This window comes from Archocentrus centrarchus, chromosome 24 (assembly GCF_007364275.1).
Source record: "Archocentrus centrarchus isolate MPI-CPG fArcCen1 chromosome 24, fArcCen1, whole genome shotgun sequence".
NCBI lineage: Eukaryota > Metazoa > Chordata > Actinopteri > Cichliformes > Cichlidae > Archocentrus > Archocentrus centrarchus.
In genome coordinates, this window is record NC_044369.1 from 33,456,084 (window position 1) to 33,525,285 (window position 69,202).

General features: G+C 45.1%; 5 protein-coding genes and 2 non-coding genes across 11 annotated transcripts; 2 read left to right on the forward strand and 5 right to left on the reverse strand.

Moving 5' to 3' along the window:
- Positions 1–1,283: 1,283 nt before the first annotated feature.
- On the reverse strand, positions 1,284–4,518 carry LOC115774026 (uncharacterized). Its single transcript, XM_030721033.1, has 2 exons — positions 2,884–4,518; positions 1,284–2,832 (listed from the first exon to the last, which is right to left on the reverse strand). Exons 1-2 carry the CDS (start codon positions 4,479–4,481, stop codon positions 1,284–1,286), a joined length of 3,147 nt encoding a protein of 1,048 aa, XP_030576893.1. The 5' UTR covers positions 4,482–4,518.
- A 7,892-nt stretch (positions 4,519–12,410) lies between these two features.
- On the forward strand, positions 12,411–16,135 carry LOC115774871 (ribonucleoside-diphosphate reductase subunit M2). Of its 2 annotated transcripts, XM_030722336.1 has the most exons (10): positions 12,411–12,647; positions 12,730–12,798; positions 13,396–13,548; positions 13,635–13,751; positions 13,838–13,971; positions 14,046–14,140; positions 14,227–14,360; positions 14,447–14,551; positions 14,643–14,756; positions 15,731–16,135. In XM_030722336.1, the coding sequence occupies exons 1-10, from the start codon at positions 12,558–12,560 to the stop codon at positions 15,881–15,883; spliced, it is 1,164 nt and encodes a 387-aa protein (XP_030578196.1). In that variant the 5' UTR covers positions 12,411–12,557; the 3' UTR covers positions 15,884–16,135. The 2 variants fall into 2 exon arrangements, with proteins under 2 accessions (XP_030578196.1, XP_030578197.1); XM_030722337.1 differs by lacking the exon at positions 12,730–12,798 and having other exon boundaries at positions 12,413–12,647.
- On the forward strand, positions 15,515–15,650 carry LOC115774985 (small nucleolar RNA SNORD94). The gene has a single exon (XR_004019256.1). It is a non-coding gene; the product is annotated as a small nucleolar RNA SNORD94 (small nucleolar RNA).
- Positions 16,136–16,446: 311 nt separating the features above from the next.
- Positions 16,447–23,884, reverse strand: LOC115774878 (galectin-8). Its single transcript, XM_030722349.1, has 9 exons — positions 23,656–23,884; positions 21,296–21,384; positions 20,994–21,201; positions 20,762–20,884; positions 20,616–20,690; positions 19,660–19,686; positions 19,285–19,373; positions 16,785–16,950; positions 16,447–16,711 (listed from the first exon to the last, which is right to left on the reverse strand). The coding sequence occupies exons 1-9, from the start codon at positions 23,692–23,694 to the stop codon at positions 16,562–16,564; spliced, it is 966 nt and encodes a 321-aa protein (XP_030578209.1). The 5' UTR covers positions 23,695–23,884; the 3' UTR covers positions 16,447–16,561.
- A 568-nt stretch (positions 23,885–24,452) lies between these two features.
- On the reverse strand, positions 24,453–28,100 carry rrm2 (ribonucleotide reductase M2 polypeptide). 2 transcript variants are annotated; one of them, XM_030722339.1, is made up of 10 exons: positions 27,866–28,100; positions 27,715–27,783; positions 26,965–27,117; positions 26,762–26,878; positions 26,542–26,675; positions 26,373–26,467; positions 26,153–26,286; positions 25,962–26,066; positions 25,757–25,870; positions 24,453–24,782 (listed from the first exon to the last, which is right to left on the reverse strand). In XM_030722339.1, exons 1-10 carry the CDS (start codon positions 27,953–27,955, stop codon positions 24,630–24,632), a joined length of 1,164 nt encoding a protein of 387 aa, XP_030578199.1. In that variant the 5' UTR covers positions 27,956–28,100; the 3' UTR covers positions 24,453–24,629. The 2 variants fall into 2 exon arrangements, with proteins under 2 accessions (XP_030578199.1, XP_030578200.1); XM_030722340.1 differs by lacking the exon at positions 27,715–27,783 and having other exon boundaries at positions 27,866–28,097.
- Positions 24,863–24,998, reverse strand: LOC115774987 (small nucleolar RNA SNORD94). Its single transcript, XR_004019257.1, has one exon. It is a non-coding gene; the product is annotated as a small nucleolar RNA SNORD94 (small nucleolar RNA).
- A 12,235-nt stretch (positions 28,101–40,335) lies between the features above and the next one.
- klf11a (Kruppel like factor 11a) lies at positions 40,336–49,962 on the reverse strand. Of its 3 annotated transcripts, XR_004019215.1 has the most exons (6): positions 49,807–49,937; positions 46,092–46,316; positions 42,219–43,056; positions 41,876–42,100; positions 40,753–40,867; positions 40,336–40,694 (listed from the first exon to the last, which is right to left on the reverse strand). XR_004019215.1 is itself a non-coding variant. In XM_030722328.1 (5 exons), exons 2-5 carry the CDS (start codon positions 46,293–46,295, stop codon positions 40,806–40,808), a joined length of 1,329 nt encoding a protein of 442 aa, XP_030578188.1. In that variant the 5' UTR covers positions 46,296–46,316; positions 49,807–49,937; the 3' UTR covers positions 40,336–40,805. The 3 variants fall into 3 exon arrangements, 2 of the variants coding, with proteins under 2 accessions (XP_030578188.1, XP_030578189.1); XM_030722328.1 differs by having other exon boundaries at positions 40,336–40,867; XM_030722329.1 differs by having other exon boundaries at positions 40,336–42,100; positions 49,807–49,962.
- Between the last annotated feature and the right edge of the window lie 19,240 nt (positions 49,963–69,202).

Genomic DNA, 69,202 nt, shown 5'->3' on the forward strand with positions numbered 1-69,202 from the left:
GATGAAGAGTTTTATTCAGTGAATCTCTCAGGTCAGACAGCTCCTGCGTATCAAGCTAACAATAAGCAGAACATGCCTTCCACATCCACATCTCAGATTCTAGACAGGGCCTGTTGTTGTGGAGGGTGCCTGTGCATGTTCTGCGTAATGTTAGCTTGCATGCAGGAACTGTCTGACCTGAGAGGTTCGCTGCATTTGGTCTTCCACGATGAAACAGTGAAGATGAACTGCAGATTGACTCATAGTGCCGCTTCTTGTAGCGACATTATGCGCTTTACGTAACGAAAACACTAGATGGCGCTTCCGTGACCACAGCTTTCATTCAATATATTCAGACTTTCATTCAATATATTCAGAGTTCATTCAATATATTCAGACTTTCATTCAATATATTCAGAGTTCATTCAATATATTCAGACTTTCATTCAATATATTCAGAGTTCATTCTATATATTCAGACTTTCATTCCATATTGTTAACCTTTCCTGCAGCAGCTCTCAGACCGGGGTCAGAGAGCACAGGGGAGATTTACTCTTCTCCAGGGCCGAATACCTCGGGGTTAACTCCCTTATTCTCCACCGTGGAAACAACAGACGGGACACCACTGTCCGCTGGAGCAACAGCTTTATTTTATAATCACGACCTGCTGTACAAACTGTGTCTTCTTTCTATAGTGCTCAACTAGCATCTGCCCTCACATTCGCGCTGCATCTCTCCCCCTCCCACATGCACTCGCCCCCACGCACGTCACACTGCTGTTCCTTCTCTCTCTCTTAAAGGGGCCACACCATTCTCATAACACTACCCCCACTCTGGATGGACATTATCCCAGAAGTCCAATCCAGCACAATAACAGCACATCCATTCCTGCAAAAAAAAAAAAAAAAACACAGTGCCTGACAATATCATGTACATTACGGTCACTATGCTCAGGGGGAGCAGTAGAGAAAGGGACCTTAACGTAGAGAAAAAAAAAAGTTCATTGTGTGATGAAGTGCTTATCAAGGCAGTGCAGATATCAGCTGGAGAGGCATCCGTGCCATGGAACATATGGGATGACACAACAACCCCATTTCACCTAACCGAGAAATAACACAAGGACAGTATACAACAATAAGCTGCTACACCCAGCTTTTTTTTTTTTTTAAATTGAACATAATAAAACCTCTTGTCTCAAACAGCACAGACATACTAGAACAGTTGTCTTCACTTCAATTCAACAATAACCCCAACTTTCTTTCATTGTCCCTTTTTAAGTCCCAAACTGTCCGTGATCCCAAGACTCACTGAGTCACCCACTCACCCAACCTGGTCGGTGGTCTCCGCTTGCGCCTTGGCCTTTGAGGGCGCTGGTCCTGCTGAAATAGTGCTGAAGCACTACCCCCACTATCACAAGGGTCCTCAGAGGCAGGAAAGTCCAGACAAGGGGAGGTGGAAGAGTTTGCAGCTGCAGCTCCTGGGATTTCCACTGCTGGACCTGAAGGGATGGTGCTTGGGGTCCCCTTGGTGTCTGCCACAAGGAACAGTTGCGACAAACCCAGACCGGTGTCCATAGGATCCTCGTCCAAAGTGGGGGGTGACACCTCCACTGGTGTCCAGCTTCCAGCATGCTGTCTGACCCAGGCATTATCCAGGGGATCACGAGAACGATAAGGTTTCAGCTGGTCATGATGAACCACTTTAACTTTGGTCCTGGGGCATTTCTGAATACGATACACCAGATCATCTAACTGCCCCAGGATAAAGTACGGGCCTTCATAGGATGGAAGGAACTTTCTAACCTTGCTCTTAACTTTGCGCGTACCTTTGATGAGATACCAAACCGCATCACCCACCTGGTACTGTGTGCGGCAACAGTTCTTGTCGTATTCTCTCTTTGCCCGTTTCACAGACTCCCCAAGTGCTTCTCTGGCAATTTGATGTGCCAGCTCTAGGCGCTCTCGGAGTTGTTGGACATACTCAGGGGCTGAAAGGGTCTCTTCAGGGTCCAATGGGAGGCCTGCCACGAGGTCCACCGGCTCACTCACTTCCCTTCCAAACATCATGAAGTTGGGAGTGAACCCAGTTGCACTATGCTTTGTCGCCCTGTAGGCCATCACTGCATAAGGGATCATGAGGTCCCAGTCCCAGTGGCAACGCTCCGCTGTGGTGGCCAAGATCTTTTGTAGGGTAGCATTGAACCGTTCAACTTGGCCATCAGACTGAGGTCGGAAAGGTGTGGTATGTGTTTTCTCTATACCAAACAGTGCACACATTTCCTGGAACACTTCAGACTCGAAGTTCCGGCCTTGGTCACTGTGCAGCGACTGTGGAGTTCCATAACGACACACCCACTTTGAAGCCAGCACTTCAGCAACAGTTACTGCCTTGTCATTAGGCAGGGGAAAGGCTTCTACCCATTTAGTGAAATAGTCCTGTATGACGAGCACATACCTGTTACGGCGCTCTGTCTCATTCAATGGGCCCATAATGTCCAAGGCGACACGCTCCATTGGGGCTCCAACACGAACAGTGCCCATCGGTGCTTGTGGTGTTTTGTGGGGCCTGGCCTTGGATGCACAGCTGGTACAGGTGGCACACCAGAGGGAGACGTCTTCCCTCATCCGGTACCAGAAGTATCGGGTCTGCAGCCGAGTGACCGTGCGCTCCACGCCAAAGTGTCCACCAACTGGTCCCTCATGCATCTGCTTCATGACATCGGGCCGGAAGACACGAGGCAGCACAATCTGGGGGTAGAAGTGGGTGTCATCAAGGCAGTAATACCGCCTAACCAGTATTCTATTTTGGAAGTAGAGCCGTTTCCATTGGCTCCAGTACGTTTTTGTGGCAGAGCTGTATTGTGAAACTGCTGCCTATGGAGGACGTTCTTTACTGGCCTCCAACCAGGTTCTGATGGGAGCAATGTCTGGGTCAGCTTTTTGGGCCTGCTGCAGCTCCTGTAAAGACCAACCACAAAACAGTTTAGTTTCAGCCTCATCAGTCTTAGTCAGGTAAATTCTCTCCGTGTAACTCAAAGTGTCTGTATTGGCAAGTGAAGCTTCCTCCACCCCCACTGGACCCACTGCTGCCAACCCGGGGTGTCTGCCTACCCCCACTGAGCACTGTGGCACTTGGCTGACATCAGAGTCCAACTCGCACTGCACCGCCTGATGTCTGACACTCACTGGATAAGGGGAGGGACTGGGCAGCTTGCATGGACATGACTGGGGGCAAGGCCTCCTGGAGAGGCTGTCTGCATTGCTGTGCAGCCGACCTGGGCGGTGGATGATCTCCAGGTTGTATTCACTAAGTTTCTCAAGCCACCGGGCAAGCTGTCCCTCAGGTTCCTTCATCTTGGTTAGCCACCGAAGACTGCTGTGGTCTGTACGAACAACAAAAGACCGCCCCAGGAGGTACTGCCGGAAGTGTGACGTGAACTCAACCACTGCTAACAGCTCCCGCCTGGTGGTACAGTAGTTCTGTTCAGTCCTAGACAACTTGCGGCTGCCATATGCTAGGACACGTTCCCTCCCCTGCTGGATTTGGGAGAGAACAGCGCCAATGCCCACATCACTTGCATCGGTGTCCAGTACCAGGTCGCCCTGGTCAAGTGGGTAGCCCAAGACTGGCGCAGTGGTAAGCAGGCACTTGAGTTTGTCAAATGCTGCCTGGCATTGTTCAGTCCATTGAAACCGTGCATACTTCTTGGTCAGGGCATGGAGGGGCTCAGCTATGGTGGCAAAGCCTTTCACAAACCGCCGATAATAGGATGCGAGACCGATGAAATGGCGGACCTCCTGAACTGATGTGGGTGTTGGCCACTCCTTCACTTTCTGGATTTTACTGGGGTCAGTGGCGACACCATCCTCTGATACAATGTGACCCAGGTAGGCAACTTGGTGGCGGAAGAGGCAACACTTTGCAGGCTTTAGTTTCAGGTTAGCTTGGTGGAGCCTGGTGAAAACTTGGCCCAGCCGCTCCAGCATCTCTGGCACGTCTCTGCCCAGCACAATGATGTCGTCCAGATAAACCAGGCAGGTTTCCCATTGCATGCCGGCCAGGACACGGTCCATGAGTCGCTGGAATGTCGCTGGAGCATTACACAGTCCAAAGGGCATGACATTCCATTCGAACAGTCCATTTCGGGTGCAGAAGGCTGCTGCTTTACGAGCTCTTGGGGTTAGTTCAACTTGCCAGTAGCCAGATGCAAGGTCTAGTGTGCTGAACCACCTGGCAGTGGAGAGGGTGTCCAATGTGTCTTGGATGCGGGGCAGTGGGTACGCATCTTTGATAGTGCAGTCATTCAGGGCCCTATAGTCTATGCAGAGGCGAAATGTTCCATCCTTTTTACGTACCATCACTATGGGTGACGCCCAGCTACTGTGGCTGCTGCGGGCTAGGCCTGCCTCCAAGCCCTGTTGAATCTGTTGGTCGGCACTCTGTTGTTTAACCCCCGCCATCCTGCGTGGTGGCTGCTTGACTGGGATACCAGGTCGTGTCATAATATCATGCTGCACCAAGTTGGTGCGGCCAAGGTCGCTGGGGCCTGTGGAGAACACGCCGCCATAAGTTGACAGCAGCTGTGCTAGCTGGAGCTGCTCCCCTGCATTAAGCTCAGCAGAACTCTGGGTGTAGAGTTCCTGTAGATGCTGGGGAACAACGGGGGTGCTGCCCGCAGTCAGCTCAGGCTGGACTGCGGTTGCTTGAGGCAGAACTTGGGCCGGCTGAAGGATCCCAGCAATGGCCCCCTTCTTAATTGTTATGGCAGAGTTACCAGGGTTAAAGATGCGGATGGGCACAACTTTAGAGGACTGAGCCTGCACCACTCCACGGGCAACCAGCACTTTGTGTTTCTCCACAAAACCTTTGGTGGGGCTCAACATCATCTCCCCCCTCACTGTTTCTCCAGTATGGGTGTTGCCTCGGACCATATACTCCTCTCCGGCCTCCAGCACCACAGTCCGGGCCACTCTCACTACAAATGCCCTAGATTTGTTCGGTGGCTGAAAATGTGGCACTTCCTCTCCAAAGAGTACTATACGGTGGTTTCCAAAGTCAAGGTGCGCCTGGGCTTGGACCAGAAATGGATGACAGAGGATTGCCTCATTAGGCCTGCTAGTTATGTCAGCCACCAGGAAATGCACGCTCACCTGCCGGTTGTTAATCTGTACAGGTATATATGCCTCACCAAGGACAGGTACATCACCAGGCCCAACCCCAATCACAGTCTCTGTCTCAGATATTTGAAGGTGAGGGCGGACCTCCGGATGAATGGCGTTGTAGAGGTTCGCAGGCAGGACACTCTTCCCTGCTGCAGTGTCCAAAACTGCACATACCTCCAGCTCATGCACCAGCATGTGAATGCTCATTTCTTGGCATTTGGGTTTGAGGTGAAGTGCATTGGGCCCCGAGCTTCTGGGAGAGGATGATGGAGCCTGAGGTTTGGCGTTCTTCCTTGGTGAGGGGCAGTTCCTCTTCAGGTGACCCAGACCGGAGCAGTTATGACAACGCACCCCCTCATTCTGTCCTTTACCCCCCCACGGTTTACGTGTGGTGGTGGGCTCTGGGCCTTCTGCCTCGATCCCTTTCCGGATAACAGCTGCCCGTGACCTTCGTTCAGCCAGGTTACGTGTCCCAGTGTGCATGAGGGTGGTTACGTACGATGCCGCCTGCTTGGTGGTTTCGTGACGGCGGGCAATGTTATAAGCTTGGGCTAGTGTGTGAGGCCGCTGTTCCAACAGTTTCTGCACAATCTCTGCGTCACCCACAGCATTAGTGAAAACTTCAACGCCTATAGCGTCTTGCTCAGTCTCTGTTCTGTCACTGTAAGCCATTGCCACTTTACCATATATGTCATCTCTCAACACGTGTAGGGCTTCACCCACTTGGCGGACACGTTGTCTCAGTTCGATAGCCACTGCAGCTGCATATTCTGAAGAAGGGCCATATGCAGTTTCCAACTCTTCCACCAGGCGGCGGTAATTCCACTGTGATGACCGAGGGTTCCTGTGGATGATAGCTCCTGCAGCTCCCACCAGGCAAAACTTTAGTTGGACTATCATGGTCTTCTCTGACCAATAATTTGCCTTTGCACAGCTCTCAAACCGGTGCAGGAACTCTTTCCATGGAGTAGTGCCATCATACTGACCAGGCCTTAAGGTGGGAACTCTCTCTCTATAATCATAATCCTCCTCGCTCTCAGAAGAGGGCTGATGGTACAAACTGGGGGGCTGCTGTATTCGTAGTCTGGGCTGAACACATTTGCTGGGCGAGTGCATTAACTGTAGAGTCTCCTCAGGTGGGTTGCAACGGGATGTCTGAGGTCCGGTGCGGGCGGGACAGGAGGATGCTTGAGAAATGGGGGTGCTCTGGACAAAGCTGTTTTGGTGTACCAGAGAAAATGGGTTGGAGTGGGGGGTTGCAACAGTAATAGTAGGTGATGATGTTGCGTACTGTTGACTCTGTACCTGAGAATATGGGTGGCTCAGTACGCTATCCCCACTGTCCGGAAGGGCACAGGTGTTTTCAACATCTTTGAGAAAGGGGTTTGTGCTTGACCACTTGGGCTGTGGGGGGTCATGTGGTGTTTCAGCCACTGTCTGCCGTATTCCAAACGGCTCCTCTTCACAGAGAAAAGGGTTAGGATGTGCATATTTCCTGCTTCTTTTGCCCATATAGCCAGTTGATGCCTCTTTTAAGTTCACGTTAGCTGCTGTTAGCACCCCGGATGGGTTCGTGTGGCTAGTTGCATGTGTGCGCAGGTCTGCGACAGTAGGCCATGGGTTGCGAGCCGCCATTTTGGTATTAGCCTAGCTGCTCAGTCCAATGTGGTAAACTATAAGGTTTAGCCTGGTTTAACTGTCCCAGTTTATTTCACAGTTTCTCTGCTCACCGCTGCTCTTTCCTTGGAACGTCAGAGGAATCCCGGTCCCTTCGTGGTCGCCAGTGTTAACCTTTCCTGCAGCAGCTCTCAGACCGGGGTCAGAGAGCACAGGGGAGATTTACTCTTCTCCAGGGCCGAATACCTCGGGGTTAACTCCCTTATTCTCCACCGTGGAAACAACAGACGGGACACCACTGTCCGCTGGAGCAACAGCTTTATTTTATAATCACGACCTGCTGTACAAACTGTGTCTTCTTTCTATAGTGCTCAACTAGCATCTGCCCTCACATTCGCGCTGCATCTCTCCCCCTCCCACATGCACTCGCCCCCACGCACGTCACACTGCTGTTCCTTCTCTCTCTCTTAAAGGGGCCACACCATTCTCATAACAATATATTCAGACTTTCATTCAATATATTCAAGTTTCATTCAATATATTCAGACTCTCACTTTAATATATATATATATAATATTTCCTAAACGGCATTCCATAATATATGTATATATATATATATATATATATATGTACATATACATATATATATATGTATACATATACATATATATATATATATATATATATATATATATATATATATATATATATATATATATATATATATATATATATATATATATATATATAGTTAGTTTTCTGAGATCTGTTCTTGGCTGTTGTTCACTTTCTATTTAATCCTGTTTCAGTTCTCAGCCTTCCTGTGTTTCCGGTTCTGTTTGGTGTTTCATTGTTTCTAGTTTGTTCTCCTGTTGAGTGGATTCAGTCCTGGTCTCTGTTCCTTGTGCTGTAGTTTAAGTCTTCCTCTTATGTCTAGTTATGATTTTGTTGCTCTAGTGTAGGTGTTGTAGTCCCTCAGTGTGTCTTGCTTCCCTGTGTCCTCAAGGCAGCATTTGTTTTCATGTCTACTTCCTGTTTTACTTTGTATCGTATTCAGTTTTACTCCCTTTGTCTTGTTCGGCTGTGCTCCCTGCTGTGTCCGCTCTCCCTGATCACCTCGTGTGTGTATCATCTGTGTCCTCCTGTTCTTTGTCACATTGTCTCACTGGTTTCATGGTTCAGAGTTTCCCTGAGTATTCCTAGTTGTTGACCTGTTAGCTCCAGGTGAGCTTTCTGGTTTCCTTGTATCTGATGTGCATCCAGAAACAAAGTTTTGCACTTCTGAGTTCATGCTTTGCCTCCTGAGTCCTGTGTTTGGGTCCTTTTCCTGCCTGCCACCGTGCAGAATCATAACTCTTATGCGTCAGGGCTGTTCAGTATTTACAAGGTTCAGTGGATGGGACATGCTAGCTTTGCATATCTTGGTTTTATTCCTGCATGTTCAGACAGAACTGCATTTGTGAGCTGTGGTGGTTTCAATCACTGTGGTGACAGCGTTTTGTTGTTTTCACACTGTGGTCAGGTTGCATGGATAGACTAGTGGACCTCACTTTTATGTCCCATTTGTGCTCTTGGAGTGCCACCATGCCATTTTGTGGTATAGCAGCATAATAACATTTACAGCACTGGGCCCAATTGTTGACCACTTGTGTTTGATATTATTCTATTGATGCTCAGCAATTCTGTATTCTGCATAATTATTATTTATATATTACAAATGGCTTATTTACTAGTCTGTAATTAGGTGCATTTGCACAGTTATGCAAAAATCTCCATGTTTTGGATGAAAAGAGCATGTCCAACATGCCCAAAAGCAGGTCAAACACCCTAAATCACATATTTCCTAAAAAGTCTATGCCCTCTAGATCGGATATGGAATGCATTCAGCTACGTCATGGACATTGTTTTACAATGTGTATTATATTGAAATACATTGTTTTTCAATGGGCTCAGACTGAAATAGCAATGCATCCCAAAAAATTAATATTCAACTGCAACCTTTCAGCATTAATAACAGTTAGGCTCAGGAGACAATAAAGTGGTAATCAAATTTTGCTTAGGGTCCCTTCAACGCTTGGCCCGGCTCTGCCTACCAGTATTAAATAACTTCCACTATGTCCCTAACAATCGCGAGCATGGTTAGCAAGGAACAGTAGGGAGATTTCCCAACCAATATTCACTCCGCGGGTGTAATTAGTAGGTACAGTAATTACTAGGGATGGCACGATACCACTTTTTTATGTCCGATACCGATACCGATATTTTACATTTGGATATTGGCCGATACTGATATAAATCCGATATTTAAAATTGATCCAGGCATTTAAAAACATAAAAAAAAAGAAAAAAAAAGAAGTCAACAGTCTCTCACACAACAAAATCAAAGTCTTTTAGTTGTCCCACATACAAGACTAAGGACCAGGGCGGGCAGAGCTTTTTAGGCAGTGGCACCAAAGCTCTGGAACTGTTTACCACTGCAGCTCCATTTAGCTGACTCTGTGGCGTCATTTAAAAAATAGTTGAAAACTTTTCTGTTTAACCAGGCTTTCTGGTTTCTGACTTTATTTTTAATTCTTTTTCTTTTAATATGGTAATGTTATTGTGTTTTTAACATAGTGTTTTCTGGGGATGGGGGGGTGATATTGTGTTTTAATTATTGTACAGCGCTTTTCTGTCTGTGAAAAACGCTATATAAATAAACTTTACTTACTTACAACAATAACTATCACCTGAATCCTGTTGCTTCTGTGTGAGAAGGTGATGCTTATGGCATGTTGCAAATTTCATTAGGGCTGCAACTATCGATTATTTTAGCAATTGTGTATTCTATTTACATTGATTACCCAAGTAACTGGATAAGAAATACTTTTTTCATATTAACAGTTCATCTGCATATTTTAACTTCTGTACTGCAGTTTTTCCCTGTGTGAAACAAACAGGGTGGATGGAGCAGCTACAAAGTTCTCTTTTCTTCACTTACTGATCAGGTGGTTGATGAAGGACCTCCAGCTGTTTCCCAGTAAAGGTTTAATGGAGGTTACAGGGACGAAAAGGCTTCTTTTGGACACTAGAAAAACATTTCCTTCTGCTCCATCTGAGCTCACCGGCTCCGCCTCTTTCCGCTTGTGCAGACAGACTGCACGTAAATCAGCTGACTGCTGCTGTTGCGTCATCAGTGTTCACGTGAAAAACTAGGGGCTGCATGAGCGCAATCTTGTAATGCTTTATATTCACAAGCATTCTCCTAAATACGTTTCTACTGCAGGTCTATATTTAGTCACAAATCAGGGATTAAAGTATCAAAAATATTTTGACAGGGAAGGGGTTCTTCCGGTACCGGACGGTCACCAGTGCTAATAGCTGCGCTCGCTAGCAGTATGTCCGGGAGCTGAAGTAGAGAAAAAAATAGCAGCTGATTCTCAGCACAGCGAGCACAACACAAACAAGGCAGAGAGCGGTGGAGGCGGAAAAACATGTCAGCGATGATCGCTCAGTGTCAAAGGGAATCCGTTGCAGTGACGGAGAACTGAGGGGGTTGTTTTCTAACTCCTGATCCCCCACTCCATTCCAGTAGGTGGCGGTAATGCAGCTCTAAGCTGGTTTGGTCAACCGCAAACCCACAAGAAGAAGAAGACGACTGAGCACTGTAATGCAGCTAATGTGAGCGAAACGTTATTTAATGTATCGGATTACATTTTTTTTTCTTTCCGATATCTGATCCAGTAATTTAGGCCAGTATCGGACCGATACCGATACTGAATATCGGATCGGCGCATCCCTAGTAATTACCGGACCTTTATTGTCTAAATTTTCATATTTTATTTTAAATTCAGCATGTTGTTTTGAAGTTAGTATATATTTTCATGAGACTGAAGGAATGCACCAGATTTCAATGTATTCATTGTTATTTAAGTGCAATAAATACAATTTTACAAAGTCACAGTAATCGTGTTAAATAATCGTGATTTCAATATTGATCAAAATAATCTTGATTATCATTTTTTTCCATAATCAAGCAGCACTAATTATTCATCTCTATCTCTCTTCCACAGTCCTCAGCCCCCCAACAGCAGATGACCCCCCCTCCCTGAGCCTGGTTCTGTTGGAGGTTTCTTCCTGTTAAAGGGAGGTTTTCCTTCCCACTGTCACCAAGTGCTGCTCATAGGGGGTCGTTCTGACTGTTGGGTTTTCTCTGTATTATTGATCTTTACCTTACAATAAGCACCATGAGGTGACTGATTCTTGAGCTATATAAATAACACTGAATTGAATTTTCACAATAAGATGGCATTTTGGCTTGTTTGTATTTGTTCCCACATCAAGAGAGCTAAACAGACTGTATAGATGCTTCATGACTGAATAACTGAACATCCCAGCAAACATGATAAAAGCGTGGTCATCTCAGAGCTACAATCATCAGCTCTCTGTCACGATGTCAGCATCATAAACTCAGCTGTTTAAATGTGAAGCTTTTATATACATATAAAAACATATATAAATTTAAAAGTCTGCAGTTATTGTGGAGCATCATCTAAATTAACTTTAGCTTCAGTTTCACTGCAACATAAAAACTAAAATCAGGTTTAGGAGCTTTTGGATGTCCTCAGTTTTCCTTCCTCTGCGCTAAGAGCTGTAATTCCTGAAGGTTATTTTCATCATCTGTGACGTCAGAGGGTGGGTTTCTGACGCAAACAGGTGAAGTTATGATCGAATTAGTTTGATGCTGTTGTAATCAAACGGATCAAACTGATCATCATGACTGCAGCAGCAGCCACGGGACACCATCCCGGCCACCAGGGTGCGGAACTGAGCAGAGCCTTTCCCCAGCAGCTAATCAGAGCCCTCGTCCCTGCTGTGACCCGGAAACAGTAACAGGAAGCACTGCAGCTGAAGAGAAGCGGTCATGATAGACATATGGTGACAGACATACAAATGTATATGTATGCATGTCTATAGGAAGCTGTGATTTCAGAGGAAACTGCAGTGTGTGTGTGTCTGCAGAGGCTGCAGCAGCGCAGATCAATAGCTGCAGCACAGCCCGCTGATGAGAGCCGCGCAGAATCAGTTCCGCTTTAAATGCGCCATTTCTGCGCATTTACGCAAAGAAGGCGGCGGATTCCCGCAGAGCTTCTGTGTTTGTTCGTATTCTTGCTGCTGTCAGTGTTTGCGCTCTGAGCTGAAACGCACAGGACGCCCGCAAACGATAAATCTCCGTGGTGACAAGCCACTGCAGCGGCAATAAAGCCGCAAAGAGCCTCCGAGCTTTATTGTGAGCTGAAGAGCAGCAGGCTGCCGCTCCACCACACACCGAACATCCGGAGAGTTTATCAGGAACAGCCTCACCAGCGCGAGCATGAATCTGACGCTCTTTACGCGCTAGTATCTCATCACAGACGTTTTCTCTGAGCGCATTTAAACTTTGACCTTTCTGATGACCTTTAGAGTCGCAGTTTTTTTTACTTTAATGTGAACAAATGTGAGTTTTTATTCAAATCTGAGCCGCTTTGCGCGCACTCGTTTCGTAACCATACAAAACAGTTTGAATTTCCCGCAATAGTTTAGGGGTCACGTGAGCACAGCTGTCACTCTGATTGGCTCCGTCGCTTCGTCAGTTTAAAGGGCCTCCATGAGCTGTGTTCTAATTGGCCAGCTGTGTTCTAGCGCCAAGATTCCAATAAAAGGCGAGCAGACAGCAGCGCTGCTTCAGTCTCGCGCCGCTTGCCGCTGTGCTGTATCTTCCAGCTCCTTTAGCTTTTAGCTTTTAGCTTCTTCTTTGTCCGTTTGAACCGAGAGGCCGCGATGCTGTCCGCGCGCTCCCCGCTCTCCGTGAAGACCGAGCAGGCCCTCAGCAGGCAGCTGGACGACGTGTCGCTGGACAAAGAGAACACGGTGAGACACGAGCCGCTTCCTCTCTTATATCACCATCAATCAGTTACAGTATCGATAACTGACGGTCTGGGTCTCCTTACAGCCTCCGAGCCTGAACAGCAGCCGCATCCTGGCGTCCAAGACCGCGCGGAGGATCTTCGACGCTGCTGCGGTAAGTGAGAGAAAAACTGCAGAAAGCTTCAGGCTTTCAGCGGATTCCGCACATCAGCTGAGCGAGTCGGTGCTGAGCTCACTGACGGCAACTCCGCGCCCAAACTGCGGATGTGGCGCCAACAGTGAGCGGCGCTGGCGCAAGCATCAGCGTCATTCCTGATCATTAACAGGTGATCAAAGTGTGAGTGTCTGAGGGTCGTTTATCCAGACTGTCCAGTTTATTAGGAACAGCTGCCTACACGCTGACGTTCAGCCTTCGTGCTGTTTCTGTTATTCTGTCTTCAGATCAGCGAGCGATGAAGATGAAGCTTCATCTTTCACACTAAAATCTGCAGAAACTGAATTTAAGCAGCTTTGAGTCGGTCTGAGTTTGTTCATCAGCTGATCACTGATCAATAATCCTGATTGAATGGAAAGACTCAGTCATCTGTATGTTGTATTCTACTTGCAGTCAGATTAAGAGTATTCAAGATTGCTTGTATTGCAACAGTACTGTACTCTGTTGTAGGGTCTTTACCTTACAATGTAAAGCACCTTGAGGCGACTGTTTGTTGTGATTTGGTGTTCTATAAATAAAACTGATGTTTGTTTTCAGCCCAAAGCCACGAAGAAGAGCAGCAGCTCGCGGGAGGAGGAGGAGCCTCTGCTGAAGGAGAACCCTCGTCGCTTCGTCATCTTCCCCATCGAGTACCACGACATCTGGCAGATGTACAAGAAGGCGGAGGCGTCCTTCTGGACAGCGGAGGAGGTAGGAGGAGCCACTATGTGGTAGGAGGGTGAGGGGGCGGAGCCTGACACTGAGCGCTGTGATGCTAACGTGCTCTCTGAACACAGGTGGATCTGTCCAAGGACCTGCAACACTGGGAGACCCTGAAGGACGAAGAGCGCTACTTCATCTCCCACGTGTTGGCCTTCTTTGCCGCCAGCGATGGCATCGTCAACGAGAACCTGGTGAGCTGCTGCGCCCGCCATCACCACCAGGTGCTCAGAGATCATGGACAGCTTTAACGCTCCTGTTGTTTCCCTGTGACCACCAGGTGGAGCGGTTCACACAGGAAGTGCAGGTGACGGAGGCCCGGTGTTTCTACGGTTTCCAGATCGCCATGGAGAACATCCACTCGGAGATGTACAGCCTGCTGATCGACACGTACATCAAGGACCCCAAAGAGAGGTACGTTGGGGGCGGTGCTAATACTGGTGTTTGCTGGTTTTACCTGGTGTGTGACGGCGTGTTCGTGCCCACAGAGAGTACCTGTTCAACGCCATCGAGACCCTGCCGTGCGTGAAGAAGAAGGCCGACTGGGCGCTCAACTGGATTGGGAACAAGAACGCCACCTACGGTAAGGAAGCCGCCGCTATCATCCATGAGGCGCCGTGGCTCCGCCTCCTGCCGTTCATTGATTATCGTGTGTTTATCAATCTGCAGGAGAGCGTGTGGTGGCTTTCGCCGCCGTGGAGGGGATCTTCTTCTCTGGCTCCTTTGCCGCCATCTTCTGGCTGAAGAAGAGGGGCCTGATGCCGGGCCTGACCTTCTCCAACGAGCTCATCAGCAGAGACGAGGTGAGGCGCCGTGTCCTGTCTGATAGGAGCTGTTGATCCTGTGATGATGTCACTCTAACAGGGGTGTGTGTGTGTGCTGTGTTCAGGGTCTGCACTGTGACTTCGCCTGTCTGATGTTCAAACACCTGCTGAACAAGCCGTCCAAAGAAACCGTCACCAGCATCATCAAGAACGCTGTGGAGATCGAGCAGGTGAGTCCAGCTCCACCTGCAGCTGCTGCCGCCGCTCCACAGGCTCCACTGGTTTCACTGGTTTTAATGGTGTGTGTGTGTGTGTGCGCAGGAGTTCCTGACCGACGCTCTGCCTGTGAAGCTGATCGGGATGAACTGCGACATGATGAAGCGCTACATCGAGTTTGTGGCCGACAGGCTGCTGCTGGAGCTCGGCTTCTCCAAGGTAACGCACCGCAGAGACCAATGAGAGCAGCAGGTAGAGGTCAGGTGATCCTGTGGCTCACTTAAAAGCAGGGAACCGTGAAGCGTCCACGCTGATCTGACACATAAGGTCAAACGTCTGTTTGTATGTAAGCGTTTTAAACCGCAGCGCAGATCTTTGTTTGCAGCAGTGTTCCCAAAGACACAAACCTCAGAAAGATGCACTTTGACCTGAGAGGGCGAGAGGAAGCGTTTCAGACATTTGCAGCTCTGTAGGGAAAGGTGAGGAGTTTAACCTGGAGCACTCGTTCAGTCAGCAGATCCTCAAACGCTTCATGTGACCTTTAACCCTCAGCATACAGTTGACACTGTTGCTTCATCCTTTCAGTGACGGTAAAATAATCCAACATTTGAGCTTTTAGCTCTGAAAACATTTATTCACATGATTGGTCAGATTTAATGAGTGAGTCTGCTTCAACAGAGCTGCTCGCAGTTAAACCGAGGCTTCATATTTAAACCCACCTCTGGAGGACAGCCAGCTGTGCTCAGATAATGGTGTGTTCAGAGCGCTGGAGAAACTTGTGGTGTCGGCAGCTATATTTAATCTCAGCCTCCAATTCAGGAGCGAGAGCAGCGTCCGGCCCAAAGATCAAATGCACGCATGCAGTTCCTGACCTTTGGAAGGTGCTCACAGGGTTTATGTAGAGCTGTGCAGACACACTAGCAAGGTTTTACTGAAGGAAACCGCTTCCTGATGAAGAGTAGCAGATGATGATGATGTGAGTGATGATGAAGCGCGCAGGGGTACGGACCTCAGCCGGTGATGGGGGCTGAGTGCTGCAGCAGACTCTGATCAGAGGACAAGTGGTTCTCTGACAGGCGGCAGCAGCATGACACAGACGCCTGTCTGAACTCACCTGTGGGGTCAGGTGACTGCGGGGGTGGAGGCTGTGGGCGGAGCTGACTGACATGGGGGGTGTGTGTGCATGTTTGCAGATCTACCGGGTGGAGAACCCCTTCGACTTCATGGAGAACATCTCTCTGGAGGGAAAGACCAACTTCTTCGAGAAGCGGGTGGGCGAGTACCAGAGGATGGGCGTCATGTCTGCGCCCACGGACAACACCTTCAGGCTGGACGCCGACTTCTGAGGCAGGACCGTCCTCAACGTCACACTACCTCTGTCCTGGTGCATGCTGGGACTGACCCCTGGACTTTTTAAGGTCAAACAATGAACTAAATCTTTTACAGACTTCAGCCTGAGCCACAGCAGTGAGTCCAGCTGAGGTTTCGTTGCTGTGTGTAAATATTTTCAGGGCTTTTACACGTGTACAGTTTGCTTTATGATGTGTGTAGATTTCTTTTAAAGACTGAGCTTAATAAATGACTCGGTGAACAGGAAATCAGCTGTGGTCTGTTTTTGTTATATGAAGGTGAATACTTCGTTAAATGTTTTAAAATGCCTGCTTCACAATCATGTTCCATCTGAGAGCTTCAGTGTGTTCTGGGTAAATTTCCACAGCAGCGTGAGGATAGCTGATCAACGTTCACTTTAAAATGATTAGAAAGTGAGGAGGACGATCCTGGCCTCAGGTGTGACACTGGAAAAATGTCGGCATCATTTTTAATCACTGCTACTTTCAAATCGATTAAAACTTGAAACAGTAAAATCTGTAAAGCAGCTATTGTAGTAAAACAGCTGGACAGATGCGATTAATGACACTTTTATTTTGAAAATGTTCCAGGTGATTGTGGTAAAAGGAAAGAATCTTAAATGCTGATTGGTCACGGTGGAGGCGTCACTGGGTTTGATGATGGCGAGCTGCCGCTCAGAGCACTCTGACAGCGAGCAGCGTCACGTCTCCTCTCACCTCCACCTGGCTGACGGCGCTCAGCTCCTTCAGGCGGTGCTTGTAGTCTAGCTGGTGCTGGCCATTCACAGCGACTCGGAAGTGCTGCGAGTCGCACCAGATGATCATCTGCAGGGGAGACAGCAGCACATTTAAAAAAAGGTCACGGCATCACAGCGTTACAGCAGGGGTCAGAGGTCACCTCAAAGTACTGCCCAGCGATGAAGGGGAAGGAGGCGAGCGCCGTCTCCTCAAGGCCCCAGCAGTCTGACAGGAAGGAGTTCCTGACGAAGACGCGTTTCTTCATACGAGGGTTCAGATGGAGCGCGATGTCGGAGCCGCTCGCCGGCCTCAGGTTCACGCAGAAACTGCAACAGGAAGTGATTCATTAATAAAGGCTGAATTATTTTTCAACTAAAAATTTTCACATTTTCTGTTCTGTAAACTATTAAAGTGCCACACCGGTGCAGGCTCGTGAATCAGTTTATTAAAAGGGCCATGCGACGGTCACATGACTCAGCTTTAACCACCCAAACCTGATAAATGTTCAGCAAGGTTTATGATCACCGACCGCCAGAGAACCCAAACATCCAGTTAACTCCGACCCACCGACTAGAACCAGACCGCAGGCTCGTCTCAGTCAGACTATCTGCTGAGCCGGGCTCTCCCATTCAGGCTCCGAGCGTGCGCACTAAAAAATGGGGGTGGTGTGGGTCATGTGACTTCTTCCACAGGAAATGATCCCTGTGAGTGCCGCCTGCTCCAGTCAGATTATCAGGTGATGAATTTAGCAGTGAAATGTGACGCTGCTGCAGTGATATGTTTTTCTTATTAAGCCGGGTCAGACTCAAACTGCACTAAATGTTACACATGATGATGAAGGCCAACATGCGCTGCGCTCTCTTTTTAAATAAAGTTTTTTTTAGTGGTTTAAACCTTGTTTCTGCCCTCTTTTGGTCTTAATCTCTGTTTTCCTTCTTTAATGCTCTCCATGAGCACTCTGAGGGGCCTGCTCTTTACACTGATGTGTGAACAATGGAAACAGCACCAGCCTGACCCTCCACAGAAACAGGGTTTCTGGTTTTTGGGGAGAGGATGATCAGGGATTCAGTCGTGTTAATTGAATAAATTCATTTTTTGAACAAACTAAAAAGTTTCTGAATTTTATTTGAATAAAAACTGTAACCTTTGGGACACACTGACCTTTCTCAGGAACTTTGAGGGCCACTGCCTCGCAGTGCTGCTGCAAATGTAATAAAGGTATGAAGTGTTTTCTGTTTAAAGCACAAAGCTGTCAGTGTGTTGCTGGAAAGAAGAAACGGGTTTTTATATTAAAACAAGGAAGCTCCAGGCACCTTAAACACCAGTACAGGAGATCTGTGAAAACCTTTAGTTCTGAACCAAACTTAGAGGCTTCGTGAGAAGAGTTTGACCCTGGGGTCAACCACAGGCAGGTTGGTTAGCTGGCTCAGCACATCCTAAACCTCAGTCTGAGATAGCGTATCAGCTTTCCTTAAGCCGGGCCTAACATGTGACCTTCTGCGTGAAATGATCCCTGTGACTGTCCCATCCTCCAATCAGAGATGTTATCAGGCGCTGGTGACATCAGCAGCACTGCTGCAGAGGAGAAAGCCGGGAATGCTGCAGTGAATGATTCTGTGGCTGCACAGCAGAGCTCTGACACGTTAAAGCTTCCTCATGTGGACATGTGGAAATTGCTTCAGTTTGTCAGCTCCTGACCAGGTGAGGCATTAAGCATCAGTTACCATGGTGATTTAGCCAGGTATACAGCTCACAGGTGGCCCATGAATCAGAGCCCGTACTCAAAGCTTCATTTTAACTTTAATAACAGTTTTAGGACAACAGTGTTTTAAAAGTCTCCCCTCAAAGTTTGGACTGAATCCTGGACGCTCGGCTCAGAGGTCAGAGGTCATAATGGGACTTTAAGAAGCTTAAAACTTTAATAAACGGTTTACGCTCATGTTTTCCTTCCTCGCCGTTTCTTAGTGAGCAGTGACACTGGTCACAATGGGAAAACCTCAGCTGCAGCCATAACTGTCATGGCGGCTGTAAGCAGAGGTAAAGATGGTGGACGGGAGCTGCATCAGGACGGCGTTCTGCAGAATCAGAAGCTTACAGCCGACCCCACGTGTGCAGAAACAATCCAGGACAGAGTTCATTAAACACTGACGTCACACAGGAAACGTGACCACGTGAGGTTCTCACATGATTGGCCATCAGCTGCTGCTCGCTCTGGGAATATCACCGAGGGGCTTAAAGACAGCCGGCAGCTGCTGGCAGCTTTTAAGGTGGAATGTTTCTGTGTGTGTGTGTGTGTGCGCCTCAGCTGACGAACTAATGCACCTTAAACATTTTAATTTGCCCATTCAGTTTGTTTTGTTTGCTCTGATTGGCTCCTCTGAAGGTTTAAATGATGAATTTAGCAGATTTTTGTAACCTGCATATTTGTAGAACAACTGCTTCACATTCACTTGATAAAATTGGACATTTTCAGGAGCTCCAGAACAACTTTTAACCATCTGTGATTGATTTGATGATTTAGGGTTAACTTTGGTCCTTCTGACTCTCTGTGCATTTATGGATCTACAGACTGATCTTTTCTGTGCTGTGTTTGAAAATTTATTTCCAATCAATCGCTTTGGTTTCAGTCGATGACGCCTCCTGCTGATTATTATCGTTACCTCTCTGCGTTCTGATTGATTTCTCCTTTGATGATGATGCTGCGTCCGACGCTCAGGCCGTTAACCAGGTGACCTCTGAAGGGGATGCTCTGCAGGAAACAGGAAGTCAGTCACAGAAAACGCTCAAACTGTTTTCTTCCTTTACACAAATGTGATAAAGAAAAATAAGAAAAAAATTTGAACGTCCATCTCGCCATCTTTTAGATGCAACACTTTTAAATGTAAATCAGAGTTTGTCTTTCATATCATTGATAAAAAAACTGAATAAAGATGCTCAAAGCCTGCTTTGAAGTTTATTTATTCCCATTTGTTTTAAACTGTTGGTATTGTAATAAAATTCAACATTTATCAAATTATTTGATGACGAAAACTCACCAAGTCACCTGATGAGGAGATGACCGGCTGCAAAACAGGAAAAAAAAAATCTGATTAAAATCTTATCAGCTGATTCATAACGCTAACCCTAACCAATCAGAACACGGTAATTTTATGACATCAGCCTCCAAAGTCCCAGCAATCAATCAGAGAAAAAAAAAAATAATTTTTTCCAGCAAAGTCCGCGTTTCCTTTCTCCAACATTAACGGGTTCGACTTGGCCCACGATGACCCGAGAGGGCTCATTTTTAGTTTTGTCCTGCTGCTGTTCACGAGGACGCTTTACTTTTTGTACCATTCACCAGCAGGGGGCAGCGTCGGTGGGCGTGCTGCTGCCCTTTAACTGTGTTTTTAGCTGTGTTCACAGCCTCTGTGAAGAGTCGTGGTAGGAATCTGCACCCAGACCACTCTTCAACACGAGGACAGAACGTTCACAGCAACGACCGCAAACAGTTAAATCCGTAAGCGTTTCCTCCTCCAGTCTTTATTCAGCCATTTCTATTAAAAATAAAAACTATGAAAGTTTCGATTCTCTTCACTCGTTCTGACGTTTCTCGTCTCAAACTCAATTCAACTTTTATGTCTTTTTTTAAATGATCATTTTTGCTAAAATCATGATTATTAAAACTGGGTGTACTCTAAATATTTAACAGCAAAGGTGTAAATCAAATTCAACATGAAGCTCAGTTTATCCAATAATCAGTTTGATCTGAACCGATCAATCAAACGTTTGATGGATGCAGAACTTTTTTGGCTTGAGTTGAAATAAATGTTTAAAAGAGTTAAATGTGTGTCAGCTGCTGCAGCAACAATAATTCTCATTACTTCCTTCATCATTAAACTCAGGATGAAGCTGAAGTTTATTCTAAATGTGTTTATTGATCATATTTAAAGCCTGAAGTTGTATATAGGAACAGCTTCTCCGCTCCTTCATGTCTAATAAAATGGATTCAAACCTGAGTTTGTGCATCTGCTCTTAGGCTCATCTCTGCGTCCTGATTGGTCAGACTGCCGGCAGGAGAGGCGGAGCTCTGAAACAAACAAACAGGTTAACTCTCTGAAGGTAAAGCTGCAGGTTGCCACGGGTTACAGATGCACTCACCGAGCTCGGGGGGAGGACACCCACTGCCTGTACTTTGACCTTTCCTGAGATGCTGATGGTGTCGACGCGCTCCAGCACCACTCGGTGTTTGTACTCCAGCAGGTGGGCGCCGTTCACCGCCACCTGAAAACCGACAGAGAGAAAAGTCGCTGGATGCCAGTCTGACCCATTAAACAAAAGGTTTGCCCAGCTGACTCTTCTCTGATACCCGATTGGTCAGCTCGTCTCTCACCTTGAACTGGTCTTTGAGGATGAGGATGATGAGCTCGAAGTCGACCTCGAGCCTGAAGGGCATCTCGTAGTGGATCTGCTCGTGGCCCCAGCGCTCCTTCGTCAGTGTGTTGCACACGATGCACGACTTTTTGATCCTCGGGTTGAAGTGGAACGCCACGTCGGCCCGCGGCATCACGCTGCTACCGCATGTGAAGTCCACCTGGAACCTGTGAGAGCGCAGAGGGAGAAGAACCCGGCTGTAAGAAGCTATTTTCAGAGAACTGTCCGTCGTTTCTTTCTGATGAAGATCAGCACCCTCACCTGTCAGCATCGGACGGCACAGAGCCCTGGATCAGAACCATCTCACCCGGTAGGAACCCCCCCAGGATGGTCCCAGCGAAGGGGATCACCTGAGGGCAGAAAAGCAGAAACATGAGCAGGGGTGGTCAGGTGACCACAGAGAACACCTGGAAACACGTGAGGGGGAGGATTAGTGTGGAGTAAATGCGACGGGCTTTCTGACAGTGAACCAGAGCTTTGTGGGAGGAAGGAAGCCTCTGAGAGTGCCTTATTAGATTATAGAGTGAAATTAGATTAACCAACACAGAAATCCTCGAGCTTTCACTTAGAGCCACTGAAAGACGACCTCTGTGCACCTCAACCTGTTTACAGCAACTCACATCAACTCAGAGGCTTTTCTCAAATCATTACAAGTATTACTCCGGCCTGCTCCATTATCTCCCAAACGGTCGCAGCAGCACACGGATCCACATTTCACTGGGCTGAGTTTACAGATGTGCATCCAGACACAACCCTCCCATTTATCCGGGCCCGGCTCAAGCCGAGGATGGGCCTGTGTCTCCTCCTGGTCTTGAATTTGAAGTGTAAAGGTGAATGTGTTAGCCTGCATCACAGAGCCACATCTGTGCGTTACTCTGACTGATGACGAGAAAAAACGACAAATCAGAGGAATTTCAACCTGAAGAGAGTGAAACAAACGTGTCTGAGGACGGAAAAAGGTTCGTCCTTCCAAAACTTCACCTCGAGAGTGAGGTCACGTATTTCAATATCAAGAAACGTTTGCTGCGCTCTTCCAGTCTCTTTCTAAAGTTGAACTCAGTGTGGTCAGTTAGGCTCAAACAGTCTGAGTGTTCTCCTCCTCCTCCTCCGGGTGTTTGCGGCTCTGTTTGCCTGCAGTGGTTCTCGTGTTCTGCCTCTAAAATCACGACACCAAAACTGGAGTTATTTTATTTTTGCTACAGCTCTGAGAACATCCAACAAAGACACTTTGTCTTTTATCCACAAGCATTTGAACTGCAGTTAAAATCTTTCTATTTTCATGGATTCCCTTTTGACTTTTAATAATCACATCAATTGTTTAATGAAGGGCTGAGCCACTGAATTAAAGCTGGACTGTCTCTAAAGGAGCTCCTCTCATCTGGGCTGGATCTCCCTGCATATTTAATTTGTCCAGATCGATCTCTCTCGACTGCTGCAGAGGAAAGACAAGACGTCACTTCCTGGATCACCTCCGTGATACATCGCTGATCTTTCATCTTCTCATCTAAAAGCTTTTAGGCTTTTTCTGTCCTCGCCTTGAGACTGGTGGTACAATAAAGTCCATAAATCAGCTCTAAAGGCCTGTTTTTATTTGTTCTGGTCCACGTCCACTGTGAACGCTTTGTTCCTGCTCGTTTGTGGTTGTTGTTGGGTGTGTGTATTTGATTTTATGAAATAATCACAGGTCTTATTATCATTACAGTTTTGATTTAGCTGTTCCTCTTAATCATGTTGCAGATGTCATGTTTTCAGACACATGGTGTCAACTGGAAACCTTTTGGATCAGTCCTGTTTATATTTTTGTTTCAAACACACACAGCGCAGATGTCTCCTGTACATTTCAGCAGAAGTTGAAGAACATGTAACAGGGAGTTAATCAGCATTGTTAATCGCATATTTTCTGTGTGCGAGACATTCAAACCCCAAAACCTGTTAATGTCAAACTATACCGACTGTTCCTGAAATTAAACAGGAATGGGGTCACGTGACTAAATGTGTCAGCTGCAGGGCGGAAGTGAATGACCCGAACCACAGTCCGTCCAGAACAGCTGATGAAGTTTTCAGGGGATGATTTTAAAGCAGAATTCACCATCGTCACACACGTGACGTATGACACATTTTCATGTGAAATATTCAGCGTCAAACGAACTGAAACACTTTTCTCGTACCGACGCCAAACTACAGATATTACTGAAGTTTTCTCAGGTATCTTCACATCTAAAGCCCGACCCTGCTTAAATCAAACGTCAGTAACTGGGTCTGTAATTCGACCTGAGTAAAACAGACTGGACACAGACAGCCGCTCCTGCGGCTCTAAATGCGTCCCCGCGGGGCGGAGGAGCCAAAGGTTTGCTGAAAAGCTTCAAGTTTTTAGAGGACTGTATTCAAGCCGAATTCTTCAGGAGGCTCTTCAGCGCATTTAAAACACTTAAGACATTTTTATAAGAGAAGATGTAACATTAAATATTCGCCGTTTAAAGCTGTTGGGTAAGCTAATGTCCTAGCGCGTCCGTTCACACAGGAATCCTTGATCAATAATCGATTTACCTTTGATGATGAGAATGAAAACTGGTGACACAGATCAAAAACCAGACAAAAAGGAACACACATTATCGTCTTACCGGGTTGTGGAACACCTGTCTCGGGTTGGAAATCGACATTTTGGCACAGAAAAGCGTCTCCGCAGCGCTTTCCGACGATTCGTTTGTTTATTTCCGTCTCTGACGTCACCGCGGACAGAGTGTTTAAGGATGAGGCACCGACCCCAGACCAGGAAATAAAGTCAGCGCGTGAATGCGCAGGACTGTCACCGAACGGCCAAAAAATATATATAAATAGGAAAAAAATATTAGACCGAAAAATTCTTTTAAACTGCTGGCATGGAGACACCCTGGGGTCCTGCGTGATGACGTCAATACCCTCTCCTTAGAGACTGCGCGGGGGTTAGTGGGAGCTCAGTCACGTGGTTCCGATGATTGGTGACTGCAAGACCTCAGAGGAAAGTCAGGAATTTTTACCAGGGCGTGTATTGATTTGGATCAATATTTACCGATGACCTCTGAGCCCGACTTCTCGGAGCGGACACTGCAGGATCAGCATCATTAATGTCAGGAAACAGAAATGCTCAAAATTTCAGATCGACTGTTTAAAAAAAGTCCCAACTTTGACCTTAAGTTCCAAAAACAGATTTTTTTCCTTCTCCCACAGCCTGATGGAGACGTGGAGATCAGAGTGACATTAATGTGACTGAACAGGTATTCTTGGTGTTTTCCATTTCCAGCAGCAGATTAGAACCAATTAGAACATTTAGACATTCCCATGATAATGCAGCGCTTCACTCAGTGCTTTCCACAGGTACAGTTCAGGGAGCTGCTTATAAACGTGCTGCTCCAGCAGAGCATCTGCATCACACGGAAAGTTTTACAAACAGCAGCTGTGACTTTATTACAAACATTTGTACAGATTTAAAAACAATAAAAAGCAGATTTCATAGAAACTCTACAAAGTTTATGTACAAGAAGCAAACAGGTTGAACCTGAGCTGCAGTCCTGTCTGCGCTCTGATTGGATGAAAAGTCCACAGAGTAGCCGCCACCTCAGAAGTCGGCGTCCAGCCTGAAGGTGTTGTCCGTGGGCGCAGACATGACGCCCATCCTCTGGTACTCGCCCACCCGCTTCTCGAAGAAGTTGGTCTTTCCCTCCAGAGAGATGTTCTCCATGAAGTCGAAGGGGTTCTCCACCCGGTAGATCTGCAAACATGCACACACACCCCCCATGTCAGTCAGCTCCGCCCACAGCCTCCACCCCCGCAGTCACCTGACCCCACAGGTGAGTTCAGACAGGCGTCTGTGTCATGCTGCTGCCGCCTGTCAGAGAACCACTTGTCCTCTGATCAGAGTCTGCTGCAGCACTCAGCCCCCATCACCGGCTGAGGTCCGTACCCCTGCGCGCTTCATCATCACTCACATCATCATCATCTGCTACTCTTCATCAGGAAGCGGTTTCCTTCAGTAAAACCTTGCTAGTGTGTCTGCACAGCTCTACATAAACCCTGTGAGCACCTTCCAAAGGTCAGGAACTGCATGCGTGCATTTGATCTTTGGGCCGGACGCTGCTCTCGCTCCTGAATTGGAGGCTGAGATTAAATATAGCTGCCGACACCACAAGTTTCTCCAGCGCTCTGAACACACCATTATCTGAGCACAGCTGGCTGTCCTCCAGAGGTGGGTTTAAATATGAAGCCTCGGTTTAACTGCGAGCAGCTCTGTTGAAGCAGACTCACTCATTAAATCTGACCAATCATGTGAATAAATGTTTTCAGAGCTAAAAGCTCAAATGTTGGATTATTTTACCGTCACTGAAAGGATGAAGCAACAGTGTCAACTGTATGCTGAGGGTTAAAGGTCACATGAAGCGTTTGAGGATCTGCTGACTGAACGAGTGCTCCAGGTTAAACTCCTCACCTTTCCCTACAGAGCTGCAAATGTCTGAAACGCTTCCTCTCGCCCTCTCAGGTCAAAGTGCATCTTTCTGAGGTTTGTGTCTTTGGGAACACTGCTGCAAACAAAGATCTGCGCTGCGGTTTAAAACGCTTACATACAAACAGACGTTTGACCTTATGTGTCAGATCAGCGTGGACGCTTCACGGTTCCCTGCTTTTAAGTGAGCCACAGGATCACCTGACCTCTACCTGCTGCTCTCATTGGTCTCTGCGGTGCGTTACCTTGGAGAAGCCGAGCTCCAGCAGCAGCCTGTCGGCCACAAACTCGATGTAGCGCTTCATCATGTCGCAGTTCATCCCGATCAGCTTCACAGGCAGAGCGTCGGTCAGGAACTCCTGCGCACACACACACACACACCATTAAAACCAGTGAAACCAGTGGAGCCTGTGGAGCGGCGGCAGCAGCTGCAGGTGGAGCTGGACTCACCTGCTCGATCTCCACAGCGTTCTTGATGATGCTGGTGACGGTTTCTTTGGACGGCTTGTTCAGCAGGTGTTTGAACATCAGACAGGCGAAGTCACAGTGCAGACCCTGAACACAGCACACACACACACCCCTGTTAGAGTGACATCATCACAGGATCAACAGCTCCTATCAGACAGGACACGGCGCCTCACCTCGTCTCTGCTGATGAGCTCGTTGGAGAAGGTCAGGCCCGGCATCAGGCCCCTCTTCTTCAGCCAGAAGATGGCGGCAAAGGAGCCAGAGAAGAAGATCCCCTCCACGGCGGCGAAAGCCACCACACGCTCTCCTGCAGATTGATAAACACACGATAATCAATGAACGGCAGGAGGCGGAGCCACGGCGCCTCATGGATGATAGCGGCGGCTTCCTTACCGTAGGTGGCGTTCTTGTTCCCAATCCAGTTGAGCGCCCAGTCGGCCTTCTTCTTCACGCACGGCAGGGTCTCGATGGCGTTGAACAGGTACTCTCTGTGGGCACGAACACGCCGTCACACACCAGGTAAAACCAGCAAACACCAGTATTAGCACCGCCCCCAACGTACCTCTCTTTGGGGTCCTTGATGTACGTGTCGATCAGCAGGCTGTACATCTCCGAGTGGATGTTCTCCATGGCGATCTGGAAACCGTAGAAACACCGGGCCTCCGTCACCTGCACTTCCTGTGTGAACCGCTCCACCTGGTGGTCACAGGGAAACAACAGGAGCGTTAAAGCTGTCCATGATCTCTGAGCACCTGGTGGTGATGGCGGGCGCAGCAGCTCACCAGGTTCTCGTTGACGATGCCATCGCTGGCGGCAAAGAAGGCCAACACGTGGGAGATGAAGTAGCGCTCTTCGTCCTTCAGGGTCTCCCAGTGTTGCAGGTCCTTGGACAGATCCACCTGTGTTCAGAGAGCACGTTAGCATCACAGCGCTCAGTGTCAGGCTCCGCCCCCTCACCCTCCTACCACATAGTGGCTCCTCCTACCTCCTCCGCTGTCCAGAAGGACGCCTCCGCCTTCTTGTACATCTGCCAGATGTCGTGGTACTCGATGGGGAAGATGACGAAGCGACGAGGGTTCTCCTTCAGCAGAGGCTCCTCCTCCTCCCGCGAGCTGCTGCTCTTCTTCGTGGCTTTGGGCTGAAAACAAACATCAGTTTTATTTATAGAACACCAAATCACAACAAACAGTCGCCTCAAGGTGCTTTACATTGTAAGGTAAAGACCCTACAACAGAGTACAGTACTGTTGCAATACAAGCAATCTTGAATACTCTTAATCTGACTGCAAGTAGAATACAACATACAGATGACTGAGTCTTTCCATTCAATCAGGATTATTGATCAGTGATCAGCTGATGAACAAACTCAGACCGACTCAAAGCTGCTTAAATTCAGTTTCTGCAGATTTTAGTGTGAAAGATGAAGCTTCATCTTCATCGCTCGCTGATCTGAAGACAGAATAACAGAAACAGCACGAAGGCTGAACGTCAGCGTGTAGGCAGCTGTTCCTAATAAACTGGACAGTCTGGATAAACGACCCTCAGACACTCACACTTTGATCACCTGTTAATGATCAGGAATGACGCTGATGCTTGCGCCAGCGCCGCTCACTGTTGGCGCCACATCCGCAGTTTGGGCGCGGAGTTGCCGTCAGTGAGCTCAGCACCGACTCGCTCAGCTGATGTGCGGAATCCGCTGAAAGCCTGAAGCTTTCTGCAGTTTTTCTCTCACTTACCGCAGCAGCGTCGAAGATCCTCCGCGCGGTCTTGGACGCCAGGATGCGGCTGCTGTTCAGGCTCGGAGGCTGTAAGGAGACCCAGACCGTCAGTTATCGATACTGTAACTGATTGATGGTGATATAAGAGAGGAAGCGGCTCGTGTCTCACCGTGTTCTCTTTGTCCAGCGACACGTCGTCCAGCTGCCTGCTGAGGGCCTGCTCGGTCTTCACGGAGAGCGGGGAGCGCGCGGACAGCATCGCGGCCTCTCGGTTCAAACGGACAAAGAAGAAGCTAAAAGCTAAAAGCTAAAGGAGCTGGAAGATACAGCACAGCGGCAAGCGGCGCGAGACTGAAGCAGCGCTGCTGTCTGCTCGCCTTTTATTGGAATCTTGGCGCTAGAACACAGCTGGCCAATTAGAACACAGCTCATGGAGGCCCTTTAAACTGACGAAGCGACGGAGCCAATCAGAGTGACAGCTGTGCTCACGTGACCCCTAAACTATTGCGGGAAATTCAAACTGTTTTGTATGGTTACGAAACGAGTGCGCGCAAAGCGGCTCAGATTTGAATAAAAACTCACATTTGTTCACATTAAAGTAAAAAAAACTGCGACTCTAAAGGTCATCAGAAAGGTCAAAGTTTAAATGCGCTCAGAGAAAACGTCTGTGATGAGATACTAGCGCGTAAAGAGCGTCAGATTCATGCTCGCGCTGGTGAGGCTGTTCCTGATAAACTCTCCGGATGTTCGGTGTGTGGTGGAGCGGCAGCCTGCTGCTCTTCAGCTCGGAGGCTGTTTTCGGCTTTGTTGCCGCTGCGGCCGCCTGCAGGCGCTTACACCATGAAGATTGAGCGCCAAATTCTGCAGGCAGTATGTAGTTATGCACGGCTCAGCCTCATTTAATGTAATCAGCATCATCTGAAGCTCATTTAATGTGTGGAAAATACCTGCCTTTGTACAGTACAGAGGACTCTTCCTCATTCATCCAGCAGAAAGGAGAATCTCACTCACAAAGAAACGCTGGTTTTGATCTCCAGCGGAAAATAAGCTTCCAGTTTAGGTTAGAATCAATTAAATAACCAAACTACCATGTTTGCCATTTATTTATCAATACATCTTTCTACTGTCTATGATAAAGCATGTACACTGTGTGTGAAGAACCTTAGCTTATTATTTCTATGTAAAATCACTTACATCTCAAGTGATCTGCAGTTTTATTTATATGGCCCATTTCACAGACTGTGATAAAACCATAAACACCTGTGGAGGCTGATAATGCCTTCAGGCTGTGAACAACACCAGCTGAGTGCAGGCCCGGTTTTGAGTTTGTTTTTGAATTTATTTATTTCAGACATTTAAAACATCTCTTTATATGCACTCAGTAGCGTATCTGTATCCACATTTCCATAGGTACATAAGTTTACCGTATACACACATAAATAACCTTATGTTGACAACATGAAAAGAATACTCAGAAAATAAAACAATGCAAATGCAGTCACAGATGTAACTGACCTCAGATCGTTGACTGAAAGCACCCTCAGTACACTGAGATCTGACCCTGGAACAGTTCACAGATCTGCAGCTGATGACCTGAGGGGTGTGACTGGGTTACAAACAGTGAGCAGGTCAGACAGATTTACCTGTGAGGACTCCAGCTGCTGCTTTCTCAAGTTGTCCTGCTGATGATTTGGAGAGTCCTGCAATTACAATAATCTAACCTGCTGGATATGAAGCATCAATAACTGAAGTCCTACCATTAACTGATGCTTCTATCTTAAAAATGATCAATCAGTCTTTATTAGTTGGCTGTGTACCACAGGCCTTCAAGGTGGCTGTAATTAAACCTCTACTTAAAAAGCCATCACTGACCCAGCTGTCTTAGCTAATTATAGGCCAATCTCCAACCTTCCTTTTCTCTCAAAGATTCTTGAAAGAGTAGTTGTAAAACAGCTAACTGATCATCTGCAGAGGAACGGTTTATTTAAAGAGTTTCAGTCAGGTTCAGTCAGGTCAACTGATACTGTTGACCATAACATTTTATTACAGAGATTAGAGCATACTATAGGTATTAAAGGTACTGCACTGCAGTGGTTTGAATCATATTCATCAAATAGACTCCATGTTAGGATGGTCGTAGCCGCTGAATTAAAATAGGAGGCTTGAGGCAGAGGTGAAGTGCTGACTAAGGATGGGAAGCTCGACACTGAAGTTTCGACGCTGTGTCGAGCTGTCTGGTTTAGAGTTCCCTCAGTTCTTTCTGTGACATAAAAACAGCTAACTTGGGTTCAGAAGTCCCAGAATGAACTGCAAAAGCAGGCCGCTGTGAAGAAGAAGAAAGAGAAAGAAAGAGAAGAAAAGTATTCTGTAATAAAATAAAATCCCTAAAAAAAGAGAGAAAATATAAGCGCTGGCATTTTGTTAACATTGTTTTTGTTGTTGCAGTTTGGACTGACTGACAAAATGACTGTCGACACTGGATGTAGAAAATGGGCTCCGATTAAAAAGAGGGTGAAACTTCAAAATAACCTGTGATGTAAAATTATTTTAGTGTAAAGTCCCAAACACAGATGTTAAACCGAGAGCAAAATGAAAAGGAGAGACGTCTCCATTTTAATTAGGTAGAAGTTGATGTTTGGGTCAGATACTTTGTTTGATTAATACATCTGATAATCTGGCAAGCAATCTCAAAATCAGGTCACATGGGGAAGAAAAAAGCCTATAACACAGGGGCGGAGCTTCTGGAGGGGCTGGGAGGGCGGCACGCCCCCGGCTCGGGGCTAGAGGGGGCTCGGATGGGAGAGAGGAGAGGAGAATAAGATTTCAGGTAGCCAGGCCTCTGTCACGTCGGAGGCGAGGTGGAGAAGGAGGGCCCTGTCTTGATTATATCGCAATATGCATGGCTCAATGTGCACAGTATACAACCCACTATACATCACCCATCATTCATGTTTTACACGGGGGTTTAAAGGTTGCCACAGTCAGGACTGAGTCATGGTTGCTCAAAACTTTACAAGACCGACTGTCTTTAGTGATGTAGTAGGTGTAAAATATTGAATAAGATGTTGGACTGCATGACTGGCTTTATTTTCACTCTAAAGGCCGTTTCACACCGGACGCGTAAATTCCGTGCGAATGTTTCGTGCGTTAAAAATATTTTTCGGACTCTCCTGTTCTTAATGCAGCCGTTCACACCGACTGCGTCATTTCACAGGACGAATTTGCGGCATTTATTTTTTCGGATCAAGTTCGATTTTTCTGACTTTCGCACGCGAACAAACAGGACTGACCAATCAGAGCGCTGCATTTAGCAGCATGTGAGGTCACAGCTCAAAACGCGCACCGATGTACTGAATATACAGTGATATGGGAACAATAAAATCATATTTTACCTCAGACACACAGCTACACGCTGCTCCGGGTGATATTATCCTCTGCCTCCTCACATGTGATCCCAACTCTGCCAACAAGAGCTCAAACTGTCCCACTGATATCCAGAAAGATGCCTGAAAGCATCCGTGATGCAGCTTCAGCTCCGGGATCAAACCATGAAACATGCTGCTGCTTTCTTATGAGCTGGATGAACCCATAAACTCTCTTTCTTCCTTCTCTTGTTTAGAAACATCAGGGCCTCATTACATCATCGCTTGATGTCGACTGCATTTTTTTTCACCGTGCGTTATATGAGGAGGATTTAAAAACGCAGCGCGTCCGGTGTGAAACGGCCTTAAAGGCCTTAAGTGGAGCATTTTTACAGACTAAGCTAACATGAGTGGCACTTCATAACATACACATTCCCACTGTTCTGGGCATGTGTATGTTATAAAATGATGTTTATTATTTGGGTATAAAGGGCCCGGTCATTTGCTCCGCCCCCGGCCCGGCTCTGATTTGTTCCGCTAGTGCTATAACAATGTATACTGAGAGAAACTGATGAATGTTTGAATGTGTTTCTGTGTGTGTGTTTGTGTGTCTGTGTGTGAGTGTGTGTGGATGCTCTGCTTATTAAGCATTTGAGTTGGAAGGTAATAATAATGTGAAAGTTTTGAGGCACAGATGCAGAATCAGCGATAAAGTTGTGTCAGATTAATGAAGAGACCACATAACCGGGAGGCTGCTGCTTCTTTTGAACAATCATTTTTAGATATGTGAATGAGTCAGTGAAGCTGACCAAAAATGCACCAATTTGTGAAACATGAACTATCATTGAGCCGTTCATTTTGCATTTGTGAATACATTCGCTTGTTTGTATTAAGATTCCATGGACTAAGTTGCCTTTGTGGGTTTCATCTTGAAATGCATGAAGTGCAGTAAAACTAAGCTTCATTTGGCTCAATATTTTACAGATAATTTGTTTGAAAGCTTGAAGAATGTTGACATCTAAATTAAAAATTGGCATTCCATTGGAATATGACACATCATAAGTAACATAACGATCTGGAGTTTAACGATATACAACTGAATAAATCTGCAGGGTGTAGACTCAGCATCCACAGTTTGTTTCAAATCTGTCATCTTTTAAACTAAATGTGATTAATGATAATTACAATAGTGATAGCTGAGGTCAAGCTGTTTGCTTTTAATGAATGTCTTAGAATGAGTCTATAGGTCAGGTTATTGCCTAAAACATCTCAGATTGAGGTATTTTATGCAAATGATTCTTAATAGATTTATTAAAGGCCATTGTTTTCCACTCTGCTACAAAGTGAAATATAAAGATTTGGGAAAAAATCTTTTAGAAAAATAATGCCTGGGTTACAGTTATTTTTAAGAGTTGTTATAGAAGAAAGCAATCCATCTAATGAGAGGTCATCCCCTAAAGTCCAGGAGGGTAGGCTCACTGAGGTGAATTTGAGGCTGAGGATGTGAGTGGTAGGGCTTCAATTCCCAGTCTGGGTGAAAATATTTTTCCACTTTTTTGGCATCTTTTCCCTGATGTCTCATTTGAAAGCATTCACAGTTACATTTGCAGAGGGAAAATCATTTACATTTATCTATTTGGCAGATTTGTTTGTAACCATGATTTGATTGATCTTAATGAAGGTGATCATTGATTCTTTTGGATTTTGAAAATGTGTACGATATAATCTCAGTGTACATTTTGACAGTAAAGACACTCATTCTAGTCTACTCCAAGGAAGGAAACCCGGAGAGATATTACGTATTACTTTGCCCTTTTAAGGATATGGTGAATTATTGAGACATAATTTTTATGTCTCAAAAGAGGGATTATTTATAGATTATTCATAGATTTATAGAACAAGTGTTTAAAAAAAAGAGAATGAAACTAGTGAAGATCTCTCAGTCTCATTGCAGCAGGAGTCTGATCAAACAACATCAGGGGCGGCTCAATGAGCAAACCTGGTCCAGTTCAAGGAGAGAAGAATCATACTGAGCTCTCCTCAACAGACTGACAGCTCTGAAGAGGAGGCTAAACATCTGACAATAACAGGTGAACTGTGAGTTCCTGAACCCATGACCTCTGTGTAAAGCCTGGGCCCAGGGGGAGGGACAACAACAGGTGTCCTCTCCGACTGGGGGGACGTTACCAACAGATTTGCTTGACCAAACAATAAACTGAAATCATTTTGAATACGCAAAGTTGTCCAGGATTATTGTGAACTCACAGCAGGATGTGAATAATGCCAATTCTTTTACATTAGGCTAAAATTTAATTAGTATTGTTATTGTGTGGGTTTGACCTTACAGCATGAAGTGTCTGGGGGTGACTGGTTGTTGTGATTCGGTGCTAAATAAATACATATAAAATGAAATTTTGTGGGGATGAATAAAACTTTCTGCTACATAATAACAGGGCAATTTGGAAAATGAGTTACCAGAACTTTGTCAGTGATTTTACACATTTACCTGTTCCAATTTAAGCTCAAAGAGTTATGCAAATGAACTTCCTTAAATAAGTGAAACAGCATTTCTTTATCATGGAGAAAAACTGAGATGTAGGGTTGCGCTATATTTTTTTATATTGAGATATTATAGGGTTCAAATGCACAGTTAAAAATGTCCTTTTAAGTGTGGAAAGGGTTTTTCCCCAATCTGGTCATTTAGAGTCAGCGTGGTCAAATGAGTTAAAATCCCTGGGCTCATCCAAGGTATCAGTAACAGTGAAGCAAGATGACAAAGCTCAGCCAAACCGGGGTCAGAAGAGTGTGGTCAGCACTCTGAGCACAGAGCCATGAAAAATTTGGGTCTATTAGAAATTGTTTTGAAATGATTTTCCTTTTAAATTATGTCCTTTACCTTTTCCTAAAGCAGTCTGACTGCCTGAATCCTCACAGGCAGTGTTAATGTTCCTTTGAGTCACAGCTTTTTGCGTATGTCTGGTGGGTCTTTATTGTTTTGTTTGTATTTTATTTCATGGGGTAAAACATGTACGCATGAGCCATTTAGGATTCTAGGATGTCTAATTACAGACTGGTGTGAGCTTTAGCATCTGTTATTCCTTTCCCATCAGTGCTGACTTAAAGTCTGTATCAAATATTGATTTTAGAGCATTACTTTGTTTTTATTTTTATCTGATTAGTTTGAATCAACTCTAAAGACAAATCTGCTGAAACAGATTTTTGTTACATGCAGGAGCTCCAAACACACATGCAATGAAGACCAGCTTACACTCACAGACATAAGGTCTCTCATTAGTGTTCTGCTTAAAGGCATTAACTAACTCTGGCTGCATGAAAACAGGTTCACTTTAAGATAATTTCTCAGCATGATAAACAAACAGGAGATTTACCATTAAAACCCACTGAATAAATAGATCTCTAAAATATATTTGTGGGCACCTTGGTGTCCTGTTAAACTATAGTCCTAGTTGTTTGTGTAAATGTAATTATTGACCCATAAGGCCTGGAGTTCATCACTCACTTTGTTTAATTGACCGGGAAGAATTGGAGCTTTATTTCACTGGACTTTCTCCACAGGTGCCTGAGACCACACCTGAGACATTATGCACCTGTCACAGGAAACTAACCAGGATAACGGCCATATGTGGACAGTGTTTGCCCAAGAGGTGCAGGAGTACATCTCCAGTGATAAGCTGCACTGTCAGAAGTGATGTGTTGGAGGCTGAAGGCTGCATATTTAACTGCTACCTGTGCATTGGTCCAGTTCATAATTTCTTTTTATGTTTGGAGTAAGAGCTTCGTAGAGTTGGACTTTGATTTGACCCCAAGATAGATTCAATCAACATCTATCTAATGAATTTTAGGACAAAAATTAGATAATAACTGAGTCTGAGTCACTGTCACTGCCATGTGGGCCAATTTATACGAAGAATCTAGTTTAGACTGATTAAATATAAATGCTAATACACAAGAGCATTATTGACAAACCAAAGACAAGATCAGTTGTTGATATCAGTAATCATGGGTCACTAGCTTATGGGGATGTGAAATAACTAGGTGTGTTCTGATTTATGTGTGTAATGTGATCTTACATCTCATGCTTAAATCTATTAATGCTTGTTTTATTTTTGTTTTAATGCCATAAAAATAATAGAAAAGAGAGAAATACAATATAAATACAACATTATTAACCCCTGTGTAAAACTTGCTGTCAAAGATTGAAAACCACATTATTATAAGACCAGTGTACACAAATGGGCCTCTCCTGGCTCTTAACGATGATGCAGTCCTGGCTGAACACCTCAGGTCAGGCCGGTGAAGTTGACCTCAGAGACGTCTGAGGTCAAAAGAGGGACTGAAGGAGGGAGTGTAAATAACCTGCACGTAGACATACTATAAATATAACAATTTAAATAGACCTATATTATCAAGTAACATATCACAGCATTAATCTTCACAACAATGTGAAGGTGCTGAAATAACACTGCACAGGAGACAGAAATAAGACTGCATAGCAGAGAGGCAGGAAAATCATGCTGGATGAGTTAGTGGAAAAGAATGTGTGTTTTGGTCTGATGTTTTGTGGCTACAGGACCCAGATGAGGACGTTAACGGGCGACAGCAAAGGGCACAGAAGAAGGAACTGATAAGCACACCACCATACATATTTCAATAACTGTGTAACTGTGTCTTAGTCTGTGTATAAAAGTTGGACTGAGATAGAGAGTGGGGTCAGACTTGTGTGAAGCTGCACCGACTGACTGCACTAGGCAGCTTCGACAATTCTGAACCAGAGTACTCTGTAACACTGTGTGTGATGTGGCTTAAGTAAAGTGCTAATTGAACTATCCCATGCGTTGTGTGCAATCCATTCCAATAAACAAATATGCGGTGTGATGTCCCTTCAATACCCAGCTTTATGAAGCCAGATGACACACATCAGTTAGTTAAACTGCAGGAATGTCTTAAAGACATTAAGGCCTGGATGACCTCTAATTTCCTGCTTCTAAATTCAGATCAAACTGAAGTTCTTGTACTCGGCCCCACAAATCTTAGAAACATGGTGTCTAACCAGATACTTACTCTGGATGGCATTACTTTGGCCTCCAGTAACACTGTGAGAAATCTTGGAGTCATTTTTGACCAGGATATGTCCTTCAATGCACATATTAAACAAATATGTAGGACTGATTTTTTACATTTGTGCAATATTTCTAAAATTAGAAACATCCTTTCTCAGAGTGATGCTGAAAAGCTAATTCATGCATTTATTGCTTCTAGGCTGGACTATTGTAATTCATTATTATCAGGCTGTCCTAAAAGCTCCCTGAAAAGCCTTCAGCTGATCCAAAATGCTGCAGCTAGAGTACTGACAGGGACTAGAAAGAGAGAGCAGATTTCTCCCATATTGGCTTCTCTTCATTGGCTCCCTGTTAAATCTAGAATAGAATTTAAAATCCTTCTCCTCACCTACAAGGTCTTGAATAATCAGGCCCCATCTTATCTCAAAGACCTCATAGTCCCATATCACCCCAGCAGAGCACTTCGCTCTCAGACTGCTGGCTTACTTGTGGTTCCTAGGATACTTAAGAGTAGGATGGGAGGCAGAGCCTTCAGCTTTCAGGCCCCTCTTCTGTGGAACCAGCTTCCAGCTTGGATTCAGGAGACAGACACCCTCTCTATTTTTAAGATTAGGCTTAAAACTTTCCTTTATGATCAAGCTTATAGTTAGGGCTGGATCAGGTGACCCTGAACCCTCCCTTAGTTATGCTGCTATAGGCCTAGGCTGTTGGGGGGTTCCCATGATGCACTGTTTCTTTTCATTCACCTCTTTTTACTGTTTATACTCCACTCTGCATTTAATCATTAGTTATTATTAATCTCTGGCTCTCCCCCCTCAGCAGATGACTGTCCCTCCCTGAGCCTGGTTCTGCTGGAGGTTTCTTCCTGTTAAAACAGAGTTTTCAGTTTTCTGTGTTTTCAGTGTGATGGGGTGAGACTACTATGACCTGGATGACTGAGAACCTACACAGACGCTCTCCTGTGGTGTTTTTATACCCCGCACGGCCACGCAGTGTCGCTGTTTCCCGCTCACGACCTTCACTGTTTCTCCGTCTGTTTTTACTCTTCTTCTTTGGCTCGCTTTGAATGTCGGTCAGTAAGACACATGGGCGGGAACCATTCCCGCCAATGACACGCCCCCTCTCACGGGCCCCGGCGTGACGCTCTGCGCTCCCATTGGTCACACCCCTTCAGCCGTGCGCAGTGACTGGATGGCAGCTGTTACCTGGTGGAGTGGGCAGAGGGCCGCGGAGCTTCGGTTGTGTAACTCCGCTGTTGTCAAGCAGAAACTTCATACACGATCATAACGTGTTTATTTGAAAGTGTGCGGCTGGAGTCACATTACTGACCCGCCGCAGAGCGCAGAGAAGCCGGCGTTTCACCGCTGAGGTCTTTATAATGGAGACTGTGATTTATGAGCGTTACTCATGAAAGGACAGGAAATAACCAAAGAAACACAAAAAAGAAACTTAGAGTTTCACTTTGTGTGACTGAGGCTCACTTTTACGCGCTGATGTGAGTAAATCAGAAAAGTGGGTGGACGGTGGACGTGTTATCATGGTGGACGCGTCACTTCACGGACTGACCCAGTTTAGTCAAAAGTTTTTTATCAGCTGTAATCCTCCTAAATCCCGCTCATGCGCTCGCAGGGACTCTGGCGGTTGTATCCATAGACATTTATATGTGCCTGTGGGTGTACCCGCCCTCAGCGGGCTGCGGCACTAGCACACGGCGGAAGAAATCAGCCAAAGAACTACTCTACCCACAATCCTACACTCAACAGCTACGTCTCTGCTTGGCAGAGGGCGCTGTTATCATGGAAACGTTTATATTGACTGCAGTCACCACATCGCTAACTAGGCTAAACTTCACTACACAAACTACACAACACATCCAGCCAACTTCGTACGGTGCTGCGGTCAGGAGACGGACTCAGGTCTGCTGGTGACAGCCAGCTTACTGCGCTTCAAACTCCAAACGGCAGGTCTCTCCTGGATGGATCCCTTAGCTGCTCAGCTGTGGTCAGAGGTCAAACAGCTCAGGCACCTTCAGTTAATGAGTAAGAAAATGTGATTGGCTGGTTACTGCAGGTGCTGCTGCACCGTGACTGCATGGAGACTGGCTCCATGAGAAAAGAGTGGCACGGGAGCTCACACCTTCATCACGTCCTTTTCCCTCCTCATCCCCGTGCTGCGTTCATGCTGCAGGCGCTGCCGTACAGCTGCTACTGAGGAGCAGTGAGCATGGATACACTGAAGCTTTTTTAAGTTTGTAAAAAATTCAAATGCAACTTCAGCAAATATCAGCAACACTCACTGTCCAACAGTGAGTGTGAACAGCTGCTGTGAGCAGGAGCACTCAGAGACCAGGGGACAAGTGAGGAAGATGAGACTTCAAAGGTAAGAACTGCTCAGCCAGTGTCATTTTATTTTATAGACTAAAATTACATATAAGATTCCAAACGTATGTATTAATTTTGGAGTTTTTAGATCAGATCTTGGACGTGCTGCTGAACCGTGTGAAATGCTCTGGAAAACAGGTGCACACTGACTTTGTTCGAGGTTGTGTGAAGCTGCAGGCGTTAGTTTGCAGTGAGGCTCTGTGTGAGGCTGCTTTCACTGAGGTGTCAGACACGAGTTTAAGGTGATGCTGATTCACTCACTGAATTCCACCTTTAAGGCTTCACGCAGAGGTCAGAAGTCAGTAGAGCTGTAACGGTGCACCGGGGTTAGCCACAGCTCGGTGAACCGAACCGTGATCAGTTATTTACTGAAAACAAACAAACAAACAAATTAGAGTTCCCTGCTTAACCCTCTGTACTCCACATCGCAGACGTGTTTCTATTCCTGTTTGTGTATAAATGTTTTTGTGTAATGAAATTTTAATAATAAACACTAAGCAATGAATCAGGAATAAAAACGGATATGTGTTAAATAAATATTGTCCATTTTTCCTCCCAAGTCCCCTAAAATGCTCCGGCCGGCGTTTCTCTGTAAGCTCACCGTTCACCTGTTTCCTCTGGAGGAGGCTGGAGAGCTTTGTGTTGCTGAGTGAGAGACGCTCACTTCAGTCCGTGATACTGAGGAGAGCTGCTGAGGAGTTCCAGGACCTCTCTGCTGTCAGCCCGGGCTGCTGAAACGTCCTTTGAGGTGGATCTGATGTTGTGGTCGACTCGGACACAAATAAACTCTCATATGATTGAGAATATAATGTAAATGATCATCATTAATTTTTTACTCAATTTTCATTTGTTTTCTAGTCAAATGTGGGTTTCATTTTCATTGAAAGTTATAATTTGTTATTGCACACAAAGACAAATTCATTATGGGACTTTTTACTAAGTAACTCTTCTCCCCAAGCTACGCCCGATCTTAGGGTCGCCCCACCTGCCAAACCCCACTTCAACCCCTGACTGTGTTTGTGGTGGCTTCGTTCCTCGGCTCTGCTGAAGTGACCTCTAAGCACAACTGTGTGTGTGTGTGTGTGTGTGTGTGTGTGTGCGCGTGTGTGTGTGTGGGTGGGTGGAATTAAAAAAGTGCTGTTTCTGTAAAATCAGTCCATTTACAGTGAACTAAGTGATGATAAAGTTGTTGGATTGGTAACATGGGCTGGGGGCAGCAGAGGTGCATTGGTCTCGCAGCAAAGGGGTCAAAGGTTAATCCCTCGACCACTGAGCAGCTGCAGCTGTAGCTATCATTGCAGCACTGGAGCAACTTATGCCACTGCAGTTATTTTGTTTTACTTAAAACACAACAGCTCTGATAAAGTTTTGAGGTTATTAAATTATTATTAATCTCTGGCTCTCTTCCACAGCGTGTCTTTGTCCTGTCTCTCTGACCCCCCCTCCCTGAGCCTGGTTCTGCTGGAGGTTTCTTCCTGTTAAAAGGGAGTTTTTCCTTCCCACTGTCTCCAAGTGCTGCTCATAGGGGGTCGTTCTGACTGTTGGGTTTTCTCTGTATTATTGTAGGGTCTTTACCTTAATATAAAGCACCTTGAGGTGACTGCTGTGATTTAAATAAAATTGAATTGAATAAAGGGTGAACCCTCTGTGTGCCGTGGTTGAACTTCTCTGTGAAGCAGCTGATTTCATGGGCAGATTAAAAATGTAGAAATTTCAGAAACTTAAGCAGCTAAACAGATTTTTCAGGCAAATCCAGACAAACGAGCGCACTCGCACCTTTTCAGCTTCAGCCCAAAAATAACAACAAACCACCCGCGAGCTTCGGTAACCTTTTATTATAAAAGCTGTTTTCTGCACCATCACCATGGCTACAGGCAAATACTCAGAAAAAAAGGATTATTTTAATATAAGCTGTTATTATTTAGAATAACATTTAATAACATGAGGTATTTTTACTGGCTACACTATGGGCCAAAAAAACCAAGCTATCAAAAACAGCACTTTTCCTCAACAAATGTTTATTAAATAATAATAATGTGTAAAGCAAAGATAGTAGGTAGTATCACAGTGATGAATACTGTCCACTGACTTTTTTAAAATATCAATATCTCGTACTGTCAATAAATGCAGATTGGAATACACGTAACATTCATATAGATATCAATATATTTACAATATGTACAGTCAGAAAGAAGCACGACACCGAGGCTTTGGCGAACATTAAGAGTGCAGTAAAGTGAAGTAAACGTGATGATACGCGGCGAGAGTACAAAAACAAGCGAGATTCAAAAATATTCCAGTGCAACGTCGGCTTTCCGTGGGCGTCTGTCCGTGCGTGAGCAGCAGCCTGGTGCTTTCAGGTCCTCCTCCTCCTGCGGCGGTGTGTTTGTGGTTTGTGGGAATAAAATGTCCTGAGTAGGGCGGAGAAGACTCGCCGTTCTCCGCCGACGGCTACGTCTACATGAACAAAAGTGACAGGAAAACGGCTACACTCGGATCTGATACGCGCACTCTTCGTTTGACCCACGGCCGCATGAATACAGAGAAAAAAAGAGATTAATCTGAGCGCCTCCTCCTCCTCCTCCTGCCTTAACGAGAAACTCCTGAGGGGACCTGTTCTGCTTTCCTGTCCATCACGTGTGCTGAAACAGTTTCAGGTAAATGTGAGCCAGTCATCCCTTTTCAAATGGCAGCAGGTTTTTCTACCTCTGTGACAAGCTGACATCAGCTAGTGATGGATTTCCTTAAATGGAACAGCCATTCACTTCCTGTTAATCCCACTGTGAACAACACTAATGTCCTTAAGTTTCTCTCACAGTGAAGCTGTTACTGTGTGAGTACAGGAAGCAGCTGTTGGTGGTTGAACTAAATCGACTGTCTACCCATGTGCTCCCCCTCATCAGGCTTCCAGAGGCTGGCCAATAAGAAGCAAGTGGGCTTTTTGGGTGGGGGGTCTTAAAGAGAGAGGCTTGTTTCAGAGAGAATAAACTGAGGGTGGGTTTCAGTTCTGAGGATTATTTTTAACTACGACTTATGCAAAGCTACCCTTGCAGAATGACCCTGCAGAGCAGGAAGTGAGCAGAACAGGTCCCTGTAACCCGAGTCCAGGTGTGTCTGACCCTGTTCTGAGGTTGTGTAAACGTAGCCGAGTAGAAAACATCGTCCTGATGTGGTGGGCGGAGCTGATTGAAACGACCAGTCACAGTCGCTCTTTAAGAGTCTAGTCAGTGGTCGGCCCCTCCCCGGGGTTCTGAGTTGGCCCTTTGGGCACCATTAGTCTGTTTGTTAGTTGTGGCAGGGACCAGCACACCAATAGGAAGCGCTGGGCCTCTATTCTGGCAATTAGGCAGGCCGCCTTTGCTGAGGTCTTGAGTTTCGCTGGGCCACGATGATGCCCTCTTGGTGGTCATGTGCCGCCGGGCGTGCTTGGTCAGGTGGTCGCTGCGCATGAATCGCCGGTCACACACGCTGCAGGCAAACTTCTTCTCACCAGTGTGTGTGCGGCGATGGCGAGAAAGCTCATCAGAGCGGGCGAACCGTTTGTCACAGCCCTCCCAGTGACAGCTAAACGGCTTCTCACCTGTGGAGCAAGAGGACAGGTAAATGAGTGTTTGTGAGTAGTTTGTGTCTGTAGGACAGGTGAGCGTTTTAAGCTGAGAGGTGAGGTGTGGTTCTCGTTCCTGTCAGGTGACTCATACCTGTGTGTGTGCGCAGGTGAGCCTTCAGGTGTGAACTCTTGAAGTAGGTCTTCTGGCACCCGGGGAAGGTGCACACGTAGTCTCGTCTGCGGGAGAAGTCAGCCTGTGAGACACCGCTGCTCGCTCCTGACGGCATGTAAACAGGAGCCGGGGCGAGGGGGAGGAGCTTGGTGTTACCCAGGGTCATAACGGTCTGCGGGCCTGGCTGCGGCTGGTGCACGGGTGGCTGAGGCACGACAAACATCACGGTCCCCTGCGGCACGGCGGAGCCCAACAGCAGCGGCTGGGCGAAGCTGGAACTGGGAGACTGGGGCAGGATGGGCTTGGGCCTGCCCGCCGTCTGCACCTGAACCGGAGCCTGGACGAAGGCGGAGATCATCCCCGTTCGGCTGCTCACCGGGAAAACCTGGCAGAGCAGCGGTGAGGACACTGGAGAGGAAGACAGCTGGGAGGAGTGAAGCGGGGAAACTGAGGCGGGAGGTGAGGGCGGGGTGTCAGGAGTCAGAGAAGGCTCATCCTTCTCCTCTGGAGGTGTCTGCGGAGGTTGCAGCAGAGGTGTTGTGGAGGTTTCTGTTGGCTCGGAGTCGGGCAGAGGAAGGCTGAGGCTGTCGGCGGTGTGGCGGATGACACTGGTGACCATTGCTCTGCTGGGTGGAGCCACACAGGTCGACTCTGGGTGAGGTGGAAGTGCTGAGGTTTCTGAGGTGCCGACGTGGAGGTCGCTTTGGAGGGCGGGGCAGGATAACGTTTTGGAGGTGGGACTCACAGCAGAGGCGGTGGTGAGGACAGGGGTGGTGGAGGCCTCGGCGAAGCTTGGACTGTGAGGTGGAGTCATACACTGCGAGAGAGAGAAATCAGCTGTTAGCTACACACTGTTTGTTTACCAAAGCTAAATAAAGTTGAAGTGGGATCCCAAATGTACTCTGTAAAGCGCTGTGACGTGTTTCATGCTTACTTTAATATTTTATCATATCAATAACATATGTATCTCAGCGGCATCCACAATGTGCCCAGCTCGGTACCATCGTGATACAAAACGAGGTGGTTCTTCAGTAAAATATTTAATGTTGTTTCTTTATTAGCTAGGGCTGCAACGAGTACTCGAGTAACTCAAATAATTCCATTATAAAAAAATCCTTCAATGCGTTGTTTAAACTCTGCAGCTCAGGTGTGTCCGTGTAAGCGGAGCGTTTCATTCACATTAGCAGCATTAAAGTTCTCATCGCTGCGTCGGATTTCCATCATTTGGAAAAACGACCCTTTAACACGAGTGGATCATTGCTGACACGTTTCTCCATGCCTCCACTGCTCTCTACACCCGTGTGTGTGTGTGTGGTGCTGTTAGCTACCAGAATAGATCGCTATAACCACAGTTTCCTAGCGGGTGCCGCCATTAGCACTATAGCAATCATTCGTACGTCAGGAAACCCCCGCCCGGTCACCCATTCAGTACCGAGGGGCTCCGGCAAAATATTTTTTGTGCTCTAATCCCTGATAAGCAATTGCAATAGAACTGTATTTAGGAGGACGGGTGTGAATACAAAGCATTATAATATTAAAGCCCGTGTACTTTTTGGTTATTCGTTTTGGTTTTTTTTTCATTTTAAAAACAGATATTGAATGAAAAACAAAGAACTTATGTTTTTTAATTTTCATTCCATACTCCAAATCCATACAATGTGGAATGAATTTTATTTCTTTTTTACCCTTTGAAATCAAAACATAAATTTACAAAGAATAGGAAACAGAAATATGGCCCATCTTTTTATTTTTGTTAAACCAGAAGTTTAACACCATTGTCAAGGCAACTCAAGGCACGTAAAAACAAAGTGCTCACTTTTATTTGATGCTTGCTCTTTTCAGTTTACGGTTTTCAGAGCTGTTAGTTGAGATGGCTTTAGAACCACATTCTGAGGAACTTGTAGACATGGCAGGAAGTGGAGTCCCTGTGGTCATTTCACACTGCTGTGGAGAAGGAAGGGGGTTCTCCCCGAGGAGCATCAGGAGATTTTGCACTGAAAATGACTTGAGTGGACTCTGATGCACATCTGCAGGTGGAGGTGTCAAAACCCTGAGAGACAAGCGTTTGCTGTTCTGAAAAACAACGTACTGCTCCATCATGCAGTAAACCTATAGCGGTAGATGAGAAAGTTTCTCTGATCCCACAAAAAAAAAAAAAAAAGTATTTTAATTTCAAGAAAAATAAAAACAGACTTTTTTTCTATTTCCTCTTCTTTGCAAATTTATGTTTTGATTGCAAAGGGAAAAAAAGAAATATAATTTCATTTACATTGTATGGATTTGGAGTAAGAAATGAAAATTAAAAAACAATCTGTTTTCAAAATGGAAAAATAAATGACCAAAAAGTACACGGATCCATTAAGTTCGTGCTGCCCCCAGTTTTTCAGCAAAAACACTGACAACACAACAGCAGCTGTTTCACATGCAGTCTGTACAAAAGAGGCGGAGCCATTACTGAGACGGTGAGCTCAGGTGGAGCAAAGGAAACGTTTTTCTAGCGTCCAAAGCAGCAGCTCTGGTTCCTGTAACCACCTTAAAACCTTTACTGTGAAACAGCTGGAGGTCCTTCATCAACCACCTGATCAGCAACATGAAGAAAAGAGAACTTTGTACCTGCTCCATCCACCGCTGTTTGTTTCACACAGGGAAACATCTTCAGTATGGAAGTTAAAATATGCTGATGAATTGTTAATTCGAAAAATGATTTCTTATCAGATTACTTGAGTAATTGATGGAATAATTGATAGAATACTCGATTACTAAAATAATTGATACTTGCAGCCCTATTATTAGCTAGTAAATGTTTAGACAGCTATAATCCATCTTTTGTGTGAGGATGCCAAATGTTCTCAGCACAGGTGTCTCGGGGTCTAAAATGTTTTTACAGTCTTTGTCTTTATCTTTCTACTGTCATTTTATAAGATGAGTGAATGCTGTTGTCTCTGCAGAGTATGACTTGGGATCCTGAATGTTTTCCTCAGGTCACGTTTACACGAGAACGTTTTCAGCTGAAAACGGAACAGTTTTGATGCTTTCCGGCCTCCCGTTTACATGATAAAAGCGTGAAAACGATACTTTTTGAAAACGGGCTCCAGACGGATTCTGTTTCTGTGTAAACAGATGAAAACGGGGCACTCATACATGCGCACTACAGTTGCGGCCAGCTTGTGGCCTGGTCTTGTGTTTCCGTGTAAACGGAGATCGTTTCTGAAACGTTTCCGTCTGAACACGCGACACCGTTTCCACTGAAAACACTCGCGTAAGCGGGGCCCGAGTCAGGCCTTAACCAGAGTTTAGATATGTGCAAGTTTGATTCTCGTCACAAAATGAAGGTTTCCTCATCTGTGGGAATCCCAGATCTGCTTTCAGGGCTATGATTCTATGATTTCCAGAATATCTGAGAGATTATAAAATTATCAGATTTCTTATTTGATAATCTTATTACTTTATTTGGGGAGTCCAGATGAGTTTCTGCACAAAATTCAGATATACAGATATTAATTTTACTTTTTTCCTGTTTTGTCTTTATTTTACACACACACACACTGAAATTTTTTCAGTTTTTCTTCCAAAATTATTTCAATTTTAAACATAATAAAACTTTTGGTCATCAAAAATTAAAAACAAGAATTAATTAAAAAAAAAAAACTCAAATAATTGACTAAATAATTTAAAAAATTAAAAAAAAAAAATTATTTGATCACTTAATTCACTGTTAATTATATATTAAATATAGTAATAATCTCTCTCTTTAGATGAGGTCATTCATGCATGTTTACATGTTTTATAATTTTAACAGATAATTTTCTTCTTATATTTTATTGAATTAAAAACATTTTTATTGGTTCTTACCAGCGAGGACAGGGCGATCAGGTCTTTGGGGGTGTCTCCGCCCTCTGGGTGGAGCTGGATGGAGTCACAGGAGTCTGAGGTGGGCGTCAGTGGCCGGGGCTTGTGTGTCCCTTGACCCAAGAAGCTCATGCTCACGAGCGCTTCAGCGGCCTCTAGGTCGTGGTACTCGATGTACGGCTTCTGCTCCATGGCTGCTGCTGCCATGTGTCCGTCCACACGGTCAACCTGAGGACAGTCAATAGGTCAAAGGTCAGTTTTTAAAGCACAGACTTTAGTCTATGCTATCAGCTTATTCTGATTATTTTCTGTTTTTAAAGAAGAAGCTTCAGAAAGTGAAAATCAGCTCTCAGATATATGACTCTGGTCCAACCAGGTTCTCCTCTCCGGCTCAATTCGCATCTCAAGTTGCAGGTTTAATGCGATTAGAGAGGCAGGTCAGAGATCTGCGGCGCGTTAAACACATGGAAAACATCCGTGTGACTGTGCAACACGAGAAACACTGAATCTGTGTCTGCAGCGGCGAGGAAACCAGAATCTAATGCTAATTCTTCAGATTATGTCTTACATGAAAACGTAAGACGGGAGTGCCGCTGCAGCTATGCCAGCTTACTTTGGGCATAACTGATAACATCAGCTTTGATATAATGTCACCATTATGTTAGTGAAATACTTCATCGCTCTATAATCTCACTGCAATGCTGCAGAAAAGTCTCTGTCTGGTTATTTTGCAACCACAGAGCAACCTCGGCACATCATCAGTTGGAAATGTTGCAGAATTGTGACCAAATAAAACGTTTCATAAACTGAGCTCGGCATTCTGGCTACGGCCATTTTTTGGCTGTAAGCATGTTTATGAACACAGGAGTCTAGGGGGACTGCTGGAGCCTCTGCTGGACGTAAGAGGAACAGATGAGATTTTAAAACCAAATAATTATGAGCCCTTACTGAGATAATGTGACGATGCAGTTTAAAAGTAATCTTTTTTTACAAGTCGTGGATTCCTCGTTTACGCACCCCGGCCTCTGCTCGGATCAGCTGGTTGTTGTTGCTAACAGGGACATTGTGGAGCGCCATCTCGTGGACAAAAATTTTTTTTTAGTTCAACCACCACAATCAGCTGCTTCTTCTACTGTCCTGGAAGCTTTGTGAGGGCTACAGGAAGCAGGCAGATGACCATATAAAGAAATCTGTTACAAGCTGATGTCAGCTTGTAACTAAAAAAGCTGAAACAGAGAATATAGAGCCCAGAGTTTTACATACATTTGGGTAATTACCTGAAACTGTGATTACTGTGATGTGACACTGTAACATGATAGATGTGGCTGAAGGTGGAGCAGAACCCACCCACCTCACAGATCAGGTTTGGATGTTTGTCTGCAGCATTTTCCACCTCCTCCTTCTCTCCCACATGACCTGAACGCACCATCTATGCTCTCTATCCTATAAACTGTTGAGTGTCTGCTTCAAGCCCGGCTTCTTTCTTTCTTCTCCCTCTTCCTCCAAGAATAAAGCCGCACAACACCCATCTAATTACCAATGATGTCACAGTTTTCCCGCCTGCGGCTGAGCTGCATCCACCACATCAGGAAATGAATAAATAAACAAATAAAAAGGAGCAAACTGTAGGTGGGAGGTGACTCGGGGACAAAGGGCTCCCGGCTGCTTGGCTGGCATCTGCTCAGCAGCACGTACAGGAAGGGAGGAAGAGGAGGAGGGCGAGCGTGGGGCGAGAGACCACGACGTAAACAGAGAGAGAAGGGCCCCTCTGCAGTGGGTACACCCAACCTCTCACCCCAGCAGAGGGGGAACCTCCCTGCACCCAGAATAGATGATGGGAGGCGCTTAAAAAAAAACAAAAAAAAACTGTAATTAAACCCCGCCCACTCCTCCCCCCCAGACGGACATGAACCGACTCGCCCCGAAAGGGAGAGAGAGAGAGAGAGAGAGAGAGAAGAAGCTTCTGACAGGAAGTATAGTTGGACAAAACAAAGTCGATATGTTGCAACACACACAGATGGCGCTTCAACACTCTGATTTCCCATGATCACATGAACACACCACACCTACTGATGGAGAAACAATGAGGTTTACTCACAAACGAACACCACACGCCGCCTTTAACATGTCATTTAATCATGTCTGAGATCATTACCACGACATGGCACCTGTTCCCTGACACATTAACACCTGAAGGAGCAGCTCAGGACACATTTATCGATCCAATCACACTTTTCTGATTTTTTTTCCTGCTTGTTTCTGACTGATTCCTGATGTGTTGTCAGGTTTGTCTTCCCTCTGCAGTCCCTTTGTGTTCAGTGCAGATTCCTGGGATAGAACTGAGGCTGAATCTGATTTACAGATCAGTCTGATCACAGGAAAATCAAGCATCAGAAACCTCACATTAGGATTTATTTAACTGGAAATGACTGTAACTGCTTTTTTTTTTTTTAAGAGAAAAAAAACACCCAGAATTTCACACATCAGCCTCTCAGGCGTGAATATTTCTGAACAAATATTTGCTTCACACTGTTTAACAGGTAAAACATGCATTTATGAATAGATGAGTATTTTAAATCACCAGTAATTCAGATGCAGGTATCTCCTATTGGAGCTTCATATAAATGAAAATGAACTTGTTTAAAATTATTTTAATTTAGTGTTTTATTGGTTTCAGTGACAATTAAAACGGATCTAATTAACACAGTTTAAGCACTAGACTTATGTCAGATCAAAGACTATAAATTCACCAGTCAGTAAATTAATAATGGATTATTTTGCTCAACAGGTTTTCAATTAACTGATTAATCATTTAGTCAAAAGGTAAATAAAATAAAGCATTGAAAATAAAATAAATCAATTTACTGTCAGGTTTAACAAAGAAAACCAACAAGCTGTCACACAGAGACTGAACCCTGTAATTAACCCTGAAATGCTGCCTTTACTGCCACATTTACCCAACAAAAACAGCCTGACACACACGACACACTGCTCAAAAATCAATCACTACATATGTCACTTGATGAATCATTTAGTTACAGTGTTAAAAACTGCGAAACAAAATAGTGTGATTAACCTCAAAATGATCACTTTACTGTCAGGTTTAACAAAGAAAACCAAGAACCTGTCACGTGTGGGAGGCGAGAAAATAAATACAACTGATCAATTGTCCCTTCAGTCAGAATGTAAAAAAAAAAAGAAAGACTGATCAATGGGTAATCGGTGTTGGAGAACAGCGAGAACGCAGCCAGGTTACACTGAAAATACTCGCTTTAACGAAGAAAAACAGCCGGAAACCTGAGAGGCTGAAAGCTGCTCAGAAACATCTGCTGCCTCCGGTTAATCGACCACACGAAAGCGAAAGCAGCCCCGCATCAAAACAAAGACAACATCTGTAAAGTTTCTGCGGAGCGATGCAATGCAGGGATGCAGCACACACACACACACACACACACACACACACACACACACACACACACACAAACACACACACACACACACACACACACCGAGGAGTCACTGGGTTCACTGTGACCTCAGATAAACCAGCAGACAGCGCCACCATAACACGAGCCGAGCCGAAACAAACTACGTGGGGCTGCAGCCCGGTCCGGCTAACCCGACACCGGGCTCAGATATTCTGGACCCGCTGGCGGCACCGGGCAGTTCTAACAGCACCAACTTTCCGGAAACAGCAGTTAGTACCAGGCGGACTCACCTGACAGCAGCGCTCCGCCGCGAAGCTGAGGAGAAGGAAGAGGAGCCGGAGACGCTGAGTGAGCAGCAGCGGCGGCGGCGGAGGGAGAGCTTCGGTAAGGAGCGCTGAGCCGCTGCCAAACAGACTGGCTTCAGCTGAGAGCAGCCCAAAAAAAAAAAACAAAAAACACAGAAACAAAATTCAGAGCAGTCTGGCGGGTGGTAACACACAGCCAATCACAGGCAAAGGTGTAGCGGGCCGCGGCCAATCGCGGGCGAGGCGGTGCGTGATCAGTACGTGAACGCGACGCGATTGGCCCGCGGCGGGGTGCGTGGCTGTCGGGGGGCGTGGCCGCGGAGTCAGCGGTGTCAGAGTAAACCCGGTGAACCCGGCGGCGCGCTCAAACTGGGGGAAAGGTTGGGAGGCGCGAGGCGGGACCGCGGGGACGCGCGCGACAGGCATGTAAACTGCAGATGAAGTAAGAAGGAGCCAAAGTGGACGGAAAGGGACAGAAAGGGACAAGAAAGGGCAAAATGGGGACAAGAAGGGGAAACCAGGGACAACTGACCAACTAGCACCGCTGACACACCTGTAAGCACTGCTTCACCTGCCTGTGTTTAATCCATTTATGGTTAAAATCACAGTAACCTTCAGTACAGTGTGGTGTGTCATATCCATTTAAATTTACAGGTCACACAGCAGAACTTAACGCTAAACATTAAATATTAATAATACATGTTTAACAATACACACATGAAAACAGTTACGGTGTATTTTCAATATTTATCTTTAACTGGAAATTTACAGAATCAATAGTTTTAATCACCCAAAACATAAATGAGGTCTTATTTTTATGATTTCTGATCCTAAACACAGGCATCTTCATATTTACATGATGTTTTTTAATAGTTTAAAAGCGTCTTTAAATCACAGTCAAGCCAAATGGAAAATATAAAATTTAAAAAAATACTTACTAACCATTAATTGTAATTTCAATACATATGATTTTTTACTACTTTAAGGTTTGAGGGTAGAAATAAAACACACTTCTACTCTTTAAATAATATGTGCTGTCTACAATATAATACTAAGGAAAACAAATGCCTTTAATGGTGAAATGATAGAAACAGTTATGCATATTTTTAATGTTGCTGTCATTACAGTTTGGAAGCACATTCATTTCCAATGTTATTGTATTGTTTGAGAAAAATAAAACGATTGCAGCTTCTGTGCAGTTTAATTTTGGTCAAAAATCGAGGCTGAAATGACAAACTTGGACTTAAACACTGCCAGCGAGCTGATTTCAGCGTTTCCTTCTTTAATGAATGTGATCTGTGAATAATCTGCAGGCACCGCCGTGCTTCCCTCTTCACTCTGCAGCAGAGAGCACATGTAAACACTGTGTGTGTGTGTGTGTGCGCGCGCATGCTGCAGCACACACACACACTGATTCTCTCACTGCAGAGCGGCCCGAAACTGCACAAACTCCTCTTCTTCTCCCTCCTCTTCCTCACGTGCGCGCGGCGCCTCAGACATGTGCGCGTTAAATTCACAGGAATGAGACAAAGAAACGCGGCGGCGGCTCCGGAGGGCCCGGCATCGCTTCTTATTGTGTTCTTCCTGCAAGCCCCCCCGCAGGCCGGTGAACCCGGGGACTTCTGCGCGCTGAGGTTGTAAACAGCTTCTCCAATGAAGAATTTCAGGGCGGGGCTAAAAGGCAGCACCCACCGGCCCCCCTCCCGCGCACACGCCGGCTCCTTTGTTGTGGCTGCGCGTTAACCCTTTACGCTGCCGCATCATCATCATGATCACCATCATCATCATCACAATCGTCATCATCGTGACACGTGCGGAGGAGGTGATAACATCCCGTCTGAGTCAGACAAAGAGGCATCACCTGATCACCTGCCGGCCTCGGAGCACCTTCAGGATGCAGCGGCTCAAACCAAACCCGGCTGCTCAGTGAATGAGCTGCAGAGAGGAGGGAGAGAAAGTGGGGCAGAGGCAGGGGTGATGTGAGTTCATTTTCATTTCCAAGTTCAACGAGGTTGTGAAGTAAAAAAAAAGAAAGAAAAAGGGGGGGGGGGGGGGGGGGGGGGGGGGGGGGCAGGCGGGCGGTCCGTCCATAAAAAACGGTTTCCAGGCAGAAAACAGTCACAGACCTGTGCAGAGGAGGCTGAGCTCAGCTGTTTGCAGGATGAAGTCAGAGCACAGAAACCACAGAGCGAGCCAGGCGCAGGCTCTGCAGCAGTAAAACTCACCTGGACCTCACCTGAATCTCCACTTTACAGGCTCCCAGATATCATGCCCCCTTCTCCAGACACAAAGAAAGACCTGAACCCTCCTCAGATTTAAGAAGCCATCAAACTGAGAGATGAGGACGCTGTGAGACTTCAGGGTCATTTTATTTAAAAAACCAAGGACCACCTCAGTCTGAGCCTTATTATTATTATTATTCAGACATTTTTTCCATTTTACTGATAACAGTAAATGTTTACATTTTTAGACCACGTTTCACACTAAACACATTTAGACACCCCTGCAGTTCCTCTGCAGTCCAGCAGAGGCGCCACAGTGAGTCAGTCCCCATAGACTCCCATGTTAATCTTTCCAGCAGAAATAAACATGTTTACAGCTGATACAGAAACTGCTTTGGTCTCCGTGGATAATTTTCCCCTTCACAACAGCTTTATAGGGGAGGATGTTTCTATAACTCACCTGTTTAAGGTTTGCATTATTAGGGGCGTGGCCTCTCTGACAGGTGGATGGCGACACAGGTGGCTGTATCTGCTAGCTGTCTGCTAGGCTTCACCTCAGTTAACTGGAGTCCCTGAACTGGACCTCTGCCCCGTGTTTGTGCTGTTGGAGCCTTTTTAATGCAATTATCTGACCAATAATATGGCTGCTGTGGCTTCACTGGACTAACCAGGCCTGGCTCTGGGCATAGGCAATATAGGAGATCGCCTAAGGTGTGACAGTAATAACTTATTTGTAACCTTGCCTGGCACCCCTTCTTTGTACTCTGTCTTGAAAATCAATAATGATGAAATACGGGAAAAATAAACAATCCCAGGAATCGTTGTGGATCTCAGGTAGCAGTTCATATTGACAGACGCCAATAACAGCCTGTATTTTGTGGGATTTTACATTGTATAGTATGTATCAGCCTTCCAATAAACTGATACTCGGCGCCACATTACCTAAGCTGCTTCTGATGCGTGCTCCACAGCTGTGTGCTCAAACGCTGACATGTCCAAACATGTTTGCCTCAACTTCTTGTTTGTGACAACCATGCAGTCCCTCTGCAGTCCAGGTTCTGCATCCTAACGTAACACTGTCAGTGCTGCTGACATACCTGACACAGACAACGCGGTCAAAACCTGGTGTGCATGCCTTAATGAATGGACCCCATTCATGTATAAGCCTTCTGAGTGGATTTACGCAACTGAATTCAGCCACATGTAACCCAGTGTTTCATGGGATATCTTAGCTGATTCCCCTACACTGACAGTATGCTGTTTATACTGTCTTTATACTCTTCTTTTAGCTAGCAGACACACTGTGTGACAAACTGCACACACTTTGTGTGTTTGCTGATATTTGTTGAGCATTTATAAATGTTGCATTTAAAATTACCTGCAACACATTACTCCCTTTATTTTCGCTCCTCTTCAGTAGCGCTAGCTAAGATGCTGTAGCACAACTTACAGACATCTGCCCTCAGTCTGGCCCCCTATAACCCCTGATTATAGCGCTATAAATGATACATAAATGGTTTTAACTCTTTGTATGCGATAAGCCGCGGGGATGGATATGCTAATACGATTGTTCCTCCGTTTAGGCTCAGATCGTTTTGATGTTTGAAGGCGCAGTGACGGGACACGAAAACCTCCCTAAGATGTTGAACCTAAAGTAACGAGTCTGTTTGAAAATGTGAAGAGTAGAAAGTACAGATATTTGTGTAAAAATGTAGGGAGTAAAAGAAAAAAGTGGTCAGAAAAATAAATACTCAAGTAAAGTACAGATACTTGAAAAATCTACTAAAGTACAGTAACAAATATTTGCACTTCGTTACTTCTGACCTCTGATTAATAGTGAGTATGAACTGTATGTAACCGAGACACAGCTTGAAGCAGGTGAGTTCTGCATGTTTTTAATGTCTAATGTGGCCAAATCCAGACACATAATTGGTTATAATCCTGTCAATATTTAGTGATGTTCTGTTTTTGTTGCTTATTTCTGGTTGTGTTTAGTTTTCTTGCTGTTTAGTTTCTCGGGTTGTTTTTGTTGTTTTTTGTATTATCCTTGGTTTTAGTTGTTTGCGTTTTGTTGTTATTGTGATTTCCCTGTGTTCTGGGGCCTATTCCAGAAAGCAGGTTTTGCTAATAACTCTGGGTTTGTTAACCCTAAAATGAGGAAACTCGAGTTTCCAGTTCCAGGAAGAGCTAACTCCAACTCTGAGTCAGTTACCATGGTAACTAACTCCAACTCTGAGCCAGTTACCATGGTAACAGCCTCTGTGACCCTAACCTGGCAGGTTTTATCCAACAACCTCTGAGTGTCTCTCTGACTCCGCCCCTCCTGCTGCACCTGAACCACCTGTCTGACACTCCCATTCATTTCCTCCTTCATGAAGTGGCTGTCAGAGCATCAGAGGAGCGAATTCATCTGCAGACGTTTATGTTTCTACAAGCTCTGAAATCCCAGTTAGACGTTAGTTTGTTATTTTTGTAACATGAAGCTTTTACAGTCGTTCACTCGTCAGGCTGTAAGGACGGAGACAGCGATGATGTCACGGATTTATAATGTGGCAGCTGCAGCTGTCAGACTGTCAGTCAGTTCCTCTGAAACATTTACTGTAGTTACTGTTGAAAGAATTTAAATAATAAGTGTGTGTGTGTTGCTGTTTAAGCCTTTAGGTTTCTGCATGTTCGTTTCATCGAACAGGAATGACACAAGACAATCAGAATAAGGAGTCCAATTATTAAATTTAATAAAGCCATTTCAAACAGTTTACAGATTAATCTGGACCAGACTGCATGCTGTGAGATGGCATGAAGTACTGGCCCTTTCTAATTCAACTTACAGTTTTATATAGTCACAGCTTATCAGTCTTGATTACATCATTTACAAAACAGAATGTGGAAAACAGAGAATTTCAACAACAGCGTGACCTCGAAGTCTCCATTTCTATCATTGTGTAGTCTCCATCAGTGTGGTTTGTTGTACAGTCAGAACACAAAGTTCATGATGACACAGAACATTATGAGCTTCTGTATTTTAATCAGTTAAGTTATTTTCCAGACAAATGTCTCAGGGAAGTAAATGTATGTAAGATATATATGTGGCATATACCATGAATATTCCTACAATTCCCCCTTTTGACCTCAGACATTTCTAAGGTCAACTTCACCAGCCTGACCTCAGGTGGTCAGCCAGGACTGTACTGATGTTAAGAGCCAGAAGAGGATTCTTGTAAAAACTAATCTTATACTATTGTGATTGTGAATTTAGCAAAAAATTAGACAGAGTTTAATAATGTCATATTTATAATGGATGTACCTGCTTTCTATATTTTCTTATGGCCTGAAAAAAAACAAGCATTATTCTTTCATATGTCAATGTTGTTTTATGAAGTGGATTAGTATTTAAATTTAATCAGTCCAAAGTAAATTCTGCATATAAATTGGCCCACATGACAAACAGTAACATGAAACAGTCACTATCTAATAATTTTCCTCAAATTCATTAAAAAATGTGGATTGCATCCCTTCAGGATCAAATCCAGTTCCAATCGATGAAAATCTTTCTCCAAACATAAAGAAATGATCACTGATCAGTGCACAGGTAATAGTTATATATGCAGCCTTCTTTCAGCCTTCAGCACAGTGAAGAATTCACCAAAGCCATGATGTTCAAACCACAGCAGTCAGCACTCGTCCCTGAGATGCATTCCTGCACCTCCTTAGATATCAGCTATTCACATATGGCCGTCATCCTGGTTAGTTTCCTGTTAAAGGCGCATAATGTCTCAGGTATGATCTCAGGTACCTGTGGAAAAAGTCCAGTGAAGAAAGTTCCAGTTTTTCCCTGTCAATTAAACAAAATACCATGAACTGCAGGTCTTTGTGGGTCAATAATTACATTTACACAAACTAAGACAGGACATCAAAATGCCCATAAATATTCTAAGGATGTATTTATTCAATGGCTTTTAGTTATAAATCTTTTATTTTGTTAATCAGCCTGAAAAAAATGAGCTTGCAATTTTCATATACCACTAGTTTACTAATTTACTAAGTAAGTGGATTCAATCCACCAAAAGTGAACCTGATTCAATGCACCGAGAGTTAAATGTCAGATTAAGCAAAAACCTACTATGAGCTTCTGTCTGTCTATGAGTGGGTGAGTGTGAGTGAGTGAGTGAGTGAGTGAGTGAGTGTGTGTGTAAGCTGCTTCTTCATTGCCAGTGTTTGTGTTGTTTTTTTTTTTCTATAAGCTCAGTGTCAGCTTCTCATTTTTCATCCAATTGTAAAGTTAACTTTTGCATTTTGGTCTGAAACTCATCAGAAATTCAAAATGCAAATTAATGTCCTTAAATTAAAATTTGACACACCTTCTATGTAAGCTGGAACAAAAAGAACACAAGAAAACAAAAAATAAAATATGGGATGATTCTCAAAATATCTAAAAATAATCATTTTAAAGTTCTCTGATCTTAAACAGCTCTTGGATAAGTTTGTCTGTACCTGTAAAATTACTGTTCAATTCTGACTCCTTTGGCATGAAAATCTGGGGAAATAAAATATCTGAGAGAGATCGACAATCAAAATCATTTCAAAGTATTCTACTGGACTCACAACACCATTGCTTGTTGACCTTACATGCAGCTCACTGCAGGTTTGTCATCTTTGGTTGTCTAAACTGAAATCAGGGCGTGTCCCCCTGAGGCCTCATGGGAATAGTTAGTGTTGGAGGAAGCATAACAAATTATACTCTTGGAACCACAAAATTCTGGCCCCTGTAGAGGTGGCCTTACAATAGTAGTTGAGTCAGACTACTGAATATAGCATAACTGAAATTAAAACACTGAAATCAATTGCTTTCTGCCTGGGAGTTCTTTGACCTTTGACCCTGTAATGTGCTCTGATTCTTCACTGACCCTGTGACTGAGCGTGCATAAGGCCTAACGCTCCCCACGTCCAAGAGATCTCCTGTTGATGACCCTCCTTCTGGGCTCAGACTTGTGCACAAAGATCATCGGTCAAGAACTCTCAGGTCACCTGTTTGTGAGATGGTTGGGCTCCTCCTCCTTCTTGAGCACCAGGAGCCTTTTTTATATGTGTTTGTGGAGCTGTCAGTCTGTTCAGGAGATCTTAGGATGAGCTTGAACACCTTGTAGTGCACCAGATTCTTTGTTGATAGTTGATCAGTCTCCTGCAGCCCCAGCGATGTTCAGGCTTCCTGTTAGAATAAAACTGAGAGATTTTCATTAGTTAAATCTTGAACTTTCTGCTGGTGTGTCTCCCTCCTTTGAGACTTAACTGTGTTTGTCTCAATAATTTACCTTACTTTAGCTTATTTATCTAAAGGGCATACTGATTTTTATATTATTAGCTTCTGGGATTTTTCCTTTAATGCTTGATTTAATATCAAATTGTTTAGACATTCAAAATTCCAATGTTCTCTGCTTTTCTCTAAATCTTAGCTTTAAACAAATCTACCAAATAAATAAATGTAAATGCACAAAGAGTAAATCAATATCTTGTATTTTATCCTACATGGGCAAACGAATAAGTTTATTAGTTCTCTATATTTTGCTTTGTAGCAGAGCAGCAGCTCAAAGTTTGGCACTTTGTTTCGGGTCTCAGATTCGGCTGTTTCAAAGTATTTACATGCACTCTTTGTTTTTTTTCTTCTTTTGAGGTTTTACTAAAACTGAGCTTCTCCCATAAACTTTTCCTTGAAATTTAACAACAATCTTCTGGAAAAAATTACCTCTAATAATTTGCTCAAAATACTTCAACCTGAGATTTTCAAGGCATTAGTCTATTATACTGGCTTTGTTTATTTATTACTTATTTTTAAAGCAATAAACTCCTGACTCCCTTTTTTTGTGATTTTTCAGGTTTTTTTTGTCTTTTTATCCATCTGTGGTTGGCTTATCTCTCATATGTATCGGAAGCGAAACCTTCCTTCCGAGAATTTTTGACCAGCATTCCCTTATACAACCAAATCAGTCCAAATTAAAGGAAAGTAAAAGAAGAGAAAAAACTTAGAGCTACAACTCTCATCCACACGCATGACTTCTGTCTCTCTGGCTCTCACTTAGATTCACAGGCACACAAATCCTTGAGATCGAAATACACACACACACACACACACACACACACACACACACACACACACACACACACACACACACACACACACACACACACACACACACACAGCTATGACATTACAAAACAGCTAATATTGAGCAGTGGAAAATTGTCCTATTCCTCTAAACTCGATTCCTTTTTAAACAACAACTGATCCCATACTTTGCAAAGAAATTCACCTCAAAATATTTTGTCCTTATTTCCTATTTCTCTCTTCCTCTCCTTCCTACTGTTTCACTTATACACAAATACACACACCATTGCACACACACACATACTAAACGAAGCACCCATTTTTCTTTTGTCTCTCTCTGAAACACACATGGCAATACAAATACACAGCAGTACTCAGTCATAGACACGTGGAGGCCTCCTCACACACACACACACACACACATGGAGGCCTCCTTACACACACAGACACACATTCAATCATCCATCAGTTTTTTTCAATATTCATTTTTGTTAGACTTTTCTTTCCCAAGTGACCTAATTTTGGGATTGCTTAATCAGTTTCTGACCCAAAGATCAACTTTTACCTGATGAAGATGGAGAGATTTCTCCTTTAAACTTAGCTTTCAGCTTAATATCTGTGCTTGGAAGTTTACACTAAAATAATTTTACATCACCAGTTATTTTGAAGTTTCACCCTCTTTTTAATTGGAGCCCTTTTCTACACCCAGTGTCATCAGTCATTTTGTCAGTCAGTCAGTCCAAACTGCAACAACAAAAACAATGTTAGCAAGGTACCATTTATATTTTTTCTTTTTTAAGGGATTTTCTTTTTTATTACAAAACTCTTTTTTCCTTTATTCTCTTTATTTCTTCATTTTTCTGTATTCTTTTACTTTTTCTTTATTCTTTATCTCTTATCTTTTAAGGCTTTTAAAGGGTTTTAGTTGCTTTTGTGGATTTCGGAAATCACGGTTTGTGAAAAGAACCGCGAAGATCACAAGTGTTTAGTAGATACGTCACTGTTTACTCAACTTTCCAAAGGATATGAGTAAAAGACAAATGTTCTGCTTTAGATTTCAGAAAAACTAAAGGCCCTCTGAACCTGAAAACCCCCTGAGAAGGGTTTTAATTCGGATCGTTGATCAGACGATCATTGGACTCTTCACCGTCGCTATTCGTTTTGCCTATATTTTTCTTTACTCTTTTAAACTCTTTTTTTTTTCTCTTAAACTCTTACACCTGTGTGAAATGGCTCGAATTACACCTTCCTCCTGTCTTACCACCAACCCCTAACCCCTAACCCTAACCCTTTCTTCGGGTGGCGCTGTCACTTGGTGTTGGCTCTCACTGCGGTATTGTATCACTTCCTGTTCCTGTTTCGGAGCACAGTGTTTTGCTGTCTGTTAGCTGTTATATCTGTATAACTCGATTTATCTGGATAATAACATATTTTAGTGTAATCTTCACCTACTTTAAATAGCATACTCTTTGCTGAATCACCTGTATTCACATTACTCACTTTATTTGTTTTTAGAAATTCGCTAGCTTAGCTCAGCTAGTAGCTTAGCCCTTAGCCGACTCACTACCAGCATGGCTTCTTCTCCTGTCTCTCCTGCACTTTCCTGCTCTGGGTGTCACATGTTTAGTTACTCCTCGGCCTCCTTTAGCAGTAACGGTACTTGTAATAAATGTAGTCTGTTTGTAGCTCTGGAGGCCAGGCTTTCTGAACTGGAGACTCGGCTCCGCACCCTGGAAAATCCTGCATCTAGCCAGGCCCCTGTAGCGGGTGCGGACCATGGTAGCTTAGCCGCCGTTAGCTCCCCCCCAGCAGATCCCGAGCAGCAGGGAAAACAGGCCGGCTGGGTGATGGTGAGGAGGAAGCGTAGTCCTAAGCAGAAGCCCCGGGTACACCACCAACCTGTTCACGTCTCTAACCGTTTTTCTCCACTCGGCGACACACCCGCCGAGGAACAAACTCTGGTTATTGGTGACTCTGTTTTGAGAAACGTGAAGCTAGAGACACCGGCGACCATAGTCAAATGTCTTCCAGGGGCCAGAGCAGGCGACATTCATGGAAATTTGAAACTGCTGGCTAAGGCTAATCGTAGATTTGGTAAGATCGTTATTCACGTCGGCAGTAATGACACCCGGTTACGCCAATCGGAGGTCACTAAAATTAATATTGACTCGGTGTGTAACTTTGCAAAAACGATGTCGGACTCTGTAGTTTTCTCTGGGCCCCTCCCCAATCAGACCAGGAGCGACATGTTTAGCCGCATGTTCTCCTTGAATCGCTGGCTGTCTGAGTGGTGTCCAAAAAATGACGTGGGCTTCATAGATAATTGGCAAAGTTTCTGGGGAAAACCCGGTCTTGTTAGGAGAGACGGCATCCATCCCACTTTGGATGGAGCAGCTCTCATTTCTAGAAATCTGGCCAAATTTATTAACCCTCCTAAAAACTGACTACCCAGGGTTGAGACCAGGAAGCAGAGTTGCAGTCTTACACGCCTCTCTGCAGCTTCTCTCCTCCTGCCATCCCCCCAAAACCCCATCCCCATAGAGTCGGTGCCTGCTCCCAGACCACCAAAAACCAAAGCTAAAATCAGCAAAAAGCTATTTAAGCATAAAAATTCAAAAACAATAAATAATACAGCTTCATCAACTGCACCAAAAAATAAAACAATTAAATGTGGATTGTTAAACATTAGGTCTCTCTCTTCCAAGTCCCTATTAGTAAATGATTTAATAATTGATCAACGTATTGATTTATTCTGCCTTACAGAAACCTGGTTACAGCAGGATGAATATGTTAGTTTAAATGAATCAACACCCCCGAGTCACAGTAACTGTCAGAATGCTCGAAGCACAGGTCGAGGAGGAGGAGTAGCTGCAATCTTCAATTCCAGCTTATTAATTAATCAAAGACCCAGACAAAGTTTTCATTCTTTTGAAAGCCTGACTCTTAGTCTTGTCCATCCTAATTGGGAAAATCAAAAACCTGTTTTATTTGTTATTATCTATCGTCCACCTGGTCCTTACTCAGAGTTTCTGTCTGATTTCTCAGACTTTTTATCTGATTTAGTGCTCAGTTCAGATAAAATAATTATAGTGGGTGATTTTAACATCCATGTAGATGCTGAGAATGACAGCCTCAACACTGCATTTAATCTATTGTTAGATTCAATTGGCTATTCTCAAAATGTAAAGGAGCCCACCCACCACTTTAATCATACTCTGGATCTTGTCCTAACATATGGCATAGAAACTGAAGACTTAACAGTATTCCCTGAAAGCCCCCTCCTGTCTGATCATTTCTTAGTAACATTTACATTTACTTTAATGGATTACACAGCAGTGGGGAATAAGTTTTATTACAGTAGAAGTCTTTCTGAAAGTGCTGTAACTAAGTTTAAGGATCTAATTCCTTCATTGTTATGCTCTTCAGTGCCATGTGCCAACACAGTGCAGAGCAGCTACCTAAACTCTGCTCCCAGTGAGGTCGATTATCTCGTCAATAGTTTTACATCCTCACTGCGTATAACTTTGGATACTGTGGCTCCTCTGAAAAGGAAAGCTTCAAATCAGAAGTGCCTGACTCCGTGGTATAATTCACAAATGCACAGCTTAAAGCAGATAACCCGAAAGCTGGAGAGGGAATGGCGTCTCACTAAATTAGAAGATGCTCATTTAGCCTGGAAAAAGAGTTTGTTGCTCTATAAAAAAGCCCTCCGTAAAGCTAGGACATCTTACTATTCATCATTAATTGAAGAAAATAAGAACAACCCCAGGTTTCTTTTCAGCACTGTAGCCAGGCTGACAAAGAGTCAGAGCTCTGTAGAGCCGAGTATTCCTTTCACGTTAACTAGTAGTGACTTCATGGATTTCTTTACAAATAAAATTTTAGACATTAGAGAAAAAATGATTCATAACCATCTCAAAGATTATTCTTCATGTTCGGCTGCTTTCAGCACTGCTGGTATTTGTTTAGACTCTTTTGCTCCAGTTGATCTTTCAGAGTTAACTTCAATAGTTACTTCCTCCAAACCAGCAACATGTTTGTTAGATCCCATTCCTACTAGACTGTTCAAAGAAGTCTTTCCAATTATTGATGCTTTGATCTTAAAAATGATCAATCAGTCTTTATTAGTTGGCTATGTACCACAGACCTTCAAGGTGGCTGTAATTAAATGTCTACTTAAAAAGCCATCACTTGACCCAGCTGTCTTAGCTAATTATAGGCCAATCTCCAACCTTCCTTTTCTCTCAAAGATTCTTGAAAGAGTAGTTGTAAAACAGCTAACTGATCATTTGCAGAGGAACGGTTTATTTGAAGAGTTTCAGTCAGGTTTCAGAATTCATCACAGTACAGAAACAGCATTAGTGAAGGTTACAAATGATCTTCTTAGAGCCTCTGACAGTGGACTCATCTCTGTTCTTGTCCTGTTGGACCTCAGTGCAGCTTTTGATACTGTTGACCATAACATTTTATTACAGAGATTAGAGCTTGCTATAGGTATTAAAGGTACTGCACTGCAGTGGTTTGAATCATATTTATCTCATAGACTCCAATTTGTTCATGTAAATGGGGAGTCTTCTTCACACACTAAGGTTAATTATGGAGTTCCACAGGGTTCTGTGCTAGGACCAATTTTATTTACATTATACATGCTTCCCTTAGGCAGTATTATTAGAAAGCACTGCATCAATTTTCATTGTTATGCAGATGATACTCAGCTTTACCTATCAATGAAGCCAGATGACACACATCAATTAGTTAAACTGCAGGAATGTCTTAAAGATATTAAGGCCTGGATGACCTCTAATTTCCTGCTTCTAAATTCAGATAAAACTGAAATTCTTGTTCTCGGCCCCACAAATCTTAGAAACATGGTGTCTAACCAGATACTTACTCTGGATGGCATTACTTTGGCCTCCAGTAACACTGTGAGAAATCTTGGAGTCATTTTTGACCAGGATATTTCCTTCAATGCACATATTAAACAAATATGTAGGACCGCTTTTTTGCATTGCGCAATATTTCTAAAATTAGAAACATCCTTTCTCAGAGTGATGCTGAAAAGCTCATTCATGCATTTATTACTTCTAGGCTGGATTATTGTAATTCATTATTATCAGGCTGTCCTAAAAGCTCCCTGAAAAGCCTTCAGCTGATCCAAAATGCTGCAGCTAGAGTACTGACAGGGACTAGAAAGAGAGAGCAGATTTCTCCCATATTGGCTTCTCTTCATTGGCTCCCTGTTAAATCTAGAATAGAATTTAAAATTCTTCTCCTCACATACAAGGTCTAGAATAATCAGGCACCATCTTATCTCAAAGACCTCATAGTACCATATCACCCCAACAGAGCACTTCTCTCTCAGACTGCTGGCTTACTTGTGGTTCCTAGGATACTTAAGAGTAGAATGGGAGGCAGAGCCTTCAGCTTTCAGGCGCCTCTTCTGTGGAACCAGCTTCCAGCTTGGATTCAGGAGACAGACACCCTCTCTATTTTTAAGATTAGGCTTAAAACTTTCCTTTATGATAAAGCTTATAGTTAGGGCTGGATCAGGTGACCCTGAACCATCCCTTAGTTATGCTGCTATAGGCCTAGGCTGCTGGGGGGTTCACATAATGCACTGTTTCTCATTCACCTTATTTACTTTGTTTATACTCCACTCTGCATTTAATCATTAATTGATATTAATCTCTGGCTCTCTTCCACAGCATGTCTTTCTCTCCCCTCAGCCCAACTGGTCGCGGCAGATGACCCCCCCCTCCCTGAGCCTGGTTCTGCTGGAGGTTTCTTCCTGTTAAAAGGGAGTTTTTCCTTTCCACTGTCACCAAGTGCTGCTCATAGGGGGTCGTTTTGACTGTTGGGTTTTCTCTGTATTATTGTAGGGTCTATACCCACAATACAAAGCGCCTTGAGGCGACAGTTTGTTGTGATTTGGCGCTATATAAATAAAATTGAATTGAATTGAATTATAATTTGATATAATTCAGTATGCAGATATTTAGAAAATGTTTCTGCCAACCTTTAGGTGGAGATCTCCTGGTCACTGATAGAGTCTGGAAGTCAGCAATGTCGCGCGGAACCTCGAAGCGGCGATTATCGGTGGCCAAATTCACTCCTTATTCCCAAGAAACTCAAGAAACAAATAAAAACATCTGAAAATCAAAAACATTCCTGTTCGATCACGTCGGGTCACCATTTGAAGGAATTTAAATAATAAGAGTGTGAATGTTGCTGTTTAAGCCTTTAGGTTTCTGTGTGTTTGTTTCATTGAACAGGAATGACAAACACTGGAATAAGGAGTCCAATTATTAAATTTCATAAAGCCATTTCAAACAGTTCAGATATCTGGACCAGACTGCATGCCATGCCCGTGTGAGATGGCATGAAGTACTGGCCCTTTCTAATTCAGCTTACAGTTTCATATAGTCACAGCACATCAGTCTTGATTACATCATTTACAAAACAGAATGTGGAAAACAGAGAATTTCAACCACAGGGTGACCTCGAAGTCTCCATTTCTATCATTGTGTAGTCTTCATCAGTGTACAGTCAGAATACAAAGTTCATGATGACACAGAACACTATAAGCTTCTGTATTTTTAATCAGTTAAGTTATTTTCCAGACAAATTTCTCAGGGAAGTAAATGTATATAAGATATATATGTGGCATATACCATGAATATCCCTACACTGTAGCATCACTGTTTCATCACACTGATCTGGATGAAGCTGCTGACACAGAACACACTGATCAGTGATCGATCATTGGTCGTGTTGTAAAAGCTCACTGATGGAAAAATGTCTGGATCCTGGAGATGATGGGAACGTTTGTGTCATGAGTCGGGGCGGGCCATGTTGTTGGGAGTGTTTTCTGTCTTCCAGGTGGTTCATTGGGGAAGGCAGCTGTTCCCGGTTACTCATCAAGGTTAGGAGTATATAGGAGGGGCTGAGACGCTGACTCATCGCCAGATTGTTGTTCTACTCTTCGTGGTAGTAATCCGGCTACACAAGATAAAACTAGTTACAGTTGTATTCTTGTACTTACCAGCCTTGCCTTCTTCCCGTTTAGTGATCCTCCCGAGTGAACCAGCCCTCGCTTCCCGGCTCTGGATTCCTACCTGTGATCGGCGTTTTCACCACCACACCGGAACCCCTTCACCCGGTCCAGCTCCTCCTGTCTTCCCCTGCCTGCCTGCCCCTCGGACCACCTCGCCCTGACTCACTCGCCAGCCTCATCCCCGACCTGACCGTTAAGGTTGAGAGCCCAATTCTCCGTACTTGCCAGAAAGCCCTCACTAACCCCTCTTGTCCCTGTCAGTATTATTTTCTATTAAAGACTCTGTACTGTTCACTGTTGCCTCTGCGTCTGGGTCCGTTTTCTGCCGGCCATCATGACAGAACAATCTGGCCAAACCGTGGACCCAGCAGACGTAACAGTCCTCCACACAGCGATCACGCGCCAGGGTGCGATCCTAGGTGAACATGATCAGGCTCTATCAGTTTTGGTACAACAGACCGGGCAAGTTTCTCGTCACCTACAGCAATTAGATATGTCTCTACAAAACATCCTGGCACGGCTTTCACTCACATCTGAAACCCCTTTAGCAGCCGGGGCTGCGCCACCGGTTGCTCCACCCCCATCTCCCGCGTCTTCGGTAGCAGTGGCGGCTGAGGCGGTTCGCGACTTCCCCTCTCCCAACCCAGAGCCTTTCCGGGGGGAGTTAGGTCGCTGTCAGGATTTCCTTTTGCAATGTTCTCTTCTGTTTAAAGGCGCTCCGGGGCGGTTTGCCAATGACTACGGTAAGATTTTGCATCTTGTGAGTTTGTTGCGTGATCGCGCTTTAACCTGGGCGCGTGCGTATCTCTCTGCTAATCCTGTTGAATCTATTTCATTTGATAACTTCATCAGTGCCTTTAAGGCAGTTTTTGATCATCCTCTTCGGGAGGATGAGATTGCTCGTCGGCTTTTTGCACTCCGCCAGGGAGATAAGTCTGTGGCGGAGTTTTCCATTGACTTCCGCGTTTTGGCCGCTGAGTCCGGGTGGGACACAAGACCCCTAAAGGGAGCGTTTTACCAAGCCTTGGCTAGTCCCATTAAGGATGAATTGGCTACTCGCGATGAGCCCGCCACATTAGAGGAGCTAATCGCACTTGCGATAAGAATAGACAACCGCTTGCGGGAACGCGCGCGGGAACGCGGCTACAAGACACGATCACCACGCTCCCGGGTTTCCCTGTCGGATTCGCCCCGCGTTACCGCCTCCTGTTCCGCGGTGGAGGGGATGCCACTCCTCCCGGAGGAACCGGCTGGGGAACCCATGCAGCTAGGCCGGGCTAAATTAACCCCAGAGGAACGGCAACGCAGGCTGTCAGCGCGGCTCTGTATTTATTGTGGTTCACCGGGTCATTTTGTGGCAACCTGTCCTGTGCGGCCAAAAGACAGGGCCCGCCAATAGTCACGGGGATATTGGCGGGTGGTGTGCAGTCCATGACGACGTTCCCCCGCATGCAGCTTAAGGCCACCCTTAGTTTCAACCATACGGATCTGCCTTTGTTAGCGTTGTTAGACACCGGTGCTGAGCAAAATCTGTTGGACTCTCAAGTAGTTAAGCAGCTAGATATCCCCACAGTTCTCCTCGATCAGCCTGTATCGGTCATTGCTTTAAACGGTCTTAAGCTCTCCTCCATTGCTCGCCAAACTGTCCCCATTCCTCTCACGCTTTCTGGCAACCACAGAGAATCTATCCAGTTTTTGTTTTTGACTCCCCCCAAAACCCTCTAATCTTAGGTTACCCCTGGTTCGCTTCCCACAATCCCCATATTGATTGGCAACAGCGAAGAGTCTTGAGTTGGAGCCCCTTTTGTTCCTCTCGTTGTTTAGGGTCAGCCATTTCCCCCGACTCTCCCATTCAACCTACTCAGGAGACCACTGTACCAGATTTAGCCTCAGTGCCCCCGGTTTATCACGATCTCGCCCCTGTGTTTAGCAAGGCCCGTGCACTGTCGCTCCCCCCTCACCGTCCTTACGACTGTGCTATTGACCTTCTCCCTGGAGCACCTCTTCCTTCCAGTCGGCTTTATCAGCTCTCCGGGCCTGAGCGGCAGGCCATGGAAAGTTACATTAAAGACTCCCTAAGTGCTGGTATCATCCGTCCCTCCTCGTCCCCTCTTGGGGCGGGGTTTTTCTTTGTGGACAAGAAGGATAAGACACTAAGACCTTGCATAGATTATAGGGGCCTGAATCTCATCACCATAAAGAACAAGTATCCTCTCCCACTATTGAACTCGGCCTTTGACCCTCTTCATCATGCTACAGTGTTTACTAAGTTGGACCTGCGTAATGCATACCATTTAGTCCGAATTAGGGAGGGGGATGAATGGAAGACCGCATTTAACACTCCACTAGGACACTTTGAATATTTAGTAATGCCTTTTGGACTGACAAATGCACCAGCAGTGTTCCAGGCGTTGGTTAATGATGTGCTGCGGGATTTCTTGAACAAGTTTGTTTTTGTTTATTTGGATGACATCCTGATTTTCTCCAGGAACCTCGAGGAACACCGCGGGCATGTGCGGCAGGTGCTTCAGCGCCTCCTTGAAAACAAACTATTCGTCAAGGCAGAGAAATGTGAGTTTGACACTAACAGCATAGCTTTTCTGGGCTACATCATTGAGGAGGGACAAATAAAGACAGATCCAACCAAGGTCAAAGCTGTAGTAGAGTGGCCTACACCCACCTCTAGAAAGGAGTTGCAACGCTTTCTGGGCTTTGCTAACTTCTATCGACGGTTCATCCGCAATTACAGCCAGACTGCGCTGCCTCTAACTTCTCTCACCTCTGTTTCCAGGCCCTTTGTGTGGACTCATGAGGCTGACCGGGCCTTTCAGTGTTTGAAGGAGAGATTTTGCTCTGCACCAGTGCTTGTTCACCCTGACCCCGACAAACAGTTCATCGTTGAGGTGGACGCATCTGAATCAGGAGTGGGTGCTGTCCTCTCTCAACGTGCAGACCCTGGGGGTAAGCTGCACCCTTGTGCCTTTTTCTCCAAACGCTTAACTCCAGCTGAGAGAAACTACGACGTTGGCAACCGTGAGTTACTGGCTATTAAGTTGGCACTGGAACAGTGGAGACACCTATTGGAAGGAGCTGTGCACCCTTTTATAATTTGGACGGATCACCAAAATCTAACTTACCTCCGAACTGCAAAAAGACTGAATGCTAGACAGGCCCGGTGGCAGTTGTTTTTAGGGAGGTTCAATTTCTTGCTCTCATACCGTCCTGGTTCTCGCAATGCTAAACCTGACGCTCTCTCCCGTCAATTTTCCACAGACTCCAGCCCTTCGGTGCCCGAGCCCATTCTACCCCCCTCATGTGTGGTCGGGACACTCACCTGGGAGATCGAGAACCTTATCCACCAGGCACAAGTAGGGGAACCGGATCCAGGAACTGGGCCTCCGGGCCGGCTCTATGTGCCACAGTCTGCCCGTTCTAAGGTAATACACTGGGTCCACACCGCCCGGTTTTCTTGCCATCCTGGTGTAAGTCGTACCATCTCTCAGCTTAGGAGACTGTTTTGGTGGCCCTCTCTTGAAAGAGATGCTCGGGCATATGTGTTGTCTTGCTCCATCTGTGCCAGCAGTAAGTCGAGAACTCAACCCTCGTCTGGTTACCTTCATCCTCTCCCCGTTCCGGGCCGGCCCTGGTCCCATATTGCACTAGACTTTGTCACCGGGCTTCCACCCTCAGCAGGCAACACAGTGATTCTCACTGTCATTGACCGGTTCTCAAAAGCGGCCCATTTTATTCCCTTGCCTAAACTACCTACAGCACTGGAGACAGCGCAGTTAGTTGTCAACCATGTTTTTCGTCTACACGGCATACCAGTAGATATTGTGTCAGACCGAGGGCCACAGTTCTCTTCCCAAGTGTGGAAGGCATTTTGTAAGGCACTAGGAGCTTCAGCCAGCCTTTCCTCCGGCCATCACCCACAGACAAATGGCCAAACTGAGCGCGTTAATCAGGAGCTGGAGGCAGCGCTTCGTTGCGTCACTGCCTCTGAGC

Bases quoted from the DNA above. Each gene is read 5' to 3' on its own strand.
- LOC115774026 (XM_030721033.1), bottom strand. From the start codon at position 4,481: ATGACACGACCTGGTATCCCAGTCAAGCAGCCACCACGCAGGATGGCG. The intron at 2,833-2,883 runs GTTGGAGGCCAG...TTCACAATACAG, and splicing joins ATTGCTCCCATCAGAACCTG to CTCTGCCACAAAAACGTACT.
- LOC115774871 (XM_030722336.1), top strand. From the start codon at position 12,558: ATGCTGTCCGCGCGCTCCCCGCTCTCCGTGAAGACCGAGCAGGCCCTC. The intron at 12,799-13,395 runs GTAAGTGAGAGA...GTTTGTTTTCAG, and splicing joins GGATCTTCGACGCTGCTGCG to CCCAAAGCCACGAAGAAGAG. The intron at 14,141-14,226 runs GTAAGGAAGCCG...ATCAATCTGCAG, and splicing joins GAACAAGAACGCCACCTACG to GAGAGCGTGTGGTGGCTTTC.
- LOC115774878 (XM_030722349.1), bottom strand. From the start codon at position 23,694: ATGTCGATTTCCAACCCGAGACAGGTGTTCCACAACCCG. The intron at 21,385-23,655 runs GTAAGACGATAA...TTCTGCCCTCAG, and splicing joins GACAGGTGTTCCACAACCCG to GTGATCCCCTTCGCTGGGAC. The intron at 19,374-19,659 runs GTGAGTTTTCGT...TGTTTCCTGCAG, and splicing joins TCTCCTCATCAGGTGACTTG to AGCATCCCCTTCAGAGGTCA.
- rrm2 (XM_030722339.1), bottom strand. From the start codon at position 27,955: ATGCTGTCCGCGCGCTCCCCGCTCTCCGTGAAGACCGAGCAGGCCCTC. The intron at 26,468-26,541 runs GTACGTTGGGGG...TCGTGCCCACAG, and splicing joins ATCAAGGACCCCAAAGAGAG to AGAGTACCTGTTCAACGCCA. The intron at 24,783-25,756 runs GTAACGCACCGC...GCATGTTTGCAG, and splicing joins TGGAGCTCGGCTTCTCCAAG to ATCTACCGGGTGGAGAACCC.
- klf11a (XM_030722329.1), bottom strand. From the start codon at position 46,295: ATGGCAGCAGCAGCCATGGAGCAGAAGCCGTACATCGAGTACCACGAC. The intron at 43,057-46,091 runs GTAAGAACCAAT...TCTCTCTCGCAG, and splicing joins TGATCGCCCTGTCCTCGCTG to TGTATGACTCCACCTCACAG. The intron at 42,101-42,218 runs GTATGAGTCACC...CTTGCTCCACAG, and splicing joins TCACCTGCGCACACACACAG to GTGAGAAGCCGTTTAGCTGT.